General features: G+C 35.2%; 1 protein-coding gene and 1 pseudogene across 1 annotated transcript; one reads left to right on the top strand and one right to left on the bottom strand.

The window, feature by feature from the left end:
• Positions 1-39993: 39993 nt before the first annotated feature.
• Positions 39994-41144, top strand: LOC149249562 (protein ENDOPLASMIC RETICULUM-ARRESTED PEN3-like). Its single transcript, XM_089453407.1, has 2 exons — positions 39994-40707; positions 41091-41144. The coding sequence occupies exons 1-2, from the start codon at positions 39994-39996 to the stop codon at positions 41142-41144; spliced, it is 768 nt and encodes a 255-aa protein (XP_089309533.1).
• Positions 41145-43009: 1865 nt separating this feature from the next.
• LOC149249563 (3-ketoacyl-CoA synthase 9 pseudogene) lies at positions 43010-44629 on the bottom strand (annotated as a pseudogene).
• Between the last annotated feature and the right edge of the window lie 27460 nt (positions 44630-72089).

Here is a 72089-nt window from a genome sequence, read left to right on the forward strand (position 1 = left end):
TCCCTCGTTTGCAGATTAAAGAAATATTTGTATGGCCTAAAATAGGTTCCCAGAGCCTGGTATGCAAAGATGGATTCTTTTCTACTTTCCATTGGATTCATTCGATGCAAATCTTCTCCAAATGTTTATTTGCTGCAACATGACGATTCCATTTTTCTGATAGTACTTTATGTAGATTATTTAATGATGACTAGGAGCCTTACCCCAACTATTTATTTGGCAAAATCAGCATTGCACGATCGATTTTCCATGACAGATTTGGGACTGTTGCACTACTTTCTTGGTCTTGAAATTTCTCAGTCTACTTTAGGGATCCAGATGGCATAGTCTAAGTATGCATCAGATGTACTTGTCTACTTTCATATGACACAATGCAAGCTAGCATCATCTCCCTTTCTTTCGGGGATCAGATTTGAGGATGCAAGTACTACACCTTTGGTGGACAGTGCACTGTATTGACAGTTGGTTGGGAGTTTGTTGTATCTTACTCACACCCAACCTGGTATATCTTTTGCAGTAGGAGTTTGTTCGAGACATATGTAGGAGCCCAATGAGCTTCATTAGAAAGTTGCAAAGAGAATCCTTAGATATGTGAAAGGTACTTCCATTTTTGGTATCTTTTATGCTACAGATTGCCCACTTTCACTAATTGGGTACACAGGTTCTGATTGGGTTGGCGATGGTATATATCACAAGTTCACCTTTGGTTATGTTTTCAGCTTTAGTTCGGTGCCTTTTTGTTGGTCTAGCGAGAAGAAATCCACGATTTCTTTATCTACAGCTGAGGCAGAGTATAGAGGTGTAGTGAATGCAGCTACACAGGCAGTTTGGTTGCAGGGGCCTCTCTCCGAGTTTGGTATTCAGTATCCACTTTCGACTGTCATACTTTGTGACAATCAGGGGTCCGTTCAGATATCTATTGATCCAGTTTAGAGGCAGACGACCAAGCACATCAATATTCGCATGCATTACATCCGTGAGTTGATCCATGATCGAGTCATATCACTACAGTACTGCCCCACTGAACAGAAAGTTGCAGACATCTTTACCAAGTCTTTCACTGAAAGGAAATTTTCAAAACTTAGAGCTATGCTTGGAGTGGTGGAGACAGCTGAGTAGGCCCTTCTATCCACTTAGCCCTTTTTTCCTCTTTTTGGGGGGGGGGGGGGGGGGGGGGGGGGGGGGGGGGGGGGGGGGTGGTGTGGGGGGGGTGGGGGGGGGGGGGGGGGGGGGGGGGGGGATGGTTTTCCCACGAGGTTTTCCCTCTTTCTTCATTTTATGAGGATCTTTTATTTATTGTACATAAGTACCTAACATGGCATCTTGGCTGGGACTCAGTTTATATAAGTGAGTTATGATGACGGGGGGGTGTTGGAATATAATCCTAACATCTACATTTATTTTTTAGCCTAATCATCCTTGACTAAGCCACATGCACTAAAAATCATGTTCACACTTGGTTTTTGGTAAACTAGCTCGGTGGACCAACTTTCCCTTGTTTTTTGCCTTTAAAGGCTTAATATTATGGAAATATTGGTCCAACCCCTTTCCTAAACCATTTATACATCTAAGTGCATGTTCATACCTAACCACACCTCATCCACTTGAGTTATTTGAGGATTGGCGCCCCACATGAAGATTCCCCCTTAAATCAAGGGATTTGGTCCCCTAGACCATTTTACCATGTTTTAAAATTGCCTTCCTTGGGAAATGCACCCCTCCTCATGCTTTCCTTGTGGATGATAGTTAGCATAGGTTGTCTTGAGTCATTGTTGCTATTTTAGGCCTCCCTTTAGCTTTTCTTAGCCTTTTCTAGTTTTTTACTAGTTTTTTCCTAGTTTTCTATATTCGACAATTTCTATATAACCACCTCCCTTTGGGATTATAGGTTTGGTTGTTCATGTATTACTATCGTTCATTAATTTAATACATTGATTTTATGGAGAAAATTATTTCTCTCCTCTCTTGAGTATCAGCAAATTACTTGTGTTTAATTTAACTAGAATTCTAAATCTATCGGAGTTTTTATAGGAATTCTACAAGGAAAACAACCAAAGGTTTTTGTGAAGGTTTTCTAAATGGTGCACCTGACTCGCCATGCTAACCCGATGCACTAAACAACATAATGCACTAGTGGTGATAGACTAATATGCATCAATAAATATTATTATTATAAAATTCTAAAATATCATTTCTATTCTTAAAAATTAAAATGCATATCAATGCTCCACACTAAATAAAGAAAATTGATGCACTTGTGAAGAACACATCGGTTCAAGTTAAAACAATTGAATATTCAAAGAAGAAAACAAATAAATTAAACATCTAAAAAACTTCACCAGTGTATTTAAAAACATAGACAACACTCGTGCATGTACAAGATTATGCAAAAATCGATCCAAATATAAATACACCATGGAGAATAATATGCAAATCAAGTACATCATATAGAATGAATTGTAATTACACCTATCAGTGTCTTATCATGAGATTCTTCTTATGGACACTGTAGATATTCATCGTCTACCACTGTAGAGAGATTTGGATGACATCATGCAAGGGTTTGTCGGGTTCATCAGGTCAATAATTCATCGAGTCAATATGAATAGGGATAACGTGTCCAAGCGTATTTGCAGTCATCAAAAAGACCTTCTGAAAATGGTTACCATCATGTTTTCGTGCCCCACAAGCTTAAAAATTAGGATTTTGATGCAAAGACTACTAAGTGATTGAATCCCCATCAGAACCCTGATGATAATTATAATTACCCACCCCCATCAAGTTCTCCTATCATATCCAAGCTAGATCAGAATGGTGAGGGTAATTAGGATCAATCCTTTATTAGATATACAAATAACTATGAATTTCATACTGTGGATACCAATGGTTCTGAGAAAAGATCGACTCCCATTCAAGAGAAAAAAGGAAACAAGGCAAGAATAATTTGGCAGCTTTTGGTACTACTACAACAGATTTTCAAACCTGGAGGCAAAAACAAAATGAAGTAGGAATCGAAGAAGGGAGTGCAGAATCCATGGATATTGAGCACAAATAATTGAAAGGAACTAGAGATGAATTCCAGAAAGGGCTAACAGTGGATAACAATGTTATAATTTCTGTAAACGCTGAAGAGATATCAACTAGGTAGGGTACCAAGGATTTCATCAACAATTGTGATGCAAGCGAAAGTGGCAAGGGCAGAGGCAGAGGCATCAACATGGGTAAGGACAGGGGCATTACAAGGAATGCAATGAATTCATAAATGCTTGGAATCATACCACTAGGTCTTTTGAACATAACCATATGGAGGATAGAATGGAAGGCGTAGATGAGATTGAAACTTCCCTAATAAGCAGAAAAAACAAAAAGGGAACCCAAAGTTCCTAGAAAATTGGTACCTATTCTGGAAGGCTTAAGTTCCATCACATCTCAAAAATTTGGATCCCTCTTCAAGTATAAGCTTAAGAGCTAGGTTCGTGGTGGCCATGGAAAGCTCTCTGATTGTGTAGAATAAGAAGAAATGTAGAAACATTATCAAGAGACACCTGGATTTAGGAATGATAAGGGAAATATTGGAGGAAGGGTCTTATTATGGAAGCCTATAATTATTCCGAGATTTTCTTTTAGTTTTCAACGATGCACTTATATTATGTCCCAAGTCCTCTCAGGAGCACAGAGCTGCAGTGGTGCTTAGATAATTAGAGAAAAGTTAGATTACAAAGATATTCTAGACAGAATCTTTGATAAAATAGGAAGGCCTATCGACTAGAAAAAGGAACCCCAGGTCCATCCCGCCCCCCCACCAATGCCACCAAATTCAATCCCAACAAAAAAAAGATAAACACAAGGCCATTATTAGGTGGGGCAAAAGTATCACGGATACAAAGCCACTAGTGGTTTGAACACTACGGAATAATAATACAACTCCTAAGAACCACCCAAGGAAGCAATTGTGGGCTTCTTTCTCTTCTTACATTTTCTTTCTATTACTATCTCTGCAATGATGGAGGTAGGGTTTTCATGTGACCTTCGAAATCTCTTCCTAATATGAAACAAGAGAGACAATTTCAGTGAATTGTTATTGTGATTGATATCATAATACATTTGGTGAACATGTGTAAATAGCTAACTTATTTTATTTTTTGTGTGTTTTGGTGTAATGTAGATTATGGGAGATCTAACACATGTAAAAAAAACAGAAAAACTATTAAGTGGGAAGTGTGGCATGATCTTTTCAAAAATGTGTAGTTTGGGATAGTTGTTGGGAGGGTCCTTTCCTTCTAGGGTAAGAATAAACTTAGATTAGGTCAGTTGGGTTGTGGGCTAGCAGTAGACCGGTGGAATTTTGGCACAACTAGCTCAAGTTCAATTCTAAAGGCATTCAATTTGGATCTACTACCTGGGAATCCCAAGTGAGATATCCCAACTCTAGAAAAAATTGTAAGATTTTTATATGTTAAAAATGGAAAAAGAAAAAAGTAAGGTCATATTAGGATTCAACAGTAAGGAGTTTGTTGCTTGGGTTACTAGTTTTGCTACAATTATAAGTCATCATTTTTTTATTATCCTCTAATGGACTACCTCTCTATACCATGATGATTAATAAATCAACTTGTTGACAGTGTTGAAACCACCAACATGTCAAGGGATCTCCCCAATAAGAAGTCCCAACTAGGCCTCATACCGTTTGGGGTAGGAATCCCAACAGTGGGTCATACGGTATCGCCTTGACCACTGTTGCACACAGAGGCAAGTAAGATGTCCTTGTTGGTAGCAAGGGTGTAACACGCGCAGCAACCCAAGGAAGGTGCATGAATGGTTCTAACACATGGAAAGTGAGGTGAGTGCGCCCCTTGGAAACCTGTGGAAGCATGCGGCTAAGAAGGGAACACACGAGCAAAGATACATCACAAACTGGAAAGCAAGTAAGCTAACAATCCAAAGTGATGGTTAAAGAAACAACACATTTCATTAAGATTCATACATACATATACATAAAGAGTCTATACACACATGCGTAAGTAAACATATACATATATCATTAGAGTAAACAGGTTAGCTGAAATACAATAACAACATATGCATGAAATGTGTTAGCTCTGTTATATTAAGAAGTGAAAGTTCCAATCATACAGTACAACCATGACCAACCACTAGTCCCGATAGCAGAACGTCACAATCACTACTGCCTACTCCTCTAAAGAGATATACTAGCTCTACACTGTGGAGAAGCCAAGGCTCATTACAATACTCTCCAAGATTTCTCTAAGATACTCCTATTGGAAGCTTGGTTGACCAAAAGCCTCTACAATGAGTTATGAGGTACTATATATAGCAAAGGGTGGGATGACCCTTGACATTCCCCTTTGTGACTGTTCACCTACCCTCATGACTCTTCAACTACTCTATGACAGTTACATTCAACTATTGACACTTGAACTTCCACTTGACAATATGTTACATACAATCTACACATGTACCCATGTGAGACAAAATATGCTTGAGAAAGCCATGCAATCTATCACTAACACTTGGACAGTTGTGGTAAGACCAAATCTTCGACATCCTTGTGATGACCGATGGTGGCAAACTGATGCCAAGCTTGGTCGTCCATGATGGTGTCCGCGCACTCAATGGTGACATCCTGTTGAAAGCAAACTCTTGCCTTCGTTGCATCCAGGTACACTGATATGGCTCCTCTGTCCAACTTGTCTGATAATATGTGCATCACTGTCTTGAGTGCAGTTGGACCAACAACATACTGATGCATAGTGTCTATGTTGATCTCCAAGTGTGTGCTGGTGACCATGCACATCAACTTGTCAAAATACATGTTCAGCTCCAGTCGGACTTGCTTCTTGTCTTCGCCTCGATGAGTGTTCCAATGGGTGGGATCGCATGCATGCGCATAATGAAATCCATGCTCCTGAATACCCTTGCATGCGATCGACAAAACTGCTCACCCTGTCTGCTCCATGTCAACTGTTGAATGGATCTATAGCCCATATGGGTGCAGTTTCATCAGTCTGTGGATGTTGTGCCTCTTGATATACCTGTTCCTGCTGCAACTCCTTCTCTCGTATGTGCAACTCCTATTATTCCTTGAGTTTCTGCTTCAACACCTACAACTCCTTCTCTGATTCTCTCTCTGCCTTTGTGTGATCCTCTTGTCGCACCATCGCCTCATAGCCTCAATCTCCAAAGTTGCTTTCATCACAGGTGGATCTGCTTGAACTTGCAACTTTGTTCTGCGTCTGCACTGTCAAAAACCCTCCTCTTACATTTGTCGCGTGCAAGTGTCCTACCTTCTGCTGCTACTGATGTGTTTCTCGCTGTGACATCGCTACCATTTCATCTTGATATCCTTATTTATGAACAACTTGATGTTGTCATAGATATGCAAGTTCATAGACACTTGATCAACTGCATCCCCAGTTGTGCTCTAAACGGTGTCTTCGAATTTTCTCTCTTGGAAGCCATTGTATATGTGATGTTGAGAGGCAGACGAACACCTATGATACCTGGAGACATACCAACACTCATGAAAAGAATTTTGTCAGTTGCAAACCAAAACGAACTAGAGGACTAACATGCAACATACATGTGTGACTGTCTGTGAAGATTGCATAATTTTCACGGGGAGGCTAGGAGACTGACTGCCAAAACTGTGTAAGGCATGGTATGGGCTATCGGGAGGCTGAATAACTGTTGGAACTATGCAATGCACAGTCCATCCTAGCCTACTGAGGAATGAAACTACGCAATGCACAATTTCAGTCAGAAGTGACATGCAAACTAGCAAACTGCATTGTGCAGTTTTTGGGGCCAACAAGGCATTGCCTCCCAGAATTACGCAATGCAAGCTTGGAGGTCAGTGCTGGGCTAGACTTGCACAATTTCTTGAGGGAAGGCAAATCCTTCACTTCTAGAGATGCGCAATGCTAGCTGGGCAAGGAAAGGTCCGGGCTAAGGCATCCCAAACCCTCTAATGGGTGACAGAAAACATGAGAAGTCTGGATGCATGGTGAAACTAAGTGTAAACAAGAGTGAATGATCATGCATGTAAACAACTAGTGCACGACTTAGAAAATGGGAAAGCATGCATGTGTGTGAAACGGGTCGCCGCAACAACGACTGTCAGTGCAAAAACGGTGTCATGCATGTGACAACAGTGATATGTGAACAAAAGCTGAAACGGTGCTTCTACAAGCTAACATACATCAAAACGACAACAAGCGCTATTTGAAATCAAGCTGAAAACACTCACACAAAGCGAAACATAAAAAATCATAGAAACGCAGCATAAGACATGAAAATCAAACTTGCCTTGAAACAGCTAATCTGAAAGTGTCAAAGACTCCTAGATGCAATGTGGGATGTCAAAGCTACAAGGCCAATGTGAGGAATGAGCCCTACAGATTCTAGTTGATGAGTTTTGATAAGATCGAGGTTATGACGCGCTTGCCACAAATCCAGGAAAAAGTGACACTTGGCGAGAGGTTTCTAAAATGAGCTTTGCATATAACCTCCAACTACTAAAAATAGATCACTAGACCTAGGGATGCCTTTTGCATGCTTCCTTTTGCTATTTCGAGAAGAGAAGTCCATGCATGCAAATCAATTTTGGTCGGTCCAGGAGGGAACCAGTCAACCTGAAGGCACATGCGATAGCCTGCTTGACTAAGAGAGGGATTTGCGCAATTTCTCATAGGAACGTGGTTGGTTGTCCCAAAGGGATTGTGTAATTTTTGGGTAGAGCAAGTGACTGCTAGCTAGAATTGCGCAATTTCTAGGCTGAGCTGCAGTGTTGGGCTAGATTGCACAATTTCTAGGCTGAGCTGCAGTGCTAGGCCAGATTGCACAATTTTCCCAAGGAAGACTGTCTGACTACATTGCGCAATTTCCAAGCCCAACAGATTTGCGCAATTTCTAGAGGGAAGTTTGGTTCCCCTCCAGAATTGCGCAATTTTCTGAAGGAGTTGCTCAACCAGCAACTAGCCCAAGTTCGGAGTGGCAGCCTGTGAGGGGATTGAAGTAAACCAACATGCACAGGCTGGCAAGCTGCTGAAAAACCAATGAGGCCTATGTACTTGACATTGCAAGACATGCTGCTAGGATGGTTGGTAGGGAGGCTCCAAAACGAAGCTAAGGAAAAAATTTGGAGGGTGGTTGTAGCCACTACAACACAACTATTCTCTATCCTCTTTTAGTATCATCTTGATTTTAGTTGTACTTTAGTGTTATGTTCTTAACGAGTTTGCTAATTTTGTAAACTCAGAAGACTTGAAAGCCTAAATGTTGTCAATGTCAATGTCAACAATTGAATGGATTGTTAATACCCCAGGACATATACAAAAATCATATAGATGTTGTATAGTTTACATTCTAAGAGGTTCAAATTCAGTCATTACTAAAGGAGGAAGTTCAAATTTAATCATTTCTAAAGGAAGTGGCTCGATATTTGATAACCTACTTAGGAAGCATTTTTTCCTAATTCAAAAGGATGCTTCAATTCAATTTATGGGGTCTAATTATTCAATTCACAGTGATTGGCATTGAAAAATTGTCTCTATCCTATTGGAAACTTTTGATGCTCATTCTAGAGATTACAACAGCCTTCTAAGTACCATGAGTATCATTTCTTAATATAGTGGGTAAAATAAGAAGCTTCATTTTGCTGCTTAAACCTAATACTATTTTGTAACAAGGTTGGTATATCCATTTGTTGTGGTTTGTATAATTGTGACGTATTTCCTTTTCCTTGAAAATTTTGGTTTGTTCTTTCAATGTGCTACTAGGTTTTGTCTTTGGAGGGTGTATCAAATGTTTTTCATAATACATTCATGTTTGAGTGGTTAAAAGAGGTAAGCTAATTGATATTCATGGAATTTATCTGGTGATGGAAATGATTTTGTTTGAATGGAAATGTTTTCAAGTGCAATATTTTGTCCAATGGTATGCCTTGTGATGACAATTGGAAATTCAACAGTGAGTTTTGGCCTTTTCCCAGCACATGTGATCTGGACATATGTTTGCATGGTCAGGTGTTCACTTCAAGTGCTTGTACTCATTCTTGGAAACTTAACATCATTATCATTTTATTCAAAATCAAAGAGATTAGTTTTTAAGAAGTATGGAATAAACATTATATTTGAAAGTAGCTAAAATCATGGGACTAATTCAATTGAAATGATTATTGATTTCTTATGCCATCACTTTTTCTGAATTCAGAGCCAAATGACTAGGACCAATTTTAAAGGCTATTCTATGTATAGGCCTACTAGTGCCACTAATTTTGTTGCCATTGGTAGGCCTTATTGGAAGCATTCTGGTGGGCTTAGGTTATGGCCCCTTTACACCTTTGGTGGAAACATTTGAGGTTATTGGATAATAGCATGAAAACAAATTTTTTGATTGCATTTTGATGTGCATCAAAATCATCAAATTATAATTTTAGATACAGTTCAAAACATATAAGTTTTTTTGGTTTGATATCATAAATTTCATTTGAGTTTCCCTTATAACGTTACTTTCATTAGAAGGTCTACCCAAATTTTCTATTCTGATGCTAGAATGGGATGTAGAGCATAGTCAAAGGAAGCGTTATAGTGGTGTGGGATGTGACAAATACATTTTTTCATTCTTACTTTTCTCTTATAGATGACTTGGACAAACAACAACCAAAAAATGGAAGCCCTCTGGGTATCAAGTATCTCTCTAATCATTTTTCATTGTTTAAGCTTGTTCTTTTACATAGTTGAAAGAGAAATTACAAACTCTTGAAGTTGTTTTTTTTCCTTAATGAATTCTCTTTGGTTCTTTGATGAAAGGTGACGTTGCATATTTAATTTTGCTCTCTTTTTCTTATTTGGATTGAATTTTTTACGTACAACTTGGTCCTTTGAAAATGGAAGCTAAAGTTGATGCTTCATTTTCCATTATTTTTTCAATGGTACTGCATGTTACATGTTCCATTAAAAAAGTGAATATAAAATACCTACACTATAGATTAGGAAATGATGAAATCTCAATAAAATAACATGAACGTTTTCAAATTTCTTATATTATTTCAATGACCCGCAAAATATAATTTTCATAGTTTGAAGTAGTTATTGTTTTTCTTCTAATATTAAGAATGAAATGTTTCTTTTAGTTTAATAATATTTTACTTTGATCCCATTGGGTTTTCTTCCACTCCAGTCTCATATGAGGGCTTTTGTCTTACACAATATATTTTAAGTTTGAAAATCAAATGGCATGCAAATACCTTCTTGTGAGTGTTATGCCTAACTTCTTCACAATGTAATTGAACATTGTTTTGGCATCTTGTATACTCAATGTAGTCTTGATCCCATAGAAAAGAAAGGGTATTTATATAGAAAAGGAATGCAACAAAATCAATATTGAAGGTCCGATTAAACTTTGAATGACAACTTAGAACTTAAGAAACCAAATGATCATAAACTAATAGAGGGGCATTGAACATAAAAAATGCCTAAACTGGGATCAAGACTTTGATCTATAATAAGAATATTCTTAGGGACATACAACCTACATTTTGTATAGTTGGTCATATTTGCATTCCTTTTGTCTCCAAACATGCTATCCAATTGAAATTTTATATTCACTATATTTTGTTAATTCACCATTTGAATCTCTTCTCTCTTTCCACCAGAAATTTACATCGTTACCAGTTCTGAACAATTCTTCTACATCTTTTTCCTCAAAATATGTTCTTAACTTAGATTATTTAGTAGTATTTTTAATGCAACTTCTTTCTCGCATCTTCTTATCTGTGTTAGTTTTCTCCATGATCCTTCTAAAGCATGATGGTTTAAATAGATCAATAAATAAATATCCAAAAACATGGGCCCTTTCGTTGATCCCATAAAAAAGAAAGGGTATTTATATCAAAAGGAATGCAACAAAAATCACTATTGAAACCTTGCTTAAACTTTGAATGACAAATTAGAAATTAAGAAGCTAGATGATCATAAACTAAGAGAAGGGATTGAATATAAAAAATGCCTAAATTTGGATCAAGAAATTGATCTATAACAAGAATATTCTTAGGGACATACAACCTACATTTTGTATAATTAGTCAAATTTTGCACTCCTATCTCCAAACACACTATCCAACAGAAATTTAATATTCAACATATTTTGTTATTTTTCTATTTGGCTCTCTTCTCTCTTTCCACCAATAATTTACCTCTCCACTAGTTCTGAATAATTCTTCTGCATCTTTTCCCTCAAAATATGTTCTTAACTTAGGTTATTTAGTAGTATTTTTAATGCAAATTCTTTCTCTATTTTTCTTATCTATGTCGGTTTTCTCCATGATTCTTCTAAAGTATGATAGTTTAAATAGATCAATAAATAAATATCCAGAATATTTGTTAACAAATCTGCAAAATAATTTGTATTTAAGAAGAAATAAATATGAATATGATTCAAAATTCCTGCAATAAGTCATTAAGTATTTTCCTTGGTTGGTTTATTTCATGAATCTCTTAACACAAGGTTTTTGAACTAAATATTGCACTTAGGAAATTCTTGAACATAATGGAAATAAACAAGGACCTACATTTTGAAGTGCACAAGGGAAAATCCTCTCCAATAGGTTTTTCTCTCCATTCTGACCTTCTTTGGCCCATTGCGTTAACATTTTGTTGTGCTCTCTCATTTTTTGAGATTTCAATCACAACTTATGATACATAGAGATAACATTTCCCATATGCTTCTGGAAAAGCCTATTTTTGGGACATCAAACAATTTTTTGCTTTTAATGTAGCATAGTAATCCCGATTGTTAATGTCTTTTCCTATTGCTAAAAATAAAGTCCCACTTTCTATTATATTGCCTCTTTGTTATGGAATTCCTGTAGTTTTGGACATGGAATTTAATTAGAATGAATCATAATTTCATTAGGAGGTTCATTATTATATTGTTTATGGGTTTATTGATGTTTACCTTGCACCAAATGTTGAGATGAATCTTGTTTTTTAGAGTATAACAATTTGATGCTTGGTGTAACTCTTAATTCTTTAACATGATTTATCCTTTTTGTGCATTCAACTCTTAGTCTTTGAATATATATTTTCTTGCTTCAGTGTTGTATATCAATGCTTTAGAGTTGTCCACTCAACCAATCTTTTTTGGGTTTGTGCCTTAAGTTTTTAGGTTGTTAGGTGGAAAAAATTGAAAGGGATGTGAGTGCAAGGACCCATGTTCATTTTTATCTGCTATGCTTTCTTCATTTTATCTAAAAATGCAATTGAATGGTCATGATTTGCATGATTTTTTGATGATATGCTTCTGAAATAGTTTGTCATGTTCAATAAAAGCCTATTTCAACTCCCAGAAGGTAGAATTTCTCCTACACATAATGCTCTTCTTCGGGTGCACAATCATGTTGTCACTTCTGGACTCGAGAAAGATAAATTTTTAGCAATAAGACTCCTTGTTCTGTCAAACCAGATTGGGTATTTCCTTGGAAATGGTGGCATAATTATTTCTAAGATGAGAAAATTAACTGGATCAAATATATGGATTCTTGGCAAGGACCAATTGCCAAAATGTGCATCCCAAAATAAATAAGTTTTGCAGGTATCTTCAATATAGTAATTAATAATTCTTACATAATCCCCTTTGCTGCAATTTTTTAATATTAGATGAAATTTCTAGTTCATGCATAATGGTTTTTCGGAATGAAAAAGTTACAAATTTGTTTTACATTCCATTGGATAATATTTATATTGGACATTCAATCTTATGTAAAACAGCTAGTTCATTTAAGAATTGTTTTATTCATTGCTTCTTTTGGCATAAAAACGTACTAGCAACAATAGGACATCTCTCTTTCCCCATACATGAGCATTATAGTGCATTGTTTCTTTCTAGCTTGTCTTGTAGTGGCTTGCACAAATTTCGAGCAAGTTCATTTCCATCTTGAGTTTAAAAGGTCTATTCTATTAGAAATCTACCAAAGTCTAGTGTTCTCTTGAGTTTAAAAGGTCTATTCTATCAACAAGCTACCAACCCAATATTCTTTTATCAATAATGTTGGCAATTGTTTCAAATTGTAACATATATTATCTCTTAATAAACTTCTATAAGATTTTATTTGGATATCATTTGAGCCATAATAACAGTTTAACCAGAAAATTTGAAAGATATACTGCTTTTCTATATTGTGGTGGAACCATCTATCACAAGATTTTGTCTAGATATCACAAGCCATAGTAACAATTTAACAAGAAAATTTGAAAGCAACATTGATTTTCTATCAATTTGTAGGTGGTAGCCCTATATTAATATAGGATGCCCACTCCCTATTATAGAATTTTTAGGAGGAAATAACATTTTACCACTAGAATATGTTTCTATTTATATTTTTATGATCATAGTGATATTTAAACTCAATTCTTCCTTTGCTCTTGTTCTTTTTTCTTTTCCTTCAATTGGAATTTTAGTTTGTTCAATAATTTGTATATTAATTTTGCAGTATATTTGCATTCTTTTATAAATATCCTGAAAAGAGGGGACATTTTTAAATGTTATACATTAAATTCTAACTGTTGCCCGAGGGAGTGAATATATTCAATGTTTTTTAAAAGTGATGTTTTATCTTCTATAAATTTAGATTGTTCAAACCCAAGACTAGCAACAACATAGATACTTGACTCTTAGTTAACTTATCTTAATGAACAAAATAGAGCAGAGATATGTAACATAGTACAAATATCTTAGTGTATGTTGAAAATATATCACAGAGAGAAAAGTAGATATCTATAAACTGAAGGGAAAACTGAACCAAATGAATGAAACATGGATTAAAACCACATGATGAACAAATATATGTAGAGAATAACTGAGACACATTCTATTAGTGAATAACTAATTCTTTGTACAACACGTACAAATGAAAAATCTACCCATGAATGTCCTCTATTCACCCAATCCCGTATTAGTTACAATGCATCTTCTTTCATCGATATAGGAGCTCCTTTGGATAAAATCTCCCGAAGAATTGGAGAAATCATAATCTAAAAACTCTTCTTATTAGTAATTTAGTACCCCAATTGATGTGGAAATCAAAGGCACCTTGCAGCTAAGAGAAATTTGGAAGGCGTCAAAGGTCTTTAAGCCCAAAATCTAAAGGACATGAGATTTCCTTAGATGAAGTTGAAATTTTGAATGACCGTGTTTTTATTAATTGAGTTATAATGATACACCTTTAGCGGAAATGACATGGTTTGTTACCAATCACTTATACAAGTGAGGCATTTAAAAGATTGTTGATCTCACCCCTAGGCCACAGACTCCAATGTATGGCTAGATATGAAAGAGGAGTTTAAGATCAACAAAAATTTTTATAAGAAATTACCCAAAAGAAAGGTACAGACCCCTCACCTATCCCTGTAGACGTTTTGAAAAAGGAAAGTTATAGAGCACATTCCATCCTACTTCTCCAAACTATTTATAGCCTATTTGACCCTTTCACTTTAGAGCATAGGAAATAAAGATGGGTCACCTTTTTTCAAACCCTAAAAAATTACTAGGTAGTGTCATAACAAGAGAATTAGGGATTCAATGGTTAGATGATTCAATATAGGTCTTTCAAACCCTAAAAGTTTAACAGATGGTGTCATGAAGAGAGAAGTAGGGCTTCAATAGTCAAATGATTCAATATCATTTTCTTACTAAACCTTTCCATGGGCTTCAAAGCATTGTTGTGATTTTTGAGATATTCACTGTTATCCCAAACTTGTTTTAAGTCCTCATAATGTTTTCATTTTTGTTTTTACCATTTTTTCAAGAGTTCTCCAGAATCCATGTCCTTCTCCCTACACTAATTGTTTTCTTCTTGAACCCTTGTGAATACTTGTTGGAGGGCTTCAAATTACCTTTGTGGAAGGAACTTTAAAGCCAATATTCCAGAGATAAATTTACTTCTTCAACCCATCAACTTTCTCCTGCGTTATGGTAGTTGCAGGGTGAGTAGATGTTTCTATGACTAGTATGATGGAAGGATAGTGAGTGCAGGAGATGAAAAAATATATGAAAATATATAAATCTAATGCTGAGCCTAGTAAGACATAACATGATCAAAATTTAACTCAACCACTTTATTTGCAATCTAGCTTTCTGTTTCACTAATATGTGTAGGTTACTTAGTGAAGGTTACAGAGCTAAAGTCACCTATTTTGTGTGTGTCTTTTCCCATCTTTATCCTCTCCATCCATCCTTTTTTCTTTCTGACTTCTTTCTTGAGAACATTCAATGTTAAGAAATTGAAAGTTAGTCCAGTCTTACAATGCAATGGTCAGAGAGCAACAAATTCAAGACTAGTTATCACAATTACTACAACTATAGTTTTCCCTTTTTGACTTATTTTTTGAGAACATTCAATGTTAAGACTTGTCTTTTGTGCATGTTTTGGATCTAAGATCAGCTGCAACCATGTTTGACAATGAAAAATGCATTAGTAAGAAGCAAATCAATGCATAAGACCGCTTCATCCTCAAGCTTTCAACAAATTCGCCAACGTTGACATCTAGGAGTGATGGTCTTGCATACATTATTAGGCATGCTATTTTTGGCTACTTCAGCCTAAGAAGTGGTATTTTCATTTATATGGAGGATTCTCATCTTACTGGCATTCAACCCACTAGAGGTGATGCAATTTACTGGGAAACAACAATAAATTCTTTCCTTTAGGACTAGAGAGCTATAGATGGTGTCATGATTGCTCATTTTGGACAAACATTTTTTTTCCTTTTTCATATTCGGAGAGGCTACAATGATCCACACAAAGACTCATATGTAAGAGGTGTGGACAATTGAAGAAGTTTGCTTCAATATTCCTAGACTATCCATGGATTTCTTTACTCATCTTGTTGACATAATATGCAATCCTATGAGTGAGATCTGTGAAATTCCTCGTGAAGATAGAGGAAAATATACTATTGGAAACAATTGATAAAAGGTCGTTGCTTTGCGAAAGCCTTAACAAAATCTTGATAATATAATTTGGATAGTGGAATTCTAATTCTCTTCTCCACCTATTTGAGCACTTGAGCCATTCTTAGAGTTAGATTTAAAAGCAATGTGGCATTTTTTTCCACATGTCATTGAAGTGCATGTAAGGGCTCTAGAGTGTACAATTGTTATTTTGGTTTCCCTAGCCGAGAGTGCAAGAACCATGCCTACTTCAAACTATATGACATTTTCACGTATCAAATCATATTTCCCTTCAGAATCTGCTTGAATTCTCTTTAGTGCAGGCAGGAGATGAGAGACATATTCCTGCATGAATATATGAACTGTGCTGAATAATATTTCCTTAGCCAATTCATTAACAGAAGGAAGCTAATTTAATATTCTCTTTGAATCCATTAACTAATCAATTAATTCATCCAACATTATTTCTATTGGATTCACTGCAAAAAGGAAAACAAATATCAACCAAAATTCTAGATGCAAAATCAATTCCTCGTGCCTTCCAAGTCCACATCCTTATTTCATGCATCGTTACCTCTCTATTAGTCTACATTCCTCTACATGTATTATAGGTCAGTAAAAAAGCTTAAAATAAGAATGCGGATATCAGGATGATGTGTTGTGTGGATAAAATATATAATAATAAAAAATCAAGCTTTGAGAGGGATTAATCGCCTCTTTTGAAAACCTTTTTTACAATGAAATATTACTCCAAAAGATTTTCACTTTAAGGGATAGATCCAGTTTTGTTGGTCATCAATGTTTGAGTGATATTACTTCAAAATGCTTTTGATTGATGTATAGTGGAACATTATGTTTTTCATGGGTTGAGCAATATCTGCGCGTTATGATTTAGTTTACTGTCTATTTTTCAATTCATTTTTATATATCTCAATTTTTCTTTGTTCTGATCATTTTTGCCTGACAAATAGATTCCCTATTAGTTATGTTATGTGGTCATGAGTTTATTATTGATTCACAACTCAAACTGAATTATAGAATGTAGCATACATATTATTATCTATTGGGGTCATCTTTATTTACTTTTATTTTTTCCTTTTTTTAGCCATAATTTGAATGGCCTTCCTTTAATAATTAATTCTACTGTCTATTAGGTGCTTTGGATTACTTGGGCTTAATGGATGTGGTAAATCTACACTACTTACTACTCTAGGATGTCGGGAGTTTCCCATACCAAATCATATGGACATTTATCATTTGACTAGGAAAATAGAAGCAACTAATATGGCTGCGCATAGGTTATGATAAATTGTGACAAACAGAGGCAAAAACTCGAGGAGGAAGCTGAAGCTTTGGCTGCACAAGTATGCTAAAATCTAGAATTTGGGAAATATATCACCTTTATTTTTTTATTGAAATGCATTTAATTTTTTTAGATGGTTAATATTTACTTTGGTTTCAGAATATCTTACATCCTTCCAATCAGTTTTGAGATATTTTACATATACATGAAATGGATACAATCTTATTTTTCGATGGAAAAATGAATGGATTATAAAATATTCTTTTCTATAATTGATGGTCCAAGATGATGGAGGTCGAGAGACGCTAGATGAAATATATGAACACCTAGAATATTTGGATGTTGCAACAACATAAAGGTGATCTACTGCAATTTTATTTGGCCTAGGTTTTGATAAATGCATGCAAAAAAGACAAGTGACTTGTTTGGTGGTGGGCGTATGCAAATATATTTGGCATGAGAATTATTCATGAGTCCTACAATTTTGTTACTAGATGAACCCGCAAATCATCTTGGTGAGTATTTTTTTTATATGTTTTGGGTGTAGATTTAATGTTTTTATGTTCAAGGTTTTTCATAGTCTCTTTCAAAGATTCTAGGTATGTTTTTGTTGTTCCATTCAGTTTGCAGATCATGAATTCGATTAGTTGATCCTTGACCTCCAAGGAAATATATGTGTGTGTGTGTGTGTGTGTGTGTGTGTGTGTGTGTGTGTGTGTGTGTGTGTGTGTGTGTGTGTGTATGTATGTATGTATGTATGTATGTGTATGTATGTATGTATATACATATACATACATACATACATACATACATACATATACATATACATATTTGAAGGGTGAAAAAACAACCAAGAACACTATCAGTGTGCCCTTTGCACCTCTCGGTGCAAATGCTAGTTTAGTCTTTGTTTAAATAAGGTTTTGACTTGAAAATTTCAAAGTCAAAGCTCATTTTCAAATTTTTTAAAACTCGAGAACCTCGTCAAAATTAAAGCCACGTGCTAAAATTATAAAGCGCAAAAATTATATTCAAATTTTTCATGTTCAAGAGTAATTAATGTTTTTTAAATTATGTTTGAATTTTTAAATGATTAATTATTTAGTAAATCTAAAAAAAATTATAACTATTTTATAATCAATATTGAGGAAAGATTTTAATGCTTATTTTAGTAGTATTGAAATGATTCTAACATCCATTCCAAATTGGTATTAATATTTAAAAAAAAACAATTTTTTTATATAATAAAAAATTATATATATACAATTTTTTTATATAATAAATATATATATATATATATATATATATATATATATATATATAGATATAGATAGATAGATAGATATATATATAAAAGGTGGTATAAGAGGAAGGGGTTATCTATAACTTCAAAGTAAATAAAGAAATAGACTATTCTTGAGCAATGGCTATTTAGAAAATAATCTCATCGAAGGGTATGGGTTGCTACAAAGTCTAATGCTGGAGAGAGTAGCAAAGATTGAAAAATTTGTGGTAATAGGTGATTCCCTGATAATTATCCAACACTTAGTGCTTAGAACATTACTAAAAGAGTGCAAGTTAATAAGTATCATAGAAATGATCCAAGATATCAAACCATCCTTTTCCAAGTTTAACTTTAATCATGTTTTGAGATTGCATAATGCTAAAGTAGATTATCTTGCTAAGAAAGGTGTAAAACAGGAAGAAGGGTTCCTTGTTCACAATGGACACCCCTCAATTTCTCCCATCCCTTAACTATGGCATTGTTTGAATAAAAAAATGAAATTTGGGGAACAAAGAGGACCACAAAAATCAACATGGCTCCCCCTCCCAAAGTGCATCATACACGACACAATATTAATTTCAATTTAATTGGGCTTGAATGCATATGCATGGACAAAGGCCAAAGGAAGCCTATCATTAGTTTGTCATTGTCATTCTATCCCTTATTTGTGTGCTCCTAAGCCATTAATGACATAGTGATAGGACATATTTAATTGTGGGGAGAAAGCAATAAGCCCTTTGTGCAGTGCTTTGTATTCATGGTTGAAATGACATATATTAAAATTTATTATGGTGGATTTCTTTGATGTGGTGTTGATGAGGCAAAGAAGGTGTGGTTGCTCTAGGGGGTTTGGAGCAAATACTGGGATAAGAGCCTTTGTGTGTTTTGTCTTCTTGATTCCTCCGCCGTTAGCGCATTCAAGAGGTCCATAATTTGGTTGCCAATTTTCTAGAATCGGTGGTATCTTGTGGTAGCAATCTCAAAGCTTGCGGGGAGCTCCCAACACCAACTGGGCATTGGATCTCACATATGTTAGGAAGGTAATTCAAAAACTTTCCATATCAATAAGAATTTATTTGTCTTTCAAGTAGCAGTGATGAGACTTGTCACACATGTCTTGTTGATACTGCTCTAGTGTAAAGATTTAATTTAGAAAGTGATGATATGGAAAATTATGGGGATAATTGCTCCTCAATGTCAACCATTTAAGGCACCCTTGATGTTGTGGCTCTATTATTATCTTAATTATCTGAGTTATTTATGTAAGGAGAGGTGCATGGGCTTACCAACATGTAATGTTTCATCATTCATAAGCCCCTAACAATTGGACATCCAATCATGAATTTACAATGAGGGGAACCTAGGATATAGGAATTCATTGTGAAGTTATTGCAATGGAATTCTTGAAGTAGTGAATGGATAGGATAGAGGAAAATGAAGAACTTATGTGTACCAAACTAAATCAAGTCTCTGTTATTGTCCTAACAGTAATGGAATTATCAATAGAAGACAAAATTTTGCAAAGGTGATTAGAGGATGAGGCAGATGGTCTTGCTAGCAATTGGAAGATCTACATGCAACAATTAAATCCTTGTCTCTTCATATCTCCTCCACTCTAGGTGAGGAAAGTGTAGGAAATGTAATAAAATTAGGTTTGAATGTACCTATTATATTAGACAATGACTCTAGTACTTGGTGGAACTTACACCAATTTCGCTATATATTATAAGTTTCATATAATCTTGTTGGGCATTTGGAGAGTGTACCCATCCAAAAACATCTATTAAACAAATTAACAGTCAAACATATATGATATATAACAATATTGACGAGACTATAATTATTTCTAACTTCAAATAAAATTTCAATATTAAACTAGGATCAATACACCTAATTTTACTTAATATCAAATTCTCATTACAATTAATAAATAAATAACAATTAACCCTTGAAATATTTATTTTTTAAAATTTTAAAATTTATTTTTTATATATATTTTTATATTCTTTTAAAAAATAATAACATATTTCAAATATTTATAAATGTCTCATGAAGTATGATACGAGCTTTTACTATTGAAAGCGTACTTTAAATCGGGTAAAATTGTAATTTTAATTTTTTTTATTATTCAAATTATTTTAATAATTTTAATAGACAAGTTTATTTATTTTAAAATAGGGTTTGGAAAATTTTAATAATAATATATTTAAATTAAAGATTTAGATTTATTTTCAAAAAAGTTATGTCTTTTTTTTTCTTTTAATTAAATTCATTAAATAAAAAAAAATTTATATGATTTTTTGAGCTTGTGGTATTGTTAAACGATGTTATTGTAACAAAGCCTATTGATAAATTAAAAATCTCCATGATAAAATGGGATGAATCTCCATGGTTAAATGTCTTGTTATATATTTTTTCCAAAATATATATATTTTAATTTACACATTAATTTTTTTAATAATTATTATTATTTTTAATAGAGAATTCATTTTTCACCCATGAAAAAGAAAGACATAATATGCTTCGACATTAGGGACTTTAAAAAAAAATACTTAACATTATGATAAGAGTTAGATCTTGCAATTCTACTTAGCATTATGATAAGAGTTAAATTTCACAATTGCCAAGAAATATTCGACATTTAGCAATCTCTTTCGACATTAGGGACTTTAAAAAAAATACTTAACATTATGATAAGAGTTAGATCTTGCGATTCTACTTAGCATTATGATAAGAGTTAAATTTCACAATTGCCAAGAAATATTCGACATTTAGCGATCTCTTTCGACATTAGGGACTTTAAAAAAAATACTTAACATTATGATAAGAGTTAGATCTTGCGATTCTACTTAGCATTATGATAAGAATTAAATTTCACAATTGCCAAGAAATATTCGACATTTAGCGATCTCTTGTGAATTGATAATTATAATCCAACAAGTAGTCAAAATTTTATAAAAAAGCTTTGAACATACTCAAATCCCCATTTTACATTGACACAATCTGCAAATTGCTAAATTTGATAATGTCCAACTCTTTTATAAAAGGAAATCTCGACTCAATGACAAACTCTCTAGCAAATAAAAATGCCCAAGGAATATTGATCTCGGATGTTCCATCTCATAAACCAATACCATGACAAGATCTCTATTAACTCAGAATTTCGAGAATGTAGTCAAAAGTTAAAAACTGAATTAAGAGATGGGACGTATTTTCTCCCACTCATATTATTTTCAGAGATTTCGTTTCATTCCCTTTCGTCCTGACGGCTGTTTCCACGTACAAAGGTTGGATCCCTGTACTCAAATGGAAAGCCCACATCTCCCGAGATCTGTGAGTGGACAGATGTTTGGTGAGTTATTTTGTCAGTGGAAAGATGTTTGTTGACTTTGTCAGTGGACAGATGTTTGGTGAGTTATTTTGTCAGTGGAAAGATGTTTGTTGACTTTGTCAGTGGACAGATGTTTGGTGAGTTATTTTGTCAGTGGAAAGATGTTTGTTGAGTTTGTCAGTGGATAGTTGTTTGTTGAGTTATTTTGTTAATAAATCAGAGGGAGGTTTTTCTTGGTTTTCTGGAAGATAATAGGACCCGGTTAAAAAGAGTTTCATGTTATTGTAGCAAAAATTAATTCAAAATTTTATTTAATAATCTTGCGGTAATAATGATGAGAACAAGAGCAAACAATTTTGATTATAATTTATCATAAACTAGAGACGCATCAACAGGGCTCTTTAGTGCTTTCATTACATAGGTAAGCCTATGTCTTTGATAGTCATTGCTTGAAGCTGGAATACAATACAGTTTAGCATCAAAAGTGACTTCACTAATTTGAATGAGTATGGTATCAAAAATCATTGTGGTATTGGCATGGACCATTATCTTTGATGTGTTTTATAGTGAGATATGGGCTGAAAGAATCATGCTTTGAGATGGTCAAAGGAGGAAAACAAAACATTGATAAACTACTTGACAGTTATCCTGGTTTTCATCACTTCTGAGATTTTGGCATTGCTTCTTTTTATTCTTCCTTGAGATTGTTGCTTGCAAATTTCCTCTTCAACTACTATTTCCAAATCAAACCTATGGTCTCTCCAATGAACGCAAAATTGAAGATTAAAAATATTCCATGCAAGTGGCATGTTTTACTTAATCAAAGTAACAAAATTTCTGTGGTGTGATCATGGGTCCTAGTTCTTCATGTATTTCATGGACACCTTGATATGGTATTCCATTCTCACATCCTTAATTTTTTGTGGGAATATTCTCCCATCTTGGTGAGATAAGGAATATTAGACATTTGAGGTTGTGAGTGCTATCCAAAACCTAGAGAAAATATTAAAATGTAAATCCATCAATGTGAAAACTAATTTTTGCAGGTGGCCCTAGGAGGTGAATTTTGACTGCTTATTTCAGGAAAACGAAGCAAAATTTTGAAAATCCACGAGAAGTTGCAGTACTGAGACATTTTTGGCAATGCCAAACAGCGAAAAAAAATGGAAAATGATATTTGAAACAACTATCATAGAATCCTACTTGAATCCATATAAAAGTTGCTAAATTGATGAACTATGGATTTTGAAACAACTATCATAGAATCCTACTTGAATCCATATAAAAGTTGCTAAATTGATGAACTATGGATTTACTTGGAATGACATTTGCAAAATTTTGACACTGCCCTATGAAAGTTAAACATTTACTCTCATTATGAAAACAAATGAACACACGGAAAAATCCAGTGTGAACGAAAAAATACTAAATATTCAGAGTAACTCAAGAATATTGAAATGCTCAATAAGTTCCCTGCGGAAAGAGGATTTGCATTAAATCGAAGGCTAGAAAATGTGAATTCATATTGATGTGCAATATTAATATGATTTATCACTTCTAGTGCTCCCATATCCAAACTTCAACAGCTTGAGAAAGAGAATCTTTTGAAATTGGATGTAGAATTTCATAGTTGTGTGATTGGTCATATAAAAGTTGCTAAATTGATGAACAGGCAAGCAATTGAGAGACCACAAGGCTGATCACAGCTGCAAGTTGTTCCCAACATAGAATTTATGCTTGGAATGGTGGCCATGGACTGCAATGGAGAAGTTGCAGTACTGAGACATTTTTGGCAATGCCAAAAATTAAAAGTTTGCTTCAATATTCCTAGACTATCCATGGATTTCTTTACTCATCTTGTTGACATAATATGCAATCCTATGAGTGAGATCTGTGAAATTCCTCGTGAAGATAGAGGAAAATATACTATTGGAAACAATTGATAAAAGGTCGCTGCTTTGCGAAAGCCTTAACAAAATCTTGATAATATAATTTGGATAGTGGAATTCTAATTCTCTTCTCCACCTATTTGAGCACTTGAGCCATTCTTAGAGTTAGATTTAAAAGCAATGTGGCATTTTTTTCCACATGTCATTGAAGTGCATGTAAGGGCTCTAGAGTGTACAATTGTTATTTTGGTTTCCCTAGCCGAGAGTGCAAGAACCATGCCTACTTCAAACTATATGACATTTTCACGTATCAAATCATATTTCCCTTCAGAATCTGCTTGAATTCTCTTTAGTGCAGGCAGGAGATGAGAGACATATTCCTGCATGAATATATGAACTGTGCTGAATAATATTTCCTTAGCCAATTCATTAACAGAAGGAAGCTAATTTAATATTCTCTTTGAATCCATTAACTAATCAATTAATTCATCCAACATTATTTCTATTGGATTCACTGCAAAAAGGAAAACAAATATCAACCAAAATTCTAGATGCAAAATCAATTCCTCGTGCCTTCCAAGTCCACATCCTTATTTCCTGCATCGTTACCTCTCTATTAGTCTACATTCCTCTACATGTATTATAGGTCAGTAAAAAAGCTTAAAATAAGAATGCGGATATCAGGATGATGTGTTGTGTGGATAAAATATATAATAATAAAAAATCAAGCTTTGAGAGGGATTAATCGCCTCTTTTGAAAACCTTTTTTACAATGAAATATTACTCCAAAAGATTTTCACTTTAAGGGATAGATCCAGTTTTGTTGGTCATCAATGTTTGAGTGATATTACTTCAAAATGCTTTTGATTGATGTATAGTGGAACATTATGTTTTTCATGGGTTGAGCAATATCTGCGCGTTATGATTTAGTTTACTGTCTATTTTTCAATTCATTTTTATATATCTCAATTTTTCTTTGTTCTGATCATTTTTGCCTGACAAATAGATTCCCTATTAGTTATGTTATGTGGTCATGAGTTTATTATTGATTCACAGCTCAAACTGAATTATAGAATGTAGCATACATATTATTATCTATTGGGGTCATCTTTATTTACATTTTATTTTTTCCTTTTTTTAGCCATAATTTGAATGGCCTTCCTTTAATAATTAATTCTACTGTCTATTAGGTGCTTTGGATTACTTGGGCTTAATGGATGTGGTAAATCTACACTACTTACTACTCTAGGATGTCGGGAGTTTCCCATACCAAATCATATGGACATTTATCATTTGACTAGGAAAATAGAAGCAACTAATATGGCTGCGCATAGGTTATGATAAATTGTGACAAACAGAGGCAAAAACTCGAGGAGGAAGCTGAAGCTTTGGCTGCACAAGTATGCTAAAATCTAGAATTTGGGAAATATATCACCTTTATTTTTTTATTGAAATGCATTTAATTTTTTTAGATGGTTAATATTTACTTTGGTTTCAGAATATCTTACATCCTTCCAATCAATTTTGAGATATTTTACATATACATGAAATGGATACAATCTTATTTTTTGATGGAAAAATGAATGGATTATAAAATATTCTTTTCTATAATTGATGGTCCAGGATGATGGAGGTCGAGAGGCGCTAGATGAAATATATGAACACCTAGAATATTTGGATGTTGCAACAACATAAAGGTGATCTACTGCAATTTTATTTGGCCTAGGTTTTGATAAATGCATGCAAAAAAGACAAGTGACTTCTTTGGTGGTGGGCGTATGCAAATATATTTGGCATGAGAATTATTCATGAGTCCTACAATTTTGTTACTAGATGAACCCGCAAATCATCTTGGTGAGTATTTTTTTTATATGTTTTGGGTGTAGATTTAATGTTTTTATGTTCAAGGTTTTTCATAGTCTCTTTCAAAGATTCTAGGTATGTTTTTGTTGTTCCGTTCAGTTTGCAGATCATGAATTCGATTAGTTGATCCTTGACCTCCAAGGAAATATATATGTGTGTGTGTGTGTGTGTGTGTGTGTGTGTGTGTATGTATGTATGTATGTATGTATGTATATACATATACATACATACATACATACATACATACATATACATATACATATTTGAAGGGTGAAAAAACAACCAAGAACACTATCAGTGTGCCCTTTGCACCTCTCGGTGCAAATGCTAGTTTAGTCTTTGTTTAAATAAGGTTTTGACTTGAAAATTTCAAAGTCAAAGCTCATTTTCAAATTTTTTAAAACTCGAGAACCTCGTCAAAATTAAAGCCACGTGCTAAAATTATAAAGCGCAAAAATTATATTCAAATTTTTCATGTTCAAGAGTAATTAATGTTTTTTAAATTATGTTTGAATTTTTAAATGATTAATTATTTAGTAAATCTAAAAAAAATTATAACTATTTTATAATCAATATTGAGGAAAGATTTTAATGCTTATTTTAGTAGTATTGAAATGATTCTAACATCCATTCCAAATTGGTATTAATATTTAAAAAAAAAAACAATTTTTTTATATAATAAAAAATTATATATATACAATTTTTTTATATAATAATATATATATATATATATATATATATATATAGATAGATAGATAGATATATATATAAAAGGTGGTATAAGAGGAAGGGGTTATTTATAACTTCAAAGTAAATAAAGAAATAGACTATTCTTGAGCAATGGCTATTTAGAAAATAATCTCATCGAAGGGTATGGGTTGCTACAAAGTCTAATGCTGGAGAGAGTAGCAAAGATTGAAAAATTTGTGGTAATAGGTGATTCCCTGATAATTATCCAACATTTAGTGCTTAGAACATTACTAAAAGAGTGCAAGTTAATAAGTATCATAGAAATGATCCAAGATATCAAACCATCCTTTTCCAAGTTTAACTTTAATCATGTTTTGAGATTGCATAATGCTAAAGTAGATTATCTTGCTAAGAAAGGTGTAAAACAGGAAGAAGGGTTCCTTGTTCACAATGGACACCCCTCAATTTCTCCCATCCCTTAACTATGGCATTGTTTGAATAAAAAAATGAAATTTGGGGAACAAAGAGGACCACAAAAATCAACATGGCTCCCCCTCCCAAAGTGCATCATACACGACACAATATTAATTTCAATTTAATTGGGCTTGAATGCATATGCATGGACAAAGGCCAAAGGAAGCCTATCATTAGTTTGTCATTGTCATTCTATCCCTTATTTGTGTGCTCCTAAGCCATTAATGACATAGTGATAGGACATATTTAATTGTGGGGAGAAAGCAATAAGCCCTTTGTGCAGTGCTTTGTAGTCATGGTTGAAATGACATATATTAAAATTTATTATGGTGGATTTCTTTGATGTGGTGTTGATGAGGCAAAGAAGGTGTGGTTGCTCTAGGGGGTTTGGAGCAAATACTGGGATAAGAGCCTTTGTGTGTTTTGTCTTCTTGATTCCTCCACCGTTAGCGCATTCAAGAGGTCCATAATTTGGTTGCCAATTTTCTAGAATCGGTGGTATCTTGTGGTAGCAATCTCAAAGCTTGCGGGGAGCTCCCAACACCAACTGGGCATTGGATCTCACATATGTTAGGAAGGTAATTCAAAAACTTTCCATATCAATAAGAATTTATTTGTCTTTCAAGTAGCAGTGATGAGACTTGTCACACATGTCTTGTTGATACTGCTCTGGTGTAAAGATTTAATTTAGAAAGTGATGATATGGAAAATTATGGGGATAATTGCTCCTCAATGTCAACCATTTAAGGCACCCTTGATGTTGTGGCTCTATTATTATCTTAATTATCTGAGTTATTTATGTAAGGAGAGGTGCATGGGCTTACCAACATGTAATGTTTCATCATTCATAAGCCCCTAACAATTGGACATCCAATCATGAATTTACAATGAGGGGAACCTAGGATATAGGAATTCATTGTGAAGTTATTGCAATGGAATTCTTGAAGTAGTGAATGGATAGGATAGAGGAAAATGAAGAACTTATGTGTACCAAACTAAATCAAGTCTCTGTTATTGTCCTAACAGTAATGGAATTATCAATAGAAGACAAAATTTTGCAAAGGTGATTAGAGGATGAGGCAGATGGTCTTGCTAGCAATTGGAAGATCTACATGCAACAATTAAATCCTTGTCTCTTCATATCTCCTCCACTCTAGGTGAGGAAAGTGTAGGAAATGTAATAAAATTAGGTTTGAATGTACCTATTATATTAGACAATGACTCTAGTACTTGGTGGAACTTACACCAATTTCGCTATATATTATAAGTTTCATATAATCTTGTTGGGCATTTGGAGAGTGTACCCATCCAAAAACATCTATTAAACAAATTAACAGTCAAACATATATGATATATAACAATATTGACGAGACTATAATTATTTCTAACTTCAAATAAAATTTCAATATTAAACTAGGATCAATACACCTAATTTTACTTAATATCAAATTCTCATTACAATTAATAAATAAATAACAATTAACCCTTGAAATATTTATTTTTTAAAATTTTAAAATTTATTTTTTATATATATTTTTATATTATTTTAAAAAATAATAACATATTTCAAATATTTATAAATGTCTCATGAAGTATGATACGAGCTTTTACTATTGAAAGCGTACTTTAAATCGGGTAAAATTGTAATTTTAATTTTTTTTATTATTCAAATTATTTTAATAATTTTAATAGACAAGTTTATTTATTTTAAAATAGGGTTTGGAAAATTTTAATAATAATATATTTAAATTAAAGATTGAGATTTATTTTCAAAAAAGTTATGTCTTTTTTTTTCTTTTAATTAAATTCATTAAATAAAAAAAAAATTATATGATTTTTTGAGCTTGTGGTATTGTTAAACGATGTTATTGTAACAAAGCCTATTGATAAATTAAAAATCTCCATGATAAAATGGGATGAATCTCCATGGTTAAATATCTTGTTATATATTTTTTCCAAAATATATATATTTTAATTTACACATTAATTTTTTTAATAATAATTATTATTTTTAATAGAGAATTCATTTTTCACCCATGAAAAAGAAAGACATAATATGCTTCGACATTAGGGACTTTAAAAAAAAATACTTAACATTATGATAAGAGTTAGATCTTGCAATTCTACTTAGCATTATGATAAGAGTTAAATTTCACAATTGCCAAGAAATATTCGACATTTAGCGATCTCTTTCGACATTAGGGACTTTAAAAAAAATACTTAACATTATGATAAGAGTTAGATCTTGCGATTCTACTTAGCATTATGATAAGAGTTAAATTTCACAATTGCCAAGAAATATTCGACATTTAGCGATCTCTTTCGACATTAGGGACTTTAAAAAAAATACTTAACATTATGATAAGAGTTAGATCTTGCGATTCTACTTAGCATTATGATAAGAGTTAAATTTCACAATTGCCAAGAAATATTCGACATTTAGCGATCTCTTGTGAATTGATAATTATAATCCAACAAGTAGTCAAAATTTTAAAAAAAAGCTTTGAACATACTCAAATCCCCATTTTACATTGACACAATCTGCAAATTGCTAAATTTGATAATGTCCAACTCTTTTATAAAAGGAAATCTCGACTCAATGACAAACTCTCTAGCAAATAAAAATGCCCAAGGAATATTGATCTCGGATGTTCCATCTCATAAACCAATACCATGACAAGATCTCTATTAACTCAGAATTTGGAGAATGTAGTCAAAAGTTAAAAACTGAATTAAGAGATGGGACGTATTTTCTCCCACTCATATTATTTTCAGAGATTTCGTTTCATTCCCTTTCGTCCTGACGGCTTTTTCCACGTACAAAGGTTGGATCCCTGTACTCAAATGGAAAGCCCACATCTCCCGAGATTTGTGAGTGGACAGATGTTTGGTGAGTTATTTTGTCAGTGGAAAGATGTTTGTTGACTTTGTCAGTGGACAGATGTTTGGTGAGTTATTTTGTCAGTGGAAAGATGTTTGTTGACTTTGTCAGTGGACAGATGTTTGGTGAGTTATTTTGTCGTGGAAAGATGTTTGTTGAGTTTGTCAGTGGATAGTTGTTTGTTGAGTTATTTTGTTAATAAATCAGAGGGAAGTTTTTCTTGGTTTTCTGGAAGATAATAGGACCCGGTTAAAAAGAGTTTCATGTTATTGTAGCAAAAATTAATTCAAAATTTTATTTAATAATTTCGCGGTAATAATGATGAGAACAAGAGCAAACAATTTTGATTATAATTTATCATAAACTAGAGACGCATCAACAGGGCTCTTTAGTGCTTTCATTACATAGGTAAGCCTATGTTTTTGATAGTCATTGCTTGAAGCTGGAATACAATACAGTTTAGCATCAAAAGTGACTTCACTAATTTGAATGAGTATGGTATCAAAAATCATTGTGGTATTGGCATGGACCATTATCTTTGATGTGTTTTATAGTGAGATATGGGCTGAAAGAATCATGCTTTGAGATGGTCAAAGGAGGAAAACAAAACATTGATAAACTACTTGACAGTTATCCTGGTTTTCATCACTTCTGAGATTTTGGCATTGCTTCTTTTTATTCTTCCTTGAGATTGTTGCTTGCAAATTTCCTCTTCAACTACTATTTCCAAATCAAACCTATGGTCTCTCCAATGAACGCAAAATTGAAGATTAAAAATATTCCATGCAAGTGGCATGTTTTACTTAATCAAAGTAACAAAATTTCTGTGGTGTGATCATGGGTCCTAGTTCTTCATGTATTTCATGGACACCTTGATATGGTATTCCATTCTCACATCCTTAATTTTTTGTGGGAATATTCTCCCATCTTGGTGAGATAAGGAATATTAGACATTTGAGGTTGTGAGTGCTATCCAAAACCTAGAGAAAATATTAAAATGTAAATCCATCAATGTGAAAACTAATTTTTGCAGGTGGCCCTAGGAGGTGAATTTTGACTGCTTATTTCAGGAAAACGAAGCAAAATTTTGAAAATCCACGAGAAGTTGCAGTACTGAGACATTTTTGGCAATGCCAAACAGCGAAAAAAAATGGAAAATGATATTTGAAACAACTATCATAGAATCCTACTTGAATCCATATAAAAGTTGCTAAATTGATGAACTATGGATTTTGAAACAACTATCATAGAATCCTACTTGAATCCATATAAAAGTTGCTAAATTGATGAACTATGGATTTACTTGGAATGACATTTGCAAAATTTTGACACTGCCCTATGAAAGTTAAACATTTACTCTCATTATGAAAACAAATGAACACACGGAAAAATCCAGTGTGAACGAAAAAATACTAAATATTCAGAGTAACTCAAGAATATTGAAATGCTCAATAAGTTCCCTGCGGAAAGAGGATTTGCATTAAATCGAAGGCTAGAAAATGTGAATTCATATTGATGTGCAATATTAATATGATTTATCACTTCTAGTGCTCCCATATCCAAACTTCAACAGCTTGAGAAAGAGAATCTTTTGAAATTGGATGTAGAATTTCATAGTTGTGTGATTGGTCATATAAAAGTTGCTAAATTGATGAACAGGCAAGCAATTGAGAGACCACAAGGCTGATCACAGCTGCAAGTTGTTCCCAACATAGAATTTATGCTTGGAATGGTGGCCATGGACTGCAATGGAGAAGTTGCAGTACTGAGACATTTTTGGCAATGCCAAAAATTAAAAAAAATGGAAAATGATAATTGAAACAACTATCATAGAATCCTACTTCAATCCATATAAAAGTTGCTAAACTAATGAACAGGCAGGCAATTGAGAGACCACAAGGCTGATCACAGCTGCAAGTTGTTCCCAACATAGAATTTGTGCCTGGAATGGTGGCCATGGACTGCAATGGAGAAGTTGCAGTACTGAGACATTTTTGGCAATGCCAAACAGCAAAAAAAATGGAAATGATATTTGAAACAACTATCATAGAATCCTACTTGAATCCATATTAAAGTTGCGAAACTGATGAACAGGCAGGCAATTGAGAGACTACGAAGTAATTTGCAATGAGAGACTACGAAGTAATGCAATTTGATTTCCTGTAACATACATGTTGATAATTTCCTGTAGTAAAGGAAAAGTATTTTTGCAGAAGTAATAAAGCATAATTTACAAATATTCTAATGTCTAAATGCATGCAATAATTTTACAGGTTGTTGCATCTATGGCAAAAGGAAGTTACTCTGCTCGTACAAGGAGAAGTGCCAAGAGAGTTACAAGGGGCGCTCAACTATGATGCACATCGTCTAATGATGACAGGCCAGCTGATGTCAATGCCAATAATGCACCAAGGAACATTGTTGAGGATGACCATGTGACAGCAGCTGATGTTAACACACCATCAACCACAGAACCACCATCAACAACAGTCCAAGGGGCAAGCTCAACTAAAAAGATCAGTGCTATAAGAGGATGGACAAAAGAACAAATGTTAGTTGCAATTGACGACATAGAGTTTAATGGATACTCAGTTCGAGCATCTGCAAAAAACATGGTATTCCTCCCTCATCAATACATTATTGGATAAATGGACTGACTCATACAATACGTAGAGGGCCTCTTACAATTATGACTGAGGAGGAGGAGGCCGAGGTGGTTGAGTGGTGTAAAGAGATGGCCCAACTGGGACATGGGCTAGAGTTGATACAACTCAAATCAACAGTTGCTCAAATCTGTCAAGGGAGGCCAAACCCATTTAAAGATGGGTTTCCTGGTAAATCATGGTGGTTTGGGTTTAAAAAAGGCATCCAGAACTTGTATTACGTACTGCTGAGGGCCTTGACAGAGACAGAGCATTAAATTTGCGCCCTGCAGTTCTGAAAAAGTTCTATGACACACTTTCTAGTGCTTATGATAAACATTCTTATGGAGCAGACCATATATGGAACTGTGATGAAACAGGGTTACAGGCAGGGAGGAATTGTGGCATGCGGGTAATTGCCAAGAGAGGGAGCCGAAATGTGCCAAAGGTTTTGCCCAAGAGCAGGGAGTGGATAACTATTTTATGTTGTGTCAATGCAATTGGTACTTCAATCCCATGATTTTATCTATTCAAAGGTAAAAATCAACTAAAAAACTATATACAGAACTGTGAACTAGGTGCATGCATGGCTGCACATCCCCATGCATGGATGACTAAAGAACTATTTCTAAGTTGGCTTTTTCACTTTGCTGCGGCAGTACCAGGTGGCATCTCGCCTAATAACAGACACCTTTTGATATTAGATGGCCATGGGAGCCACATGGTTGTACAAAAAATTAAGGAAGCAAACAATTTAGGCATCGACCTGTTGACATTGCCAGCTCATATCACTCATAGACTGCAACCCCTTGATGTTAGTGTGTTTGGCCCTTTCAAGAACTATTTCAGGTCAGAGCGCGCTGCATGGATGGCAAAGAATCCAGGGGTTGAGGTGAAAAGGTTTGAGCTAGCAGAGCTTGCAAGTAAAGCTTTTAAATGGCTTTGACACCATCAAATATCAAGGCTGGCTTTAGGAGGACAGGAATCTGGCCACTGAACTATGATGCTCTTATGCATGATACTGGTTGTAGCCAAGCGTTTCATGTGGATGGTCAGGAAGAAGGGAATGCCCAAACAGGTGTTGAAGTGCAAGAAGTAGATGACCAAGATGATGTTGTTGCAGCTGGTAATATGATTTCCTTGTCTCAAGGACACTTATATGCTGAAGATGATGAAACTGTATGTGAAACACAATATAACAATGAAAAAATTCGCAGTAACATGGACATCGTTCCACCAACTCAAGAACATGAAGTTCCTATTGCTGATATTGTTAATGTTATTGTTGAACATGCAGTTGACAATGACCAATTGACATTGCCAAGCCAAGTAACCCCACCTTCATGGCTAGCAGAAGCAATGATCAATATGAATGCACATAGTGTCTCAGCAACCAATGAAGAAAGCATGAACATGCCCTCACAACCAGCAGAATTGAACAATGAAATTGTTCATTTTTTTGTGGACAATAGATCAATGGAAGAAGATGAAGGAAATAATGAGGCATCAAATGAAGATAATGATATAGTTCAATCAGTTCCAACAGATACTGAAAGGGAAGTACCAAGCAATGACATGCAGGTGGGAGGGGTGGAGAAGACACTTGGACGGTTCCTAAAGCTACCAGTACAGAGAGTATCAATGAAAAAAAAGCAAGGTGCACCGGGTAGTCTTCGTCTGGGCCGAAGCTCACAGTTACTCACCTCAGAGGACTCTATAACCCTGTTAGTTGAGTCTGAAAAAAAGAAATTTGAAATGCAAGAATTAAAACAGAAAAAGAAGGATCTAATCAAGGAGAAGAAGGCAGAAAGGATTGTTGCAGCACAACATCGAGCAGATGAAAGGATTGAAAGAGGTAAAGCAAGGCAAGTTAAGGACCAACAAAAGCAAATGGCAAGACAGGAAAAGGAAAAATGAAAGGCACAACAAATGCTTGAAAAGGAACAAGGGATGATCAACGATACAAGAATAGCTTATGAAACCATGATTATTTCAAACTCATTGGACTCCATTGCAGATAATACACCATTATTCCAAGATCTCATAAACATTCAAGTGCTCCACTATCAAACTGAGGCTTTACCCACTTGCCTTGTTCCTACCAGAGTTGGTGTCAATTATCTGTATGCTCATTACACACCTCCACTTAATGTAGGGGTCAGTGGTGCAAATGTGAGGTATGGGACTCAGTACCTTCATGGTTGGAAGCTGCAAGTTGGAATCAATCATATGGCAGCAATCAACCATTTCCTAATCAGCCCTTGATTGGTAGGCCAACCTACCTGGCTCAAGAAGGTAACTCGGGGAGTTTTGGCACTCAAGATTCTCAGGGCCATAAAGAATAGGGGTGTCATATGTTTTTTGTTCTAACCACATTATGATGTGGATTTTGGATGGATTGTATCTTTTTCTTGGCACAGAAACATTTTGGCTTACAACACTAGATTGTATCTTTTTCTTATCACAAAAACATTTTGGCTTACAACACTAGATTGTATCTTTTTCTTGTCACAAAAACATTTTGGCTTACAACACTAGATTGTATCTTTTTCTTGTCACAGAAACATTTTGGCTTACAACCTAGTAGTGATTTCTTGTGCAACCTGTGTGTTGAAAAGAAATTTTCAATGGAATATGTCTTTCTGGAAAATATTAATTATGATAAAACTATTTCTATAAGTTATTCTGTGTGTCAAAGCGCATGGATCCGGTACGACACCTGTCCACCGTGGAGGTCCACGTGTTGGGCATCGTGTCATCACATAAAATTTGTTTACGTGCCATTTCCTCCGTTTGTTTGGGGTCATTGCTACGATGTTTCTAAATTATTCTTAATCCTGGGTCATTGTGGCCTAGAGTTTCTAAATTATTCTTAATCCTAGGTGGATGCAGTCCTTAGGATATTAAATCTAAGGCTTTAAGTGTTGAGACAAGGAATTTCCATGTTAATAATCGAGGTTTGAATCAGAGCAGGAATAGAGCACTGGAAAATAAGTTGTTGGTCAATTTTGACAGCGTTGCATATGCAGCATTCACTCCAAAAAAGAAAATTGCTTTGATGTTGATCTGAATCAGAGTTGATTCATGATTCACTCACAATTCCTGTTAGATGGAGTCATGGACACAACCTTATGAAATGCAACACATAACAGGCCATAACAATAAAATAACATATTCAATACACCATTTCCATATACTTCTAAAGGTATACAGCACTAGAAAAGAGCAAACTTTACTCAAAATAATGAATAATGTACCAATAACATTTATGACCGTTTTCCAAGTAAAATCTTATAAAGATGGTCAATGAGGCCTCGACAATGACCAACTATATCTGCAGCATTCCTTCAAAAAAAGAAAATTTCTTTGATGTTGATCTGAGTTAGAGTTGATTCATGACTCAGCAAGCATAACTGGCAACTGCTATTACATGGACAAAACCTTATTAAATGTAACACATAACAAGCCATTAGAAAGATAGTTCCAACATCTCATTCTTACAATAAAATAACATATTCGACACTCCATTCCCATATACTTCTGAAGGTACATAACACTAGAATAGAGAAAACTTAACTAAAAATAACAAATAATGTACTAATAACAATTGAGTGTTTTCTAAGTAAAATTTTATAAAGTTGGTCAATGAGGCCTTGACAATGAGCAACCACACCTATGGAAGCTCGTACTCAATTACTGAAGTACTCTAATGCAAGTCAAACGTCAGCAGAAAAGGACTATGGATATCCTTCATTCGCAAGCAAACACAACTGCAACCATTCATGGGTGGGGCAAATGAAATTTCACCCATCTGTGAAAGAACTGAATGGTGCCAAGCCAAAATAATTTATCATCGTCCTCAAGATCCCTTTCCATGAACATTTGTGCTTACGGTACAAGAATGAGTATTGAAAACATAAAATAAATATTGGTATTTCTACTTTAATTTTCCCATCTCATCCCATTTAAGACAACTATGAGACAATATCCATCATAAGCTTCTTTCTCGCAGAACTAAGCAGTGATTTCCAGCTTCTAATGAATCATAAATTTTGAAAAAATAATCATGTCTATCAGCATAACATACATGCAAGGCTTAACTTGCAGTTTCAATAGGCCATACAAGCATCAACAAATAAGAACAAAAAACTATGCTTGCCAGTCTAAATAATGTCCAAGTCAGTCAACTGCCTCCCCTTTCAAAATTATTCTTAATTGTTGCTTTTGATAATTAAGGGTTAACAACAGATAACTAATTTGTTCATAGATATAAATGAAGGGAAGCTATATATGCTCATAGTTAAATAACTGCAATGGTAGACTTATACAACCCCATACATATGTCCATTAAAGAATTTGTTATTTTCAGCGCAACCAAAATAACCCCAAATTTGCTTAACTATAAATATACTCAAATTAGTCAATCTAACAACTTTCTACAAAAGTGCAATGGCTTAATAATGATATCCATTGATCTCAGACTTTAAAGAGAAGTGGATTGAGGTCATTCAGAGTGGTTGGAACTCGAAAATTATTTTTAAAGTGAATTTAAGAAAATTGCAAGATGAAAATATTGGATAGGTGAGCAGTGAAATAGCGAGAGAGGCTTCATTTCAAATACAAAGAGTGAAGTTCCTGACAAAAGCTTTCACGGACGAGGTGAAGGCAGGTGATGGATGCCATGAGGGGATCAACTTTTAAAAGGGAAGCCTAAGGGAAACGTTATGCAAGTCAATTGAGAGTAGCGACAGAGAGTCTACTTAAACACCATTTCAGAGAAGTAATGGATGCATTGTTCCAGAAATACAGAGAAACACTGGGGAACAGTTAAGTAAAATTAAGGAATTTGAGATGCAAAGAGGATATCTCATCATGGCCTAGGAGCATAAATCAACTTGTTGACCATTTACACAGTAATTAACACTCAGTTCATATAAGCTTGTGCTCTGTCCTTGATGCCAAGAGGAGAGTGGAATTGCGGGCCAAGAGGAGAGGTAATTGCTGTCCTGGCCGGTTGTTGGGCTAAGCCCTCCGCAGAGGATGGCACGAGACGGCCAAGGATGGCACGGGGCGAAAATAACAGCGAAAACAAGGAATCTATCAGACATATCAGAAATTAAGTCATATCAAAAGACAAGAGGGTTTCGAGGGTTTGTTTGGGGTCATTGCTGCGATGTTCCATTTTCCCTTTGTCTTTCTGCTCGGGGCTGGTTGTTGGGCGAAGCCTTATGCCAAGGATGGCATGGGACGACCGAGGGCACGGGATGGCCGAGGATAACACGGGACGGTGAAAATAACAACAAAACAGTGAAATTTCCACAAAAACCCTAAACCCTCAACAACAAACAGCATCAAAACATCCACAAAACCCTAAACCCTCAAAAAAATGCCATAGAAAGTTTACAAAATATCCAAATAGAGTTGCTTGTGTTGAAAAACACAGAGAAATTGTTGGTAGGATTAAAATCCTACCAGATATAGGCCATGGATGGTCGTCGACCTTCCCCACCTTCCCCGGAGCTCGCCAGACCTTCTCCACACCTGCAACGACCTTTTCCACACCTGCAATGAGAAGAAAAAGCCATTAGACAATAGAAAACCACCAAAAACACCAGCACAAAACAACAAATTAATAGCAAATTCTTAAATTACCTCGAGCTCAGTAAAACTGCAACCGGCTCCTCCCCAAACAACAAAATCGCTGAATAAGACCACCACCAGAGAAACCCTAAACAACCGACAGTCTAGAACGACCAAGAAATCCAAGCGGAAAACCACAAGAAAAGCAGAAGCAATGTTCCAACCACAAACCGTAAACCTCCAACAAACATTTGCACCAGCACCTGCATACCAGACGAAGTGCGTAGGTCCACAAACCCTATCAATCGAACAAACGCTTGCAACAGCACATGAATACAAGATGAAGCGCGCAGGTTCTGGGGCTGGGCTGCGCCATCTTCGGCGGGGGGCTTCGCCCAACAACTTGCCCTGAGCAAAAAGACAAAGGGAAACTGGAACATCGCAGCAATGACCCCAAACAAACGAAGGAAATGGCGCGAAGTGAAAGTTTTATGGCGTGACATGATGCCCAACACGCGGAGCTCCACGGTGGACAGGTGTCGTACTGGCTCCATGCACTTTTTTACGTGGTTTCTGACGTGGTGGGGAGGGTACACAGGTAATGGCGACCCTCCCCTAAAGCTTAGAAACTCGGCCTTTGCTTTTCAGGATACATGCTTGCGTCCTCAAGCACTTATGGAGTAAAGCGTAAATTGCAGTATGAGCATTATGGTTCTATATTTTTGTGTTCGACGATGGCATGGGAAACAACGTGGCATTGATGACACAACGAGGAGCTTTTGATCTAGAGAACGATGAATTGGGTAGCTATGAAAAGAAGAAGTATGTTCCTGCCTTCACAAGATTTCCTATCTAGATCACATCTTGTTTGGGAGATTTGAAGGTTTGTGACGTGATTGCTCCAATGGAGAACCAAAATAGTTGTGAGAATGAGGAAAGAAATATTTATTTTGCTCAGCTGTCAACATCCATGGAATCTATCATAAGTCTGGTTTCCAAGCAAGGAGAAATGATCCTATCTGAGTCGCGGGCCCAATTTGATCTGCTTGTAGATGTTAAATTGGAAAGATTACAAGAGGCGAAAGATTTGTTGAACCTCAAAATGGACAATTTTCATCCTTTGTCTGAATTAGAAGCATCCGGGGAGCACACTGAAGATGTTGAAGTAAATTGAAAATGAAGATGTTAGAAGTAAATTGAAAATCAAAGAAATTGAAGACCTCCCTATCCATGGGGTGAATCCCAAGGAGTAGTCTTCTCTGTTAGTTTTCATTTATGCTTTGCAAATATATAGTAGTTATAGGTATGTTTTGGAGGTTATATAAGAATGGCTTGTTAAAATTATTGTTATGTTGATAGAAAATGTGGGAATTAGTCTTTTTTGCATTCTTTTGAATCCAAAAGAACAAAACTGTGTTAAAATTGTAAAAAATTCTAAAATGCAAGCCAAAGTGCATTAATATCGAAATCCATAATGGTAATAACTGTCATTACATTAATATCAAAATCCAAACCAAATTACATTAATATCAAAATCAAATTACATTAATATCAATATCCAAACCCAATTACATTAATATCGATATCCAAACCCAATTACATTAATATCAAAATTGATGATGAATTAGTCTTTTTGCATTCTTTTGAATCCACAAGAGCAAAACAAAACTGTGTTAAAATTGTAAAAAATTCTAAATCAAACCAAAGTGCATTAATATCAAAATCCAAATTTCCTTAATATCAAATATGATGAAGCTCAAAATCCAAAACCAAATTACATTAATATCAAAATCCAAACCAAACCAACTTACAATGACGGCGGCGGCGACTCCTCTCATTATATTTTTAAATGATTTATGAATATAATTTATATAACTCTCCTCATCATAATAATTCTAAAATCCAACTAAACTGCATTAATATCAAAATCCAAAACCAAATTACATTAATATCAAAATCCAAACAAAATTACAAGCCAAATTACAATGATGGCGGGGGCGGCGGGGACTCATTATATTTTTAAATGATTTATGAATATAATTTATATTACTCTCCTAGATACTCATCGATATACGATTGAGTGGCCGATGGAGAAAACCATGAACAGAGTTTCAGAAACCCTAGCGGCCGCCGGTGCAGAGGATTCTCCAGGGTTGAACATTTACGACACCAAGAATGCAGCCCTTGTGGAGAGCCTGACTTGGTCTGACAACTCCGACACAAGGATTTACAAACCCTGCATTCGAGCCACCGCCTCGACGGATTCTTCCATCTTCGCGAGCTTTGAAAATGGGCAGAGGACCGATAACACAATCCTGGTTATCGACAAGGAAAAACTCGAGGTTTCTCGAGAGGTCGGCCGACCAATCGGCGTACATGATGGCGCCTTTGGATTTAGCGGTTCCATTCGTCTGTTCGATGCAAGGGCCGACAAGATTGTGTGGGATTGGACTGAGCCGAATGATAACGCGGATCCGAGGATGATAGAACGAAACAGCTATGCAGATGTGGTGGTGAGTGAGGATCTTGGCAATCTCGTCAAGGTGAATGTTATAAGGGGCAATCCTGCAATGGCCGACCTCAGGCGATTGTTAGACTCGCGGAACCCGTGGATTCCTCTTACAGAGACGAACCCTGCCTTGGATGTTCAAGAGGGTACGCCTGTTGCCAAGATCTTGAGCAGGGGAGAGGATCTGGAGGTCTGGTCATCTCAAATCTGCAGGGGAATGCGAATCTCTGACCTCTCTGCATCATTTCAGATCCAAATCAGGCTCATTTCGGGCAAAACCCAGCTACAGTGGGTGAGCTCTTCAGATTTAGTGCAGAACCTCAAAAACGCTCTGGAACTCAAGCTGGGGATACCCTCTGCAGCTCAACGACTCCTACACGAAGGTAAACAACTCGAGGATCTCTCCCCCCTCTCTTTTTACAGCATTAAGAGAAATTCCTCCATTATTCTTGCCCTTCGTTTGAGAGGAGGAGCTGTAGGACAGTCTTCTTCAGCCAAGGCATTTTCATACAAAGACGCTGTCCATGCACAGAAGCAGGAGAAAACAGTGCCACCAGATCAGGCTCCCAAACCTTTTCTAGTGGACAAACTGGAGGAAACACCCTCCATTGAAATAATACACCCATCGCTGGATGAGCAAACCCAACAGTTTGCAGAGCTTGGCATTATTTGCAGGTTCAATGGGCTATGGCCACGCACAGCAGATCTCTACCAGTGGATACACTCTAACTGGACCAACAATTGTAAGGTTCTGTTATGCTCAAAGGGCTTTTTCATTACAGTGTTTGCATTTGAGGAGGACTACCAAAAAGCCTTAAAAGCAGGGCCATGGTTTTGGGGCTTAGCAGGTTTATTCCTCACCCCCTAGTTCCCAGACTTCGATCCATCTACAACAATCATCACCAAGCTCCCAATCTGGGTAAGACTTCCTAATCTCCCGGCGAATCTATGGCACTTCGCTGTATTTCAAGGGATCGGCAACTCCCTAGGCCGCCTCCTAGACACGGACACTTCGAGAGGGGAAAAGGGTTTATATACCTATGTCAGAATATGTGCAGAGATAGACATAAGCAAAGGTCTCCCGGACAAAATCAATCTCAAAATTGGAGACTTCCATTGGACTCAGAACCTGGATTATGAGAATACAGCTTTTCGCTGCCGCAACTGCCACCATACAGGGCACCTTTAGAGCTCTTGTCCATCAATACCCGCCCAAAAGAAGAAAGCCATCCCTAAGAAGAAATCCAAAAGCTGGAAGCCGCATGACCCTCCGCCCATGGACGATTTTGATTTCAGCTCAGATGAAGAGGAGGAGAATGAGGAAGGAGAGGCAGCAAAGATGGCACAGGATCCGCCCTCGGCCGAGCCAGAAAATTTGTCAGTCCAGCCAATCTCTCAGAAAAGAAATCATGAATCCTCTACCTCGGATTCAGACAAGGAAATCTCTCAGTCTGCCCAGCTCAGTTTGCAAATCATGCCAGCTCAGCAGTCCCCTCCTGAATGGGTCAAAGTTGGCAAAAAGAAAGGGAAAAAATGCCGCATAGTTGACTCTTCCCATGTTGGGTAGAATCCTTTGCTTGGCTTATGCTCCTCTGTTCTTCCAGCTACTTCATGCTCAGCTCTTCTCTCTTCTCTCTTCTTCTTGGAGCCGAGGTGGATAGCCTATCCTTACCGGCTGCCTGTGTTCTTGCTCCTCTTGGATGCAGCTGCACTGTTTCTTTGTTTGGGGGTTGGTCATGGCACCCTCAGAGGTTCAAACCTCTTTGTACATATCTTTTACCTTTTTAATTTAATAGACTAGTCTTTACTCAGAAAAAAAAATTTATATTACTCTCCTAAGGAAGATTATATTTTTAAATGAAAAATTTATATTTTTAAGTGAAAATTTGGTCAAAACTAATAAATTATAAATATATTCCAAAAGAGTGAATTTAGAAAATATATTCCAAAAGAGTGAATTTAGAAATGAAAAGTGAGGATTTTTCATCATTAAGTAGGGTTTAATTAATATTATACATTTTTATATAATAATAATAATTATTAACCAATTTTGAGACCTCCTTGTTTGTGGGACAAAAGAACTATTATTTGATTTCTAAGTCTACCAAGGCATATATACTCTACCCTTCTGGTTTTGAACCTCTCACCTCTTAAGAGACAACACATGCTCTTAACCATTAAGCACACTCAAACTAAATCTAACCCACTCAAATATTAATAATATTAAAATATCATTAACCATTATCTATAATTAAAAAACATCTTATATCAATAAATAATCATTAAATAATTAATAAATATTAATAAACATCAATTTTTACTTCTCACACTATCAAAATTTAAAACAAACATAAAATTTAATTAAATTTATTTATTTTAAATTATTATTATTATTAATTATTAAAAAAATAATATATAAAATAAATATATACAAAAAAATCACTTACAATAAAAATATAATACTGTAAAAATGGAAATCAATTAGAAACGGAGTCTCACAATTTTTTATTAATTAAAAACAAAAAAGGCGTTTACTTAAAATATTTCATGGATATTAACCATGATTCTTCATTGTTACACATTTAGATTTTGAGGTACTCTAAAATTTTATAAAAATTCAACCATGAAGACTCAGGCTATATCATAACCATCTATCGCAACAGTCATGGGGTGGTTATAGAGAAGCAAAGCTGATCATGTCCATCTGTCGCAGTAATCATCAGGGTAATTATTACGAGTGTCACACGGATACCTGTGGATGCACTCATCCCAAACAGTGCTCTGCAAAGGATGGGTTTCTCTCATCACTTCCCACACAGCGCTGTTACACTTGAATCCGGAACCCAGTCCTATCTGCCAAATTCGATCCCCCACCTTAAACCGTCTCTGGGCTTCCATGTAAGCCGCTTCATACCAGATCCCGCCCACAGAAGTGTTCCCGAAGCGATGCAGCGCCATGCGAGAAGGCTCCAGTTCGTAGTCAGTTAGTTGCAGGCTCTTCCCGATAGCGTTGATCACACCTCGACCCCCGGGATGGACGCAGAAATGCTGGAAGGCGAGCCTGAAATTAGGAATATAAGGCGTCAAATTCATCTTCAAGGCCTTGATGCATATCATATTGTAGGCGTAGTAGAGCTGCTCCGTTATGGGCAGCACCTTGGGGCCCAAGGTGGCCATGTTCTTCCTCACAGCGTCTCCCGCCACGTCCATGAGTGACGGGCCGAGGAAAACACCAAAGATCCCCTGGTCGTCTTCCTTTACCATCACGCAGTCGTAGGCCTCATCCACGGCGGCCACGTTCGTCCTGACGGCGTGCAAGAGCCTCATCTTTGCGCGAGCTGCGTCGTTGCCTTTGTTGGACAGAAGCAATGCATAGCCACCAACTCTGAAAAGGCTATTGGTGACCATCATGGACTTATTATTGCCCTCATAATGCCCGTTGGCCGTTATGTTCTCGCTGCCAATTACCAGAGCATAGGAGTCGCGATAGACCTTGAAAAGGTCCTTGGCCATGTCCACTGCTATGAGGCTGGCGCTGCAACCCATGCCGGAGAGATTGAAGGTCTTCACGTTCTCTTTCATGTTGTAGCGGTTCACGATCCACGCTGTTAGCGACGGCGCCGGCCCGAAAGTGGAGACGTTGACGATCAGAATGTCGATCTCCCATGGCTCCACGCACGTCTTGGCGAACAGCTCGCCGAGAACAGCCACGAAGCACTCCTCCATCTCCACCCACGCTTCCTCCAAAGTCGCCACCATTTCATCGTTGAAAAAGCAGCGGGGAAGGCACGTCTCTTCTCCCAGCCCCGATCGCCGACATACTCTCCACTGAAAATTCGCATTATCTGCATTTATGGGTTCTTGCATCAACGAAAGATATATGCTCAGCTCCGTGTTAACCTGTCGCTCCGCTGGCGGCTTGTAACAAGCGAAGTCCACCAGATAACACTGGTGGCGGGAATATCGTTGGCGAGTGATAAGAAACAGCCAACCGCCAAGCATACAGCACACGGCCAGGAGGGTCTCTATCGCCCTTGGTACTGTGACTTCCTTCACATAGCGAAAGTCCCCAAACCATTGAAGCTCCGCAGAAGTGGCCACCGCATTCTCGAACGCCAACCATAAGATTCCCATCACCAAATCAATTTCTACAAACGCTAGTCGAGCCATCACCTGTTTAGCAGACTATCAGTCTCAGCCTGCTTGTCGAGAGCGCAAGGTGGCACAGGCGGTAGAACTATATCATTTATAAAGTGTGTTCGGAAACTTTTCCATAAAGATGCTTTTTCTTTTTCTTTTTTTTCGTTCGTGAATTTCGTGACGATCTTTTTTCTGTCTTTTATTTTTTTTTATCTTCCTTTATTCTCCCTAGCACATGTTCATTAATTATAAGCTTTGTCTCAACATGTTGGGCGCCACTTTCAATACGTTGGGCCCCACTTTCTGAGAGTTTGATGGATTGGTATGAAAGCCGCTGACCTGGAATAAAATTATGAAGTCCTCCTTCCCATAATCAATTAAAGCTTTGTTTCAACCGGTCGGTCCCAATGGATTAGTATAAAAGCCGCCGACCTGAAATAAATAAAATATATGAACTCCCCCATAATCAAATAAATCCGTCAACTTCAAATAAAAATATGAACTACTCCTTACCATAATCGATCAGAGCCCCAACTTAAAAAAAGAAATATGAACTACTACTTCCAATAATAAATGAAATCCACCAAAATATGAACTACTTCTTCCTATAATCAATCAAAGCCACCAACCGAAGCCACCAACCCAAAATAGAAATATCAACCATCCCACCCATCTAAATAAAAATATGAAGTACTTTTTCCCAACAATCAAAGCTGCCAACAAATAAATGATTTGTTTTCCTAAACAATAAATGATATTGGAAAAATAGACAAATGGATTCTAACATACTTCTTCCCAACAATCAAAGCTGCCCACAAATAAATGATTTGTTTTGGATTTATGTTTAAAGCTTTATAGGAGTTAAAGGTAACACTTAATTTACAAGATTTATGTTTAAAGCTTTATAGGAGTTAAAGGTAACACTTCATTTCATTTACAGTGTCAAATTATTTTGAGAGATGTTCATATTTTGGGAGTCTTAATCGAAACAGAACTTAATTTTGAAAAAAACCAGAAAAAAGACACTTGATTCACTCTCTAATCTCTTTCCATCTTATTCAAAGCTTTGATATAAAATTTCCTATTATATTAAATTATTTGTATACATATGTATATAGGAGAAAAAATCAAAATGTGATTGCGTTTCTTTCAAACATTCACAGCAGTATCTTCAAAATATTTTTGTATATTATATATTTCCTTAACAACTTTAACCTATACATTCAACAAAGATAGTTGTGCCATTAACTAAATTCATTTTAGATTTTATAAAGCACTCATTTAAAAAATATAAGGCTGTATTAATATTATTAAAATTAAAATTTTGATCTCTTTGATAAATTCCATAAATCATAATTTTAATCTCTAAATCATAAGTTGCATACTTCTAAGTCGAATACATAAATTTAAAAGAAAGGTAAATGCTTATCCTCAAAGACCATGGAGCTTCTTGCTCATCAAATACCCGTATATACTAAGCATGGTACAAGTTTGTAATATCTTAGCTCTTTTTTCTCAAAGCTATATCACAAATATTCTTCATTCGAACGCCTTTTCACACTTTTTCCATACCTATAATTTTCTCCATCTATTTTCATATATCCTTTGAAAAAGTGGTATTAGTAAAAGGATGAACCTACAATGTATGGAGATGTTGGACACTTACTCATTTCGTTTTCTATAATAGTGACCAAGTCATCACTTCACAAGATCAAGCTACCTAAAAAAATAAATTAATTTGGGGGTTCTTGTAATTTCGAAACCTCCTTCCATAATTAACAAGGCTTAAATTTTATTTTGTCAAGTTGTCTGAGTTCTCCAAAGATTACTATAGGCTTGACCTTTGGCTTGAGAAATCGCGACCTAGGGTCATTTAAGTCGTCAAAATCACCCAGAGATCACACCCAGTCTGGGCCACAATAGACCTTAACATGGCTAGATTTTTGCCCACAAAATTTCAAACCTGTAACCTTCACATCACCGAGTGACTTAATAGTACATCCCATCACTGTCTATTATACACTCTATGGGCAACCAATCTTAATATTATTTAACAAAACCATGAACTTATAACTAAATTTAGCAGTGTATTCACCTTGAATTTTATTCATAGCATATGCCAATTAGTCTAGTTCATTCTTTAATATAGCATCTCCTTTATGAGATAGTTTTTTTCCTCAGATAAAAGTGTACTTTTAATATCAAGTGACATAAAATTACATTTTGTAGATAAATGACTAATATGTATTCAAATATAAGGGATCACTTTGATCCGTCATCTGTCACAAAACCATCATAACTTAGCAAAAAAGGAAAAACTAGTTGAAGTGCCTAACAACCTGTGTAGTTATAGAAATCATCCTCTTTGCCTTTCTTAACTTTCTTCCTTTTTACTTCCTTACATAATCCTGAGGTGGGTTGGATAACAATGAATGTCATGTTTGTCGAGTTTGCTGCTAGGGGAAACTCCTTTTCATATTCAGAGCTTTATGTTTCATGAGATATTTTGGTTCCTGACATCATTTCATTCTGTGAAATTTTCCTTGAAATTGCAACAATTGGAATTAATTCTTGTAATTGATAAATTATGTAGTTCATTTTTTTACGAAAAAATATTGAATTAATCACCATACAATTCTTCACATTTAAAAACATTGGGGAAACAAACTGGAAGCTGAGAAAATGATAACACACACATAATAAATATTTGACACAGTTATTTTTGGACAATTATCCCCAGAAAAACCTAATGCGAGAAGGCTGATGCAGCAGATGAGGGTTTTATTATTATGTAGCAGTGAAATTCTGAGAATAATCTATGGATGGCCAAACTGGTAATCCAATCTAAGAGAAATATTGGCAAAATCAACTGAGGGAAATTTACCTTCCTCAATAATTTATGTTAGGGTCCAACCCTAACCCCCTTATTTATGTCATAGGACCAAGTCATAGTTATAGTTAGTTAAAGAGTCAATAAAGCCCATATTAATAATTGTAAGTGGTTGACCCACAATTAAAGAAGAGACCACAGTTAGTTGCAAATGGGCCATGTTATTAGGTGGACGGTATTAATAAGAACCATGTTACTAACCCATGGTATTGCATGTATGAATCCTATATAAAGGATAGAGACTCCCCTTGAGGAGTGTCGTGTCTCACTTTGTAATCGAGCCCAACTCTATTGGAGGTTGCCCCCTCGAAGAGGCAAGTGAACATTGCTTTCCTTTCTGAATAATAAAATACATGCTATTATTTCTCATTGTTCTGTGTTCTAGGTATATTTCTTCGCATATTTGGTATTCTGGTATCTTCTCGTAGGTCAAGAGAATAACAAGTGGTATTAGAGCACTTTCTAGGGCCGGTGGGATCTCCATTTTTAGCAGAATTTTTTTTGGCTAGAGACGTGTTCCGGCGTCTTTAAACCACAGGATCTATCGTTGAGCACATAAACCTGTGGATTTGGGGAGGCATGCATGCAGGAAATACAAGAGGTGGTCACGCTTGTTGGACTCCCTTGTAACCCCTGTGGGTACCCCTTCGAGTAATAGTGCATTAAACAAAACTGTGCACGGACTGTCTTCCAAGTACCCTCTGGGTATATCGGAAGTCCTCTAGGCTCACCTGAAACCTCGCCATAGATAAATCGTTGGCTGTCTTGCTATTACAATACATCGAGAATAACACTCAGGGAGATTACTCACACGTACGATAAGGTAGTCAGGTAGTACGGCTAAGGGTACGGTTGATCCTCCTTGGTTAGTGCCCTGAAAGATGGGGCCAAGTACTACTGTTGGACCCTTATGTATATTGTGATATGTAGCACCTGACACTCCTTGAGACCATAGTTCCCTTGTCTCTCTCTAGATCACGCATCATCTTTGCTAGATCAGATCTAGCAAGTTGGGTTCTGTCGCAACCACAACAATCAGATCCACCATTCAGATCTAGCAGCAGGGGTTCGATCACTGCCACATTCCTACTCATACTTTGCAGTTGAGGGTTTCACCGACAAATATGACTATTTGTGCAGGGAGACTTGTGGCTCCTATACCTGGGCGTGATTCTCACAGGACATTGGGCAAAATTAACTTTTCTGGGAATCGGCTACTGCAGTATTCCTAAGCGAGGAGTAAAACTCCTTTCGGAGTGTTAAAAAAAAAAAAAGGTCTGAGACCCTCTCGGGATGCTTATAGGAGACTTAGCCCATAAGAATCAGGTTGACGCGCTGAGCAAGGTGGTACCATTCACTTGTCAGCATTAAAATTTCGAGTGGTCCCATATTTTTTTTTTCACAGTAACGACAAGTGCACCGGATCTATGCATGGTACAAAACAGAGCTCAAGCTATGGCCAATGAGAAGATAAACACCCTTGAACAAAAGTTGGAGGAATTAACAAAGAAAATCCAGTCCTTAAATGACACAATTACAAAGGGCAAGTCGGGGGTATAATCAGAGGCATATGCTTTTAATGAAAACCTTGAGGGCGAATCTAGCCATTCTCTTCACTTCTATGGAAACCACCAACAGTCCCTGTTTAGTCAATTTAGTATGTCCTAAATTGCTACATTAATTATCGATCTAGGAGTTGTAAACTGATGAAGTGTGGTGCACTATATGTGCAAGACAACCTCTTATTTACTTTTTATCAATTTTATCTTGTTTTTGGGGGTTTTATCTTGGTTTGTCTCCTAATGCAAATGATAATCATATTCCTAAGTTTTAAGAATACTTTTAGAAGGCAAGTTTGGGTATAGATTTTAAGGCAATTATGTCCTCTATAATGATTTCCAGAACTTAACACTTCAGAAGGTCTTAAAACATACTAGTGATGAAATTAATACTTGAACAAGAATGAAATGTGCTGCTATTCAAATCAAACAAATAATGAACTATTGATCATGAAATCACTATCTTTGCTGCTTATCTAAATACAGAAAGAAAAATGATTTAAGTTACTGCACTCAAACAAATCAAAAACTACAAACTAATAAAAGTAAAATCAATTCACTTCATTTATAGTCCGATAGCTCGCCAAGTAGTCTAAGCTATGGCTCTGGAGATAATGTCAATAATATGAGGAATTGATATCTAATTGCAGAAAAATAAAGCTAAAATCAAATCACATCATTCATAGTCCGATAGCTCGCCAAGTAGTCTAAGCTATGGCTCTGAAGATAACGTCAATGATATGAGGAATTTGATATCTAATTGCAGAAAAATAAAGTTAAAATCAAATCACATCATTCATAGTCCGATAGCTCGCCAAGTAGTCTAAGCTATGGCTCTGGAGATAACGTCAATGATATGAGGAATTTGATTTCTAAATTAATTGACAAAGCAAATGAATAAAATTGAAATCAAATCATAACTGAAATTGAAAGGCTAAGAAAAGCAAAGTCAGTAGAGAGGCTAATCTCATGTCACTAGTTATCATAAAAATCGTATGAAAATGCCCGGGCCTAGCCTATCCTGAAACACACACTGATCAGTGTTAGCAACAATATACAATGCTTGAAAAATCATGTACAGGACTGTAATATTAACATCATAACTATCTTATGAAATATACATAAGTGAACAAATTATGAAATATGTACAATGGAAACAAGGAAATAATACATAAAAACTTTACAGCAATAAAGAAAACAAAACCTCGGCATGCAGGGGCTCTCTGCACGGCCTTGGTCAACACGCTATCAGTCTCGAATTACGCTCACACAGTCATATAAAATAGAGTCTTGTTATATTGCAAAACAGAGGAAGACTCCTCTCGTTAAACAACAGGTCCAGTTCACGGCATAGTACGATGACTAACAGCAAAATGACATAAAAAACTAACTAACTTTATGCATTTGCAAACGCGTTATTTATAAGGGAAATTACATAACTATTTTCTTATGAAACACCCTCAACAGAGGACATGTAAAAAGACAGCATCCATGAGTTTAGCATGATAGTTGCTGAGATCATTCAATCTATCAAAAGATGGTTGTTGGATTTGCGTCGTGGAGGTAGTCTATAGCTGTCAAAATGAACCCAGGGATCTAGGAACGGCCTCAGACCCTTCACATGTTGAAAAACGAAGACCTGTTGCCGTAGGACTCCTTCGTTTGACCACCGCTTTCCTTTATGAATCTGGCTAAACCAATAGGACCTGATCCATGTCCATATCATTCCTGAACTGCCCACGTGCCTCGTTTTGCTTGATGACACCTGTAATATGGAGATCAACAAAAACAGTTGCAGAAAGTTGAATCAGCTGCGGAAAGTGGCTGCATTCCGCAGCTAATGAGAAAAATCTAATTCAAATAGCAAACACAAAAACAAAGTTAGAAAACCACTTAAATACTCTTTCAGAATCAATATGCAATGATCTTTGATAGCTTATGAGGTACTGGTAAGGGGGAAAAGTCTAGGAAAATGTGTAGGAGAGATGTAATTTCAGAGCTCAACATACCCCCACTGTGAAGGTGTTGCATGTCCACATGCAACCAAAACTTTGACCATCCTCTTTTCCGTTCATGTGTTCTGAGACCTCTGCCAACACATCCAACCTTCTTTTCTTCTTTCTTGGGACCACTGTCATCCTCGGTTTCCTCATTAGGCACTTGAATTTGAGGTTGATGAGAGCTCTACTCAACCTCCTGCTCTTTTTCTTCAACTGTTTTTCAATCAAAATTTTCACAAGGCCGTGATGGTGCAGGTGGGGTTCTATGTCCTCTAGATTCTTTTGGATAGTTATGGACATCTTTTTCAGACTATTCAATAAAAAGTAAGGCAAATTGATAGTTTGATTTTCTAGAAAATTCATTAGCAACCGGGTGTGGTACATATACATGGACCCAAACTGTTCCTCACATGTAATAAACTTCTGGATTATCAATAATAGACTGGCCCACTTTTCTTCTAAAGCAGAGATAGGGATTCCATGTTTGAAAATGGTTATATCCATACCTGGATTGCGTAGGATAACCCTCTAGGCCCTCCTGTCAAAGCTTTTGTTTTTGAACCACCTTTTCCCCTCCTGTGGGAGTTCCATTGCTGCAGCGATAGATGCCTCTGTAACTGAAAATTTAAGGTTTCCAACCTCAACTTCCACGCCATTAAAAGACCTCGCAAATGTCTTTGTAACTTCTTTGTTGTACCCTCTGAATTTCTGGATGAACTGTAGCCACCATGCCTTCCTTAGTATGTTTTTCAATTGGGGATACCCCTCCATGAATTTGGGCCTTTCCAGTTTTGCTCTTAGCAAAAGGACCATTCCTACCTCCTACCTTAAAATACGTCTGAGTGAATAATGGATTGACGGAGGTGAAATGGCTGTGTTAGCGGGGAATGGCAAAGGTTTGAACAGGTGATGAGAATGAGTTCACGGGAGTATAAACAGGCTAGAAATAACAATCGGGATAGTATGGGAATAGAGTGAGCTTAGTTTTGAGATAGACAGCTGCGGAATAAGTGTGAGCAAGTTCTCAAATGGCTACAGAATGTGTGGCGGGACAGAGCTGTGATCAAATAGATCACGTCTTCATAATTACCCGGTTCAACAAGTAGAATGCCAACATACAAATTAACACGAGTTAAATTCGGAAGCGGATCATGAGACCATTAAAAATTAATGCAAGATTCATGGAGAAATCATGTAAAGGTCATGTAGCCGGAACCTATCAATATTAATCATTGCATATAATGGAGCCGTGGTTTCATAACTATATAAAGTGTGCTTTTTTTAATGCTATTTGAAATCAATCTTGCTCATACCTTGGAAATCAATTAGAAACGGAGACTCACAATTTTTTATTAATTAAAAACAAAAAAGGCATTTACTTAAAATATTTCATGGATATTAACAATGATTCTTCATTATTACAAATTTAGATTTTGAGGTACTCTAAAATTTTATTCATAACCATTTATCACAACAGTCATGGGGGTGGTTATAGAGAAGCAAAGCTGATCATGTCCATCTGTCGCAGTAATCATCAGGGTAATTATTACGAGTGTCACAGGCATACCTGTGGATGCAATCATCCCAAACAGAGCTCTGCAAAGGATGGGTTTCTCTCATCACTTCCCACACAGCGCTGTTACACCTGAATCCGGAACCTAGTCCTATCTGCCAAATTCGATCCCCCACCTTAAATCGTTGCTGGGCTTCCATGTAAGCCGCTTCATACCAGATCCCGCCCACAGAAGTGTTCCCGAAGCGATGCAGCGCCATCCGAGAAGGCTCCAGTTCGTAGTCAGTTAGTTGCAGGCTCTTCCCGATAGCGTTGATCACACCTCGACCCCCGGGATGGACGCAGAAATGCTGGAAGGCAAGCCTGAAATTAGGAATATAAGGCTTCAAATTCATCTTCAGAACCTTCATGCATATCATATTGTAGGCGTAGTAGAGCTGCTCCGTTATGGGGAGCACTTTGGGGCCCAACGTGGCCATGTTCATCCTCACAGCGTCTCCCGCCACGTCCATGATATACTCTCCACTGAAAATTCGCATTATCTGCATTTATGGGTTCTTGCATCCCCGAAAGACAAAAATATATGCTCTGCTCCATGTTAACCTGATGCTCCGCTGGCGGCTTGTAACAAGCAAAGTCCACCAGATAACACTGGTGGCTGGAATGTCGTTGACGAGTGATAAGAAACAGCCCTCCGCCAAGCATACAGCACACGGCCAGGAGGATCTCTATCGCCCTTGTAACTGTGACTTCCTTCAAGTAGCGAAAGTCCCCGGGCCATTGAAGCTCCGCAGAAGTGGCCACCGCATTCTCGAACGCCAACCATAAGATTCCTATCACCAAATCAATTTCTATACACGCTAGATGAGCCATGACAGATTTGAAGTGTTTAGCAGACTAAAAATCTCAGTCTCAACCTGCTTGCCGGGAGCTGTAGAACTCCATAATTTATAGATTGTGTTCGTAAACTTTTCCAACCTGATAGCTCTTTTTTTGTCGTCACCGAATTTCGTGTCAGTATTCGCTTTTCTTTGTTTTTTCTTTTCCTTAATTCTTTTTATCAATTTATTCTCTTCATCAATTATAAGCGTTACGTAAACTTTTCCAACCGGATGCTTTTTTTTGTCGTCACCGAATTTCGTGTCAGGATTCTCTTTTCTTTTGTTTTTTATTTTCCTTAATTCTCTTTATTAATTTATTCTTTTTATTTGTTTTTTATTCTCTTTATGTCGGGCCCCAGTTTGTTAGACTCGAATGGGCTAGATAATACAAAGTACAGTACGATCAGTATGATACGGCCACCCTAAAATATAGTGGAAATTTTGCTTTGTTACACTGAACGTTTCTGAGAGGTGGGTTCCAATGGTTCTCGTGCTTGAGGGAGCTTTCACACAATTGGTTTTGGTGTTTTCGGGAGCTTTCGTATTGTATGGGAATTTTATTTTTTCAGTGGGAGTTTCAGCAGGAGCTTCAATGGGAGCTTGGGAAAGTTCCGTGAACTTTGAAGACTATTTTTTTTAGAGTTACGAAGTTCCCTAGGGTTACGGAATACAAAGCCTATAGAGGAATATGTTAAACTGCCCACAAAACATGAGCCTATGTTGAAACCTTCGCAGGAAGAAAGGTCAAAGACATTTTAACACCGATATCCTTAATTGAGAAACTCAAGGAATCTCTTGATAGGTTAAGGAAGAGTGTGGCACCTAAAGGCTATATCTGGGATGCTAAGCTGATGAGTATATTTATTATTTATATATTTAAATTCATTTTAATATTTTAATATTTTGAATCAATATTAATTTTGATTATTATATAAATTATATAGTTAAAAAAATATTTTAAATTTTTAAACTTTTTATTAATATAATATTATCACTCCGGATTAGTCATTTCTTTTAAATTTTGGAGAAACCTTTAGCCGTTCCGTAAACCGTACCCAAGTTCTCAACATATGCAACATAGAAATTTTGGCAATATTTTGGGGCAGAAATTTTGAGAAATCTGAGTTACAACTATCAAGCTTCAAAATTTTGGATGTCTAACTGGTTTTTGATGATGCTGAATCCATTTCCACTATCATAAAAATCATTTAAATAATCCTATAATTAAATTTTTTGAAAAAAATAATCACTTGATTTCAAAACAAAACTCGCCTCAGTAAACAACACCAAATATAAACTACTACTTCCCATAAATAATAATATTGAAAAACAAAAAGAAGCGCAGTCAATTGAAAAAAGTGATTAAAAAATAATTAAAATATAAAATAATAAGTTTGTGTAGAGTTCAATTTTGTTAAATTTTATGTTTAAAGTTCTTGTGGTGGCCCACAAGAAAAATATTAATTAAGATCGAGGTATTTGAATTTGACATTATTAATTAGGATCGAGGTATTTAAATTTGACATGGTTATAAACTTCTCATTATTAAATAAATCCTTCATCTGTCAACATTAAAACTAGCTTCAACTTAAGTACAACTTAACCTTGAAACAAACATTAAAAAACAATTTGTTCCTCTTGAATGCCATTAAACCTATAAAAACTTTTTACCTTTAGTAACAGAAAAATTCAGAATAACATTCCTTCAAAAATATAACCGCCTCACCCTCACAAACCTCCCTTAACGTTATTAAATCTATAAAAACTTTTTAACTTTAATGAAAGAAAAATTCCAAATAACATTCATTCAAAAATATAACAGCCTTACATTCTGAAACCTCCTTCAATGCCATTAAACCCAGCTTTTTAAAACTTTTTACCTTCAGTGAGAGAAAAATTCAAAATGACATTCATTCAAAAATATGACAGCTTTACGTTGTATTATATATTTGTATTATATTATATATATATAACAGATTAAAATGTTTATTTGAAAAAACATGATACTTTGACCTTTACGTTAAACTCCATCAAAATAACTTCACGCCATAGACTAAGCTTTTAAATTTTTCGTACACTTCTAATTCTACCTTGATCTTTTCGTTAAACTCTCGTAGACGTATCTATTATATACTAAGCTTTCCAATTTTGCGAGGAAGAATTTCTAAATCCCAAATCATAAACTTCTAAGTCCAATGCATGAATTTGAAGAGGAGATAAATGCTTACTCAAAGGTGATGGAGTTTCTCATCTTACAAATCAAAGCATGGTACAACTTTGTAATACTTTAGTTCTCTTTTCTAAGGCAAAATCATAAACATTCTTCCATCTAAGTCTTTCCTACACATTTTTTTCAAACCTATATAATTTTCTTCATCTATTTTCATATATTCTTTGAAATTTTCTTCATGTTCTTTGAAAAAGGAAATTATCAAAGGGTAAGCCTACAAAGCATAGAGATCATTAACATTTGTAAAAAAAATAAAATTCTCAACGCTGAGTTTATAAGAGCAAGTTATGCTCAACACCAGGTAATTTTTTTTTAGGAATCTAATAATTTTGATGCCTCAAGTTTATCATTAACAAAGCTTAATCTTTTTTTAAAGAAACCATGACCTTATAACTCAATTTAGCGGCGTATTCATCTTGAATTTTATTTTTATTCATAACCTATGTCAATGGGTCTAGTTCCTCCCTTAAAGTGGTGTGTCCTTTTATGAGGTAGCTAATATAGTTGTCCATTCATTTACTTGATCACCTACTGAATCGAAAAAATTAGTAGATTGTAAACCTTTATTCCAAATACTTGTTGTGGTTACAACTCTTATTTGTTCAACACGAATCCTTTAACTAGTAAATGTCACCAAAACATAAAATAACATCAACTCCAAGCTTCACAGCTTCTCCAAATCCAATCTTTCAATCTAAGTGATCCCTAATCATTTAAATTGATGAAACTAATGCTTTCCAATGGTTTGAAGTATTCCTGATAGATTTCTTACGGTTCCTAATCCAATCTAAATATGAATATGGGGCAATATATTTCTACTTTATAATGTTTCTCCATAGCCTTCTTTTGCTCAAAACCTTCTATAATTTTTTAGTTGCTATAGATAAACCAAATAGATGCACATTTTTCAAATCTCAACCCCATATTTTCTTGACATAGCTACATTCTTCTATTGTATTAAGGGATTGTGATCATTTTCACATTTTCTCGACTAAAGAAAATTGAAACACAACTTCTTAACTAACTTTAAAAGATGCATTGGAATAAAACCTATTAAAAAATATTAAATGGCCCCATTTTCCACCCATTTAGGCTCAAACTATTGTTTTTTTAAGCATGTGATTTTTTTCTATATTTCATCCTTTAAAACCCCCTCAAAGGGAGGGAAGAAAGATGAAATCTTTGAGATTTCATAAATATCTATTGTACTAGCTCCTTAAAGATACTTGAAAATATGTAGTCCTTACATCCACAATCTTAAAGAATTTGTGTACCATATTACCTTCAAAGTTTTTCATTTACAAGATAGTTTTTTAATCCTTTTTCAATGGTTGACATAATTATTAAAAAGCAAAAAAAAAAATGTAATTTTATCGCCTTTTTTAATCCAAATGGCTTATCTTTTCATCAGTCATTCTCCTTTTCTCTAAACCAACATTCTTTTTGTCCTTCCTTCTAGCTTTTACAATTTCAATCTATCCTCCTCATCAGATATGCCATTTTCATTTCCTTCAAATAACTCTACAACCTCCTTAATCTCATTAAAATCGTGATTTATTTCTTATCTCTTCTTTGTCGCCCATTCTACTATTGTTGTTTTCACCTTTCTCAAATGTTACGATGAATTGAAGGCATATCAATTACATGTATCTAGATCGATGGGGATGACTAAAATAAGATGTGAGTTTGTTGAACACATGCATCACAAAAAAACGATGATAATTTGGTAAGTAGTTTTGGAGTGGGACTGGGGGAAGACAATGCGTGAATTACGTAAGTAGTTGTGTGTTGGGGATGGTGGTATATGATGTGCATGGTGAGGGGTGGGGAAGGACATTTTGCATTGGGGGGACATTGTGCATGGTGGGAGGCAAGGGAAGACACAGTGCATTATGCACATTGTCTCGCCCCACCCCCACCTTATATAATTTTTTTGGTTGCAATGAATTTTTTATGAAGTTTCAATTACTGTCAATCTAAGCTCCTTTTGAGATAAGGCATAATTAGTGTTTCCAAAATGCAAAATACTTGCTCAATTTTCAAGGTGAACTTTCTGGTTGTAAATGAGTCAATATTAGGTTCCAAAATCACAAAACTAGATTTCAAAAATGCAAAATCATATTGTAAATATACGAGTATAAAAACTCTAATTAGTAAATTTTTCATTGTTTGTTTATTGTCTAAACTCATAATATACTCTAGAAAAATAAGCATAACACATTATACACATATTGAAAATAACAAATGTATAAGATGCATAATTATTGAGTTTCAAAACATTTAATAATACAATTAATTTTTTTTCACATTCTCATTATTTTTTTATTCAATAATTTTCATTAAGCATAGAATATGTATCAAATACCTTACTATTAAAGTATCAAATACTTTTAATAATCATAAAAACAATAGTATCAAATACTTTTCATAATCATAAAAACCTTCATTTATTGATAATAAATGAATCTTTTAAGCTTGGTAGAAATTTTTAGTCATATTTAATTTCTACATTTCAAAACTTTTAAAATGGGTTTCACATTATGTGAAAATACTCAATTATCATTCATGTCTTCATATTTGTATTATTATCTCAATATATTTACCCAAAATTATTTAATATTAGGGCACAATTTCATAGTTAAATGTGTCATTATTGTGTTTTTCATATATTCCAATGGAATATTAGCACAAAAATATTTCAATACAATAAAAGATAAAAATTTCATAGCATACAATATGTTGGAGTTGTTTTTTTAACACAGTGGGAAAAACTGTCACAACTCAGTTTTCAAATCAGTAGTGAGGACAACCATCATTGGATACTATCCACGAATGCAAGTTGACTCATCACCGTTATTCAAAGAAAACCATGCCACCTGGAATAACCCATTGGTGGTCTGTAAGGGGCTAGGCTTTCACTCATGCCAGATGCATTTGGGTCTTGGGTCGTTAACCTGTTTCCTTATGTCTGAGGAAGACAAGCTCTTAGCCACGCAGAAGCAGTTTTAAGGCATACTCCAGGGCCAAATATATTGGAGTTGTTAAAAATGCTTATAATATTTTTCATTAATTTTTTTTAATGAAAATAATGTAAAAGATTCAATTTAATACTAAAATTATGAAACATAATTGAATTAGTAAATTTTTTTTTTATTAAACATATGAAAACAATTCCATATAATATTAAAGCAAAAATTATTAATTGCATAATTTAACATGGTTCTAAGATTTTTATAGTTGATCTTACATCATTGACACCATACGCACTAGACCCATTTGCTATCCTTGGCTTAAGACTAATCAATCTAAGTTCCACATTTATCCTTTTACTAGCTAACTCATCATGTGAACACCTTAGTCTCTTGATATGTTTGATGTAAAGTAGTTTGAAATATTCCTAGACTACTTCATTTATACTTTGGGATTTTATTGACATTGAATTTCGTAGAGTGTATCCTCTGGATGAATTTTTCTTTGAATTACTTGAGAGTGAGAGTTATTTCATCGGGATATTTCAGTGGATATGCTAGGAAGCCCCTTATGACTTGAATGTTTGTTGAAACATTTGGCATTTTGTTTAGGAGGCTAAGTGCTTTGCTTCATGCAACTTGCACACTTTAATGTTCAAAGTCCATTTATGCATGCAATTTAATATCATTAGATGAACTTAGTATATCAATATGAGTTGGGATTGGAATGGATGGATCCTTCAATTGAATGTTTTGTATTGTTTAGGAATATCACTATATGATGTCAACTATCTTCTCACCAACTTAATGGTTGAATTATATCACTAAATCCAAAGGGGTGCATGTGCCATTGAGAGTGGTGAAATACACATTCACCAAATAGATAAGATTATATTGTAGTGTCATGGCTTTTCTTATAAGTGTAATTTAACCCTCCATATAAGATTATGATTCCTAAGTTTTTCTTTCAACTCATCATTTTCTTTACTCATGGCTAAGAGTTGGTATGCCATTTATTCAACTTTGCATAGGAAAACTAAGAAATTGAGACCCTTGATGCTCATATTGCTAGAGGATGTGCATTGTCCGCATTCTAGAATCATACATTCTTTAATTATTTGGACCTCCTTTTTCTACTTTTCATTTCACTTCTTGTTAAAAGACACCCTTTTGAAATTGTGAAGCATGTAGTTGAATCCAAAGGTGCCAACCTAACACTTTTCTTTTTTGTTGGACTTAGGATTCATTAACTTCTCTATGAAACAATATTTTAACTCAATTGCATTGGTTATTACTTCCACTATGGCACCCTCATACCACTTACTCTAAACAATAGCCTTAGGTGTGATTTTCCCATTACATAATAGAAGATGGTCGTTATGTATTTTGACCAAATTCTTCTCCTTCGAACACTCCTTGGGAATTGAGCATCTAGATTCTTCAATAATTTGAATGCCACCTAGCCCAACTTCTTTCATGTCGCCAAGCTCCTAGCATATGTGTTGAAATGTTGACCATAGAGGCTTATTTTCCAATCTTGGAGCTTTTCTCCTATTATGTAGTGACTGTAATTAATATGGTGCAAATGCCATAAGGATATAAAATTATGGCCTTGAATCTATAGGGGTGAAGTTGCAAGAATTTATATGCACTTTATCCCCTCTTCCACCTCTACATAATCCAAATCTCTTATGTATAGTTTTCCTGCTTGTTTATCTTATGGAAAAACTTATAAACCAAGGATTTATCTATACAATTATTTTTTCAACTACTTAATGAAAGTTATCGACTTTGATTGGCTCTAAGTAGAGACCATATGCCTCAAACTTGAGGGATGTAGAAATTCCCACTGTAGATCAACAGATTATGCAATATACTAAAACACAATACAAGATCTACTTCTACAACACTTTATGGAAGCTTAATCAATTTGAGCACGATCAATGAGAACACACATAACTGAGAATGAGTAGCAATCAAACATAACACAGAAGAAATAACCCAAGGAAAGCCTCAGCCTAAAACCCCAACTTTGTATTATCATACAAGTGGAAATATAGTTCAAATTACAAAAAGAATCAGCTCTCAAGCTATCCTACTCTCTCTGCAACCCCTCTGCTGCTCATAGATAGTCAAAGGCCTCTCTCAAACCTTCTCCTCTGCCCTCCAAGCCTCCTATTTCTTTGCACAATTTTCCTTGGGGTCCAGTGTAGCCACTTGTGTGAATTGGCCTCTTCACACACTCACTAACCTCTGATCCAATTGTGCAATCCTGAAGGAGATAAATCCTTCTCCATGGAGGAGCTTCCTTTATAGGAAAAATCCATCCAACTGATAGTACATTGTCCGTCCTCTAATCTCAACTGGGTCTCTATTCAAACTAACATGCATGAGTTATTCATGAGAGAATATTCAATTATCTAAAGAACAACAGTTATATGCAAGTATGCATTAAATAACTGAACTCACATTAATTTAAACAAACTGTTTAAATCAATCTAACTGGACTTGACTCAATTAACTGAGCCAACTAATTAATACTCAAATTAGAGCTCATCCTTATCTCTTTAACTGATGGATAAATTCCTCAATTAATGGAGAAATTATTGCATGTCCTCACATAGACTTCATGTTTGATTTTCACAACTAATTAACTCATGGTGAATTAATTAATCTATTTTCAAGTAGTTGTTAAGTTCAAATTCGAATTTCACTTCCTATTTTAGTCCAGGGACTGACTAAAATATGAATCCATACCGAACTGCTAAAAATAGAAATGCTATTTTTAGCACTTCCATTTTTCATTCCCTGTTGCTCAATCCAGCACTGGTACCCAGACTGCTATTTATAGTAGTGATATTTTTAGCACTTCTATTTTTAGCATTTCTTGTTGCTATTTTCAACGAGGAATAATTTCATGAGTGTTGATATGTCTTGTATTTCCCCTTGTTAGTTCCTAATCAGGTACACTTTCCTTACATTTGTTTGAAAGGATTTGGTTAGGAGCCACAATTCTTTACAATGTTATGGACATCATGTAATCTCTCAAATTATTGCAAACACCCTATGCTTATGGGCACTATGGGATAGAAAAACATTTGTATCCTTTTAATAGAAGCAATGTTTAACTACCTAATCACATCATATTTCCATGATTTCCATGAGAGGTTGCTAGCATTTTCATTCTCAATTAGACCCTAAAACATGTATCTATATGGCAATAACTCTTATATGGTCATCACCTTGTGGAGACATGAAATTTTGAATTTAAAATATCTTTGTTCTCCTTATCATTTATTATTGGGACCTTTGGAGGGTTGGAATCATTTTACATGTGATAGAGGGAGCAATAGATGGCACTTTAGGTAATGTTCGGTAATGACATTGTGTTTGTGAAAAAACTCTCTAGGTTTAATGATGGTCCTTTCTTCCATTTTTCCATAATTATCAAAGGCACAAGTTAAATCATTAAAAGAATACAAGTTGATTAACAATAAACAACTTATGCAATTCAAAATCAGACAACTTTATTTCTTTGCACCACTTACAACATAATCAACATTTATTATATCAAGAGTACAAATTAAATTGCATGTAAAAATTATGTCTATTAGTTATTTCTTCTTGAAAACTTTTAAGAAATGCATAATCTTAATCCTTTTGGCATATTAAACTAAGCATACAATCCAAAATTATTCAAAATGAATGTGAATAAATCAAAATTAATAGTTGCAATGTAGCATAATCCTTTCCTCTACTGCTAATTAATTGATTAAGGCAGTGTGGGGTCCATGTTATGTCATTATTCGAGAATGATCTATTTTCGCAAACATTTCCACAATCTATCATTATTCCCACCTCCACACATGCTTCCTCTACACATTTGCATTCCACACAATGAAATCCACCTCCACACTCTACACTCCACACCTCTGCATTCCACACAATGAAATCCACCTCCACACTCTGCACAATCAAAGGTTCCTCCACACCTCCGAAGGACCATGATAACACAACTAAGAAAAATAAGAATCATGATAAACTGGGACCTTTTAAGGAAGTCATCAACTGGTGGTGGAAATGATGCACATTAGGATTTTAGAACAACTGAGGTCATGTGTTTAATTTATTAGTTATGGACTTTAGCATCCTGGACTCCTTAGGAAATTCCATGTCATTTTCATCTTTTCATCTAAAGGAGAATTATATTATTGACATTATTAGGTTTGTTTTATTTGCGCTTATATGAGAATGGTACTAGTTCCCACTTCTAGCTAGCCTCCACATATTTGATGTGCACATATAAACTAAGTGTGGAGAAATATTTATTTGTGCTTTCTCTGCACTCTTGCACCTCCACACTCTGCAAAATGCAATATGAAATTCTTGTTTTCTTGTACAATACTTATAATAATAATTTATTTTCTTGTATACAAATAATAATTTCAACGAATCCTTCATTGCCATGAAATATCCGAAGACTACAAATTCATTTTCCCTTTCATTGTTTGTGCCAATTTATGAATTGTTTCTCTTGAATCTCAATAGCTACCAACAAACTAACTCTATAAACACATCTATTCACCCTCACTTGCGGCTGCTAGAATTATACAAGGAAAAGGAGAAAACTGGCATCACCACCACCGACCACTCTCTTCTGCAATGTTGCATATCTCCACATGAATTTCCACATATTACATATTAATTAATTAATTAGCGGTTTCTATTTGGAAATGAAGAGGTGCGCAGTTTGGAAATTTTGCGGAGTGCGGATGTGTGGATGAAGCTATGAAAAAATGGCTTCATTATGTAGAGTACAGAGATGCAGAGGAAAGTTATTTGAAATTGGCTTTCATTATGCAGGGTATGAAGGTGCAAAGGCACAAATAAAAACATATTGCAGAAATGTAGGAATTCTTGAATAATGACAAAATGCAAGCGCTGAATAAAGAGGCACAACCTTAACGAATTAATCAATTTTAATTAATTAATAGCTGCAACACAACATAGTCCTTTCCTCTTTGTGTGAGGTCCACTTTTTGTCGTTATTAAAGAACGCTTCATTTCCATAATTTTTCCGTAATTTATCATATCACGAGTGTAATAGTTTGTTGGATTTCATTGTGGGAATGTGGAAAAAAAAAGTGTGGAGTGTGAAGCCACCTTTGCACTCCACACAATGAAATCTAGGGAGACTTGCACACTAAGAAGAATCAAGATGGTTGAATCAATGCTTGACTTCTACCTAATGGAAATAATCATGACTATTTCTTGGTGTTTGCTTAGACATACAACGACTGAACGGTAAAACCCACAACAATAAAAGAGATAAAATTTGAGATTTCCAACATTAAAGGAGATGCTGAGATTATGTGAGCATGATAAAAAATTGGAAATATTATTTTGTATAAAGCAGTCACAAATATAAACTTAGATTTTTGTTCTCATAGTAGCATATAGTTATGGCTTTATGGTGCCGTGTACACTAACCTCATGAACTTTGATTGTGTAAAGGAAGAAATATTTAGAATATCAATATTTACGGTTATTCCAGAACCCTAATAATGTCAGTATACATGATACTTATAGGTTTCCGCACACTTTGCAATCGTTATAAAAGTTCCCCAAACTAGTCCAGTGTAGCCACTTGTGTGAATTGGCCTCTTCACACACTCACTAACCTCTGATCCAATTGTGCAATCCTTAAGGAGATAAATCCTTCTCCATGGAGGAGCTTCCTTTATAGGAAAAATCCATCCAACTGATAGTACATTTTCCGTCCTCTAATCTCAACTGGGTCTCTATTCAAACTAACATGCATGAGTTATTCATGAGAGAATATTCAATTATCTAAAGAACAACAGTTATATGCAAGTATGCATTAACTAACTGAACTCACATTAATTTAAACAAACTGTTTAAATCAATCTAACTGGACTTGACTCAATTAACTGAGCCAACTTATTAATACTCAAATTAGAGCTCATCCTTATCTCTTTAACTGATGGATAAATTCCTCAATTAATGGAGAAATTATTGCATGTCCTCACATAGACTTCATGTTTGATTTTCACAACTAATTAACTCATAGTGAATTAATTAATCTATTTTCAAGTAGTTGTTAAGTTCAAATTCGAATTTCACTTCCTATTTTAGTCCAGGGACTGACTAAAATAGGAATCCATCCCGAACTGCTAAAAATAGAAATGTTATTTTTAGCACTTCCATTTTTCATTCCCTGTTTCTCAATCCAGCATTGGTACCCAAACTGCTATTTATAGTAGTGATATTTTTAGCACTTCTATTTTTAGCATTTCTTGTTGCTATTTTCAACGAGGAATAATTTCATGAGTGTTGATATGTCTTGTATTTCCCCTTGTTAGTTCCTAATCAGGTACACTTTCCTTACATTTGTTTGAAAGTATTTGGTTAGGAGCCACAATTCTTTACAATGTTATGGACGTCATGTAATCTCTCAAATTCTTGCAAACACCCTATGCTTATGGGCACTATGGGATAGAAAAACATTTGTATCCTTTTAATAGAAACAATGTTTAACTACCTAATCACATCATATTTCCATGATTTCCATGAGAGGTTGCTAGCATTTTCATTCTCAATTAGACCCTAAAACATGTATCTATATGGCAATAACTCTTATATGGTCATCACCTTGTGGAGACATGAAATTTTGAATTTAAAATATCTATGTTCTCCTTATCATTTATTATTGGGACCTTTGGAGGGTTGGAATCATTTTACATGTGATAGAGGGAGCAATAGATGGCACTTTAGGTAATGTTCGGTAATGACATTGTGTTTGTGAAAAAACTCTCTAGGTTTAATGATAGTCCTTTCTTCCATTTTTCCATAATTATCAAAGGCACAAGTTAAATCATTAAAAGAATACAAGTTGATTAATAATAAACAACTTATGCAATTCAAAATCAGACAACTTTATTTCTTTGCACCACTTACAACATAATCAACATTTGTTATATCAAGAGTACAAATTAAATTGCATGTAAAAATTATGTCTATTAGTTATTTCTTCTTGAAAACTTTTAAGAAATGCATAATCTTAATCCTTTTGGCATATTAAACTAAGCATACAATCCAAAATTATTCAAAATGAATGTGAATAAATCAAAATTAATAGTTGCAATGTAGCATAATCCTTTCCTTTACCACTAATTAATTGATTAAGGCAGTGTGGGGTCCATGTTATGTCATTATTCGAGAATGATCTATTTTCGCAAACATTTCCACAATCTATCATTATTCCCACCTCCACACATGCTTCCTCTACACATTTGCATTCCACACAATGAAATCCACCTCCACACTCTACACTCCACACCTCTGCATTCCACACAATGAAATCCACCTCCACACTCTACACAATCAAAGGTTCCTCCACACCTCCGAAGGAACATGATAACACAACTAAGAAAAATAAGAATCATGATAAACTGGGACCTTTTAAGGAAGTCATCAACTGGTGGTGGAAATGATGCACATTAGGATTTTAGAACAACTGAGGTCATGTGTTTAATTTATTAGTTATGGACTTTAGCATCCTGGACTCCTTAGGAAATTCCATGTCATTTTCATCTTTTCATCTAAAGGAGAATTATATTATTGACATTATTAGGTTTGTTTTATTTGCGCTTATATGAGAATGGTACTAGTTCCCACTTCTAGCTAGCCTCCACATATTTGATGTGCACATATAAACTAAGTGTGGAGAAATATTTCTTTGTGCTTTCTCTGCACTCTTGCACCTCCACACTCTGCAAAATGCAATATGAAATTCTTGTTTTCTTGTACAATACTTATAATAATAATTTATTTTCTTGTATACAAATAATAATTTCAACGAATGCTTCATTGCCATGAAATATCCGAAGACTACAAATTCATTTTCCCTTTCATTGTTTGTGCCAATTTATGAATTGTTTCTCTTGAATCTCAATAGCTACCAACAAACTAACTCTATAAAAACATCTATTCACCCTCACTTGCGGCTGCTAGAATTATACAAGGAAAAGGAGAAAATCGGCATCACCACCACCGACCACTCTCTTCTTCAATGTTGCATATCTCCACATGAATTTCCACATATTACATATTAATTAATTAATTAGCGGTTTCTATTTGGAAATGAAGAGGTGCAGAAAAATCTTTCATTGTGCGCAATTTGGAAATTTTGCGGAGTGCGGATGTGTGGATGAAGCTATGCAAAAGTGGCTTCATTATGCAGAGTACAGAGATGCAGAGGAAAGTTATTTGAAATTGGCTTTCATTATGCAGGGTATGAAGGTGCAAAGGCACAAATAAAAACATATTGGAGAAATGTAGGAATTCTTGAATAATGACAAAATGCAAGCGCTGAATAAGGAGGCACAACCTTAACGAATTAATCAGTCTTAATTAATTAATAGCTGCAACACAACATAGTCCTTTCCTCTTTGTGTGAGGTCCAATTTTTGTCGTTATTAAAGAACGCTTCATTTCCATAATTTTTCCGTAATTTATCATATCACAAGTGTAATAGTTTGTTGGATTTCATTGTGGGAATGTGGAAAAAAAAGTGTGGAGTGTGAAGCCACCTCTGCACTCCACACAATGAAATCTAGGGAGACTTGCACACTAAGAAGAATCAAGATGGTTGAATCAATGCTTGACTTCTACCTAATGGAAATAATCATGACTATTTCTTGGTGTTTGCTTAGACATACAATGACTGAACGGTAAAACCCACAACAATAAAAGAGATAAAATTTGAGATTTCCAACATTAAAGGAGATGCTGAGATTATGTGAGCATGATAAAAAATTGGAAATATTATTTTGTATAAAGCAGTCACAAATATAAACTTAGATTTTTGTTCTCATAGTAGCATATCGTTATGGCTTTATGGTGCCGTGTACACTAACCTCATGAACTTTGATTGTGTAAAGGAAGAAATATTTAGAATATCAATATTTACGGTTATTCCAGAACCCTAATAATGTCAGTATACATGATACTTATAGGTTTCCGCACACTTTGCAATCGTTATAAAAGTTGCCCCAAACTAGTCAATCTAAGTTCCACATTTATCCTTTTACTAGCTAACTCATCATGTGAACACCTTAGTCTCTTGATATGTTTGATGTAAAGTAGTTTGAAATATTCCTAGACTACTTCATTTATACTTGGGATTTTATTGACATTGAATTTCGTAGAGTGTATCCTCTGGATGAATTTTTCTTTGAATTACTTGAGAGTGAGAGTTTTTTCACCAGGGATATTTCAATGGATATGCTAGCAAGCCCCTTATGACTTGAATGTTTGTTGAAACATTTGGAATTTTGTTTAGGAGGCTAAGTGCTTTGCTTCATGCAACTTGCACACTTTAATGTTCAAAATCCATTTATGCATGCAATTTAATATCATTAGATGAACTTAGTATATCAATATGAGTTGGGATTGGAATGGATGGATCCTTCAATTGAATGTTTTGTATTGTTTAGGAATATCACTATATGATGTCAACTATCTTCACACCAACTTAATGGTTGAATTATATCACTAAATCCAAAGGGGTGCATGTGCCATTGAGAGTGGTGAAATACACATTCACCAAATAGATAAGATTATCTTGTAGTGTCATGGCTTTTCTTATAAGTGTAATTTAACCCTCCATATAAGATTATGATTCCTAAGTTTTTCTTTCAACTCATCATTTTCTTTACTCATGACTAAGAGTTGGTATGCCATTTATTCAACTTTGCATAGGAAAACTAAGAAAATGAGACCCTTGATGCTCATATTGCTAGAGGATGTGCATTGTCCGCATTCTAGAATCATACATTCTTCAATTATTTGGACCTCCATTTTCTACTTTTCATTTCACTTCTTGTTAAAAGACACCCTTTTGAAATTGTGAAGCATGTAGTTGAATCCAAAGGTGCCAACCTAACACTTTTATTTTTTGTTGGACTTAGGATTCATTAACTTCTATGAAACAATATTTTAACTCAATTGCATTGGTTATTACTTCCACTATGGCACCCTCATACCACTTACTCTAAACAATAGCCTTAGGTGTGATTTTCCCATCACATAATAGAAGATGGTTGTTATGTATTTTGACCAAATTCTTCTCCTTCGAACACTCCTTGGGAATTGAGCATCTAGATTCTTCAATAATTTGAATGCCACCTAGCCCAACTTCTTTCATGTCGCCAAGCTCCTAGCACATGTGTTGAAATGTTGACCATAGAGGCTTATTTTCCAATCTTGGAGCTTTTCTCCTATTATGTAGTGACTGTAATTAATATGGTGCAAATGCCATAAGGATATAAAATTATGGCCTTGAATCTATAGGGGTGAAGTTGCAAGAATTTATATGCACTTTATCCCCTCTTCCACCTCTACATAATCCAAATCTCTTTTGTATAGTTTTTCCTGCTTGTTTATCTTATGGAAAAACTTATAAACCAAGGATTTATCTATACAATTATTTTTTCAACTACTTAATGAAAGTTATCGACTTTGATTGGCTCTAAGTAGAGACCATATGTCTCAAACTTGAGGGATGTAGAAATTCCCACTGTAGATCAACAGATTATGCAATATACTAAAACACAATACAAGATCTACTTCTACAACACTTTGTGGAAGCTTAATCAATTTGAGCACGATCAATGAGAACACACATAACTGAGAATGAGTAGCAATCACACATAACACAGAAGAAATAACCCAAGGAAAGCCTCAGCCTAAAACCCCAACTTTGTATTATCATACAAGTGGAAATATAGTTCGGATTACAAAAAGAATCAGCTCTCAAGCTATCCTACTCTCTTTGCAACCCCTCTGCTGCTCATAGATAGTCAAAGTCCTCTCTCAAACCTTCTCCTCTGCCCTCCAAGCCTCCTATTTCTTTGCACAATTTTCCTTAGGGTCCAGTGCAGCCACTTGTGTGAATTGGCCTCTTCACACACTCACTAACCTCTGATCCAATTGTGCAATCCTGAAGGAGATAAATCCTTCTCCATGGAGGAGCTTCCTTTATAGGAAAAATCCATCCAACTGATAGTACATTGTCCGTCCTCTAATCTCAACTGGGTCTCTGTTCGAACTAACATGCATGAGTTATTCATGAGAGAATATTCAATTATCTAAAGAACAACAGTTATATGCAAGTATGCATTAACTAACTGAACTCACATTAATTTAAACAAACTATTTAAATCAATCTAACTGGACTTGACTCAATTAACTGAGCCAACTAATTAATACTCAAATTAGAGCTCATCCTTATCTCTTTAACTGATGGATAAATTCCTCAATTAATGGAGAAATTATTGCATGTCCTCACATAGACTTCATGTTTGATTTTCACAACTAATTAACTCATGGTGAATTAACTAATCTATTTTAAGTAGCTGTTAAGTTCAAATTCGAATTTCACTTCCTATTTTAGTCCGAGGACTGACTAAAATAGGAATCCATCTCGAACTGCTAAAAATAGAAATGCTATTTTTAGCACTTCCATTTTTCATTCCCTGTAGCTCAATCCAGCACTGGTACCCAAACTGCTATTTATAGTAGTGCTATTTTTAGCACTTCTATTTTTAGCATTTCTTGTTGCTATTTTCAACGAGGAATAATTTCATGAGTGTTGATATGTCTTGTAGTTCCCCTTGTTAGTTCCTAATCAGGTACACTTTCCTTACATTTGTTTGAAAGGATTTGGTTAGGAGCCACAATTCTTTACAATGTTATGGACATCATGTAATCTCTCAAATTCTTGCAAACACCCTATGCTTATGGGCACTATGGGATAGAAAAACATTTGTATCCTTTTAATAGAAGCAATGTTTAACTACCTAATCACATCATATTTCCATGATTTCAATGAGAGGTTGGTAGCATTTTCATTCTCAATTAGACCCTAAAACATGTATCTATATGGCAATAACTCTTATATGGTCATCACCTTGCGGAGACATGAAATTTTGAATTTAAAATATCTATGTTCTCCTTATCATTTATTATTGGGACCTTTGGAGGGTTGGAATCATTTTACATGTGATAGAGGGAGCAATAGATGGCACTTTAGGTAATGTTCGGTAATGACATTGTGTTTGTGAAAAAACTCTCTAGGTTTAATGATAGTCCTTTCTTCCATTTTTCCATAATTATCAAAGGCACAAGTTAAATCATTAAAAGAATACAAGTTGATTAACAATAAACAACTTATGCAATTCAAAATCAGACAACTTTATTTCTTTGCACCACTTACAACATAATCATCATTTGTTATATCAAGAGTACAAATTAAATTGCATGTAAAAATTATGTCTATTGAGTTATTTCTTCTTGAAAACTTTTAAGAAATGCATAATCTTAATCCTTTTGGCATATTAAACTAAGCATACAATCCAAAATTATTCAAAATGAATGTGAATAAATCAAAATTAATAGTTACAATGTAGCATAATCCTTTCCTCTACCGCTAATTAATTGATTAAGGCAGTGTGGGGTCCATGTTATGTCATTATTCGAGAATGATCTATTTTCGCAAACATTTCCACAATCTATCATTATTCCCACCTCCACACATGCTTCCTCTACAAATTTGCATTCCACACAATGAAATCCACCTCCACGCTCTACATTCCACACCTCTGCATTCCACACAATGAAATCCACCTCCACACTCTGCACAATCAAAGGTTCCTCCATACCTCCGAAGGAACATGATAACACAACTAAGAAAAATAAGAATCATGATAAACTGGGACCTTTTAAGGAAGTCATCAACTAGTGGTGGAAATGATGCACATTAGGATTTTAGAACAATTGAGGTCATGTGTTTAATTTATTAGTTATGGACTTTAGCATCCTGGACTCCTTAGGAAATTCCATGTCATTGTCATCTCTTCATCTAAAGGAGAATTATATTATTGACATTATTAGGTTTGTTTTATTTGCGCTTATATGAGAATGGTACTAGTTCCCACTTCTAGCTAGCCTCCACATATTTGATGTGCACATATAAACTAAGTGTGGAGAAAGATTTCTTTGTGCTTTCTCCGCACTCTTGCACCTCCAAACTCTGCAAAATGCAATGTGAAATTCTTGTTTTCTTGTACAATACTTATAATAATAATTTATTTTCTTGTATACAAATAATAATTTCAACGAATCCTTCATTGCCATGAAATATCCGAAGACTACAAATTCATTTTCCCTTTCATTGTTTGTGCCAATTTATGAATTGTTTCTCTTGAATCTCAATAGCTACCAACAAACTAACTTTATAAACACATCTATTCACCCTCACTTGCGGCTGCTAGAATTATACAAGGAAAAGGAGAAAACCGGCATCACCACCACCGACCACTCTCTTCTGCAATGTTGCATATCTCCACATGAATTTCCACATATTACATATTAATTAATTAGTGGTTTCTATTTGGAAATGTAGAGGTGT

This window comes from Pinus tabuliformis, chromosome 7 (assembly GCF_031772625.1).
Source record: "Pinus tabuliformis cultivar Carrire ecotype Pingquan chromosome 7, CPIR1, whole genome shotgun sequence".
NCBI classification, from domain to species: Eukaryota; Viridiplantae; Streptophyta; class Pinopsida; order Pinales; family Pinaceae; genus Pinus; species Pinus tabuliformis.

Coding starts and splice junctions, on each gene's coding strand:
- LOC149249562 (XM_089453407.1), top strand. CDS start 39,994: ATGGAGAAAACCATGAACAGAGTTTCAGAAACCCTAGCGGCCGCCGGT. Junction 40,708..41,090: donor GCAAAACCCAGCTACAGTGG/GTGAGCTCTTCA, acceptor CATTATTTGCAG/GTTCAATGGGCTATGGCCAC.